Raw genomic sequence first — 72,089 nt, forward strand, 5'->3', positions numbered from 1 at the left:
GATCATCTTGCCCAAGTCCGCTGTATATTAATTAAAAAGTGTTGGGGCAGGTACGCATTCCTGTTTTAAGCCCCGGTTTGTTAAGCACTTTTTTGTTGTGATGTTGTTTACCAGTTTGGCTCCGATCCAGGTATATAGTTAGATAATGGCATTAAGTAGGCCAGGTGGAATTTGCCAATTGCGCAATTTGGACCACAGCTTGCCACGTGGCACTCCGTCAAACGCTGCTGAATAATCTATAAAGCAGGCATAGCCTGGTTTCTTTTCCCTGCAATTGGCTTGTTGGCCTAAATATGATATTGCCGTAATGTTGTCGATGGTTGAGCAGCTTTTGCGGAACCCTGTTTGATAGAAGGGAAGAATTTCATTTTCTTCAACCCATCTGGTTAATTCTGTCAGCAGGATATTTGCATAGGCTTTCCCTTCGATGTCCAGCAGGGCTATTAATCTACAGTTCTTTGGTTCTGTGTTATCGCTCTTCTTGAATATGGGTTGTAGGAATGACCTGCGCCATGAGTCTGGCACCTTACCCTGTAATCGTCATTCGGTGAATAGGCCGGATAGGACTCTCCCCCAATAATTTGCATCTTCTTTGAACATTGCAGCCGGGAGACTGTTAGGTCCTGGTGCCCCATCTTTCCTTTTTTGGAAAAGGGGGGTGGTGATGGACAGAGTTTCTGAATGATGCAGAATACTCTTACCAAGTCAAGAGATCATGGTTTTAATCCATCACCGTTTTTTAGCTCAATGCACCATCCCAGCTCAGAACCCGGCTATATGCAAATTAGTCTGTTCCTGTCCCAGTGCATGAAGGGAATAGGGCAAACCAAACTACCAAGCCAATTCTTATACTGGGAAGGAAACAAGCTTCCGGGGACCGGTTTCTGGCATCACAGCCTTCTTCGGCCCGGCTTGCTTGAATCCTGATGGTACATTGAGCAAGGGACTCACGTCTGAGCATACCCTCCCACACATAGTGTGGATAAAACCGATTTTGGAAAAGGGGGGTGGTGATGGACAGAGTTTCTGAATGATGCAGAATACTCTTACCAAGTCAAGAGATCATGGTTTTAATCCATCACCGTTTTTTACCTCAATGCACCATCCCAGCTCAGAACCCGGCTATATGCAAATTAGTCTGTTCCTGTCCCAGTGCATGATGGGAACAGGGCAAACCAAACTACCAAGCCAATTCTTATACTGGGAAGGAAACAAGCTTCCGGGGACCGGTTTCTGGCATCACAGCCTTCTTCGGCCCGGCTTCCTTGAATCCTGATGGTGCATTGAGCAAGGGACTCACGTCTAAGCATACCCTCCCACACATAGTGTGGATAAAACCGATTTTGGAAAAGGGGGGTGGTGATGGACAGAGTTTCTGAATGATGCAGAATACTCTTACCAAGTCAAGAGATCATGGTTTTAATCCATCACCGTTTTTTAGCTCAATGCACCATCCCAGCTCAGAACCCGGCTATATGCAAATTAGTCTGTTCCTGTTCCAGTGCATGATGGGAACAGGGCAAACCAAACTACCAAGCCAATTCTTATACTGGGAAGGAAACAAGCTTCCGGGGACCGGTTTCTGGCATCACAGCCTTCTTCGGCCCGGCTTGCTTGAATCCTGATGGTGCATTGAGCAAGGGACTCACGTCTAAGCATACCCTCCCACACATAGTGTGGATAAAACCGATTTTGGAAAAGGGGGGTGGTGATGGACAGAGTTTCTGAATGATGCAGAATACTCTTACCAAGTCAAGAGATCATGGTTTTAATCCATCACCGTTTTTTAGCTCAATGCACCATCCCAGCTCAGAACCCGGCTATATGCAAATTAGTCTGTTCCTGTCCCAGTGCATGATGGGAACAGGGCAAACCAAACTACCAAGCCAATTCTTATACTGGGAAGGAAACAAGCTTCCGGGGACCGGTTTCTGGCATCACAGCCTTCTTCGGCCCGGCTTGCTTGAATCCTGATGGTGCATTGAGCAAGGGACTCACGTCTGAGCATACCCTCCCACACATAGTGTGGATAAAACCGATTTTGGAAAAGGGGGGTGGTGATGGACAGAGTTTCTGAATGATGCAGAATACTCTTACCAAGTCAAGAGTTCATGGTTTTAATCCATCACCGTTTTTTAGCTCAATGCACCATCCCAGCTCAGAACCCGGCTATATGCAAATTAGTCTGTTCCTGTCCCAGTGCATGATGGGAACAGAGCAAACCAAACTACCAAGCCAATTCTTATACTGGGAAGGAAACAAGCTTCCGGGGACCGGTTTCTGGCATCACAGCCTTCTTCGGCCGGGCTTGCTTGAATCCTGATGGTGCATTGAGCAAGGGACTCACGTCTGAGCATACCCTCCCACACATAGTGTGGATAAAACCGATTTTGGAAAAGGGGGGTGGTGATGGACAGAGTTTCTGAATGATGCAGAATACTCTTACCAAGTCAAGAGATCATGGTTTTAATCCATCACCGTTTTTAGCTCAATGCACCATCCCAGCTCAGAACCCGGCTATATGCAAATTAGTCTGTTCCTGTCCCAGTGCATGATGGGAACAGGGCAAACCAAACTACCAAGCCAATTCTTATACTGGGAAGGAAACAAGCTTCCGGGGACCTGTTTCTGGCATCACAGCCTTCTTCGGCCCGGCTTGTTTGAATCCTGATGATGCATTGAGCAAGGGACTCACGTCTGAGCATACCCTCCCACACATAGTGTGGATAAAACCGATTTTGGAAAAGGGGGGTGGTGATGGACAGAGTTTCTGAATGATGCAGAATACTCTTACCAAGTCAAGAGATCATGGTTTTAATCCATCACCGTTTATTACCTCAATGCACCATCCCAGCTCAGACCCCGGCTATATGCAAATTAGTCTGTTCCTGTCCCAGTGCATGATGGGAACAGGGCAAACCAAACTACCAAGCCAATTCTTATACTGGGAAGGAAACAAGCTTCCGGGGACCGGTTTCTGGCATCACAGCCTTCTTCGGCCCGGCTTGCTTGAATCCTGATGGTGCATTGAGCAAGGGACTCACGTCTGAGCATACCCATGTGTGGGTAAAACCGATTTTGGAAAAGGGGGGTGGTGATGGACAGAGTTTCTGAATGATGCTGAATACTCTTACCAAGTCAAGAGATCATGGTTTTAATCCATCACTGTTTTTTAGCTCAATGCACCATCCCAGCTCAGAACCCGGCTATATGCAAATTAGTCTGTTCCTGTCCCAGTGCATGATGGGAACAGGGCAAACCAAACTACCAAGCCAATTCTTATACTGGGAAGGAAACAAGCTTCCGGGGACCGGTTTCTGGCATCACAGCCTTCTTCGGCCCGGCTTGCTTGAATCCTGATGGTGCATTGAGCAAGGGACTCACGTCTGAGCATACCCATGTGTGGGTAAAACCGATTTTGGAAAAGGGGGGTGGTGATGGACAGAGTTTCTGAATGATGCTGAATACTCTTACCAAGTCAAGAGATCATGGTTTTAATCCATCACTGTTTTTTAGCTCAATGCACCATCCCAGCTCAGAACCCGGCTATATGCAAATTAGTCTGTTCCTGTCCCAGTGCATGATGGGAACAGGGCAAACCAAACTACCAAGCCAATTCTTATACTGGGAAGGAAACAAGCTTCCGGGGACCGGTTTCTGGCATTACAGCCTTCTTCGGCCCGGCTTGCTTGAATCCTGATGGTGCATTGAGCAAGGGACTCACGTCTGAGCATACCCTCCCACACATAGTGTGGATAAAACCGATTGGAAAAGGGGGGTGGTGATGGACAGAGTTTCTGAATGATGCAGAATACTCTTACCAAGTCAAGAGATCATGGTTTTAATCCATCACCGTTTTTTAGCTCAATGCACCATCCCAGCTCAGAACCCGGCTATAAGCAAATTAGTATGTTCCTGTCCCAGTGCATGATGTGAACATGGCAAACCAAACTACCAAGCCAATTCTTATACTGGGAAGGAAACAAGCTTCCGGGGACCGGTTTCTGGCATCACAGCCTTCTTCGGCCCGGCTTGATTGAATCCTGATGGTGCATTGAGCAAGGGACTCACGTCTGAGCATACCCTCCCACACATAGTGTGGATAAAACCGATCGCCCCATCTTTCCTTATCTTTTTAATCACTTTTTCAACGGCTCTTGCGTCCTGGTGTGTTTGTGGGGTTTGTGGGTTCAGCATAGTTGTTTATGCTCTCTGTTAACATCATAGAGTTCCACGTTTAGTGAATTCTTCCTTGTCCACGTATGTTGCGTCAACATGTCTCACCCATGCGTCGGCTTGTACGGCATTACTCCAGACTGCTCTGTTATTATCCAGCTCTGCTATATAATTCCAGAGTTGTCGTTGTTTGTGAGGTTTTGTTAATTTGTGGATTTTGATCCACTCTTCTTCAAGCCTGTTTTGCTTGATTGTCCAGAGCAGTTGTTTCTGTTTTTTGTGTAGTTTGGTATACTTATCTCGTGTATTTTTCGAGCCGGCGATCTTATATGCTCTTCTTGCCCTTCTTAAATTACGAGTTACATCAGCCAATTTTTTAATATTGTCCGTGGATTGTGTAATGGTCTTCTCCTTGGGATTGGGCTCAGCTGTCTTCGTTTTCAGGTCATTTTTCCACTTTGACCACTTTGACCAATTTTCCCTATTGGGCGTAACGCCTGGGTTGTTCCCTGCGTGTTCTTGTTTTTCTTTCCAATATTTTAGAGCCATCACCTGGTGAGTGTTCCATTTTATTCTTCTCACCAGGGCATGTTCTTCGGCGCCTGTAGATTGGGAGACCGTTATAATTCTTTCTCGTTCTTTGGTAGTAACATTGAGTTCTACCTGGAGTACTGCATGATCACTTGTGTCATCTGTCTTGATTTCAAAATTTTCGATTTTGGAGGCTAGCTGGTCACATAAAAAAATATAATCAATTGTGGAGCAGTTCTTAAATGTAGTTCTCTTTTGGATGTTTAGGTCTGGCCTTTTTTGTAAGTACTCAGCTGAATTAAGTTCGTAATCTAGTAAAAAGTTATTGAAAATTCTTTCGGTGCCAGTTAGGTAATTCCTTTCGCACTGTTTTGTTCCTAAGTGGTGCAGATTGAAGTCGCCTACAAGCAGTTTTGCCAGAGGCCGATATGTGCATAGAATTTACTGTATTGTTGTAATTATAGATTTTGTAGCCTTTAGTTTCCATTGGGCTGGTGTGTTTAAATATACATTAATTACAAGCAAAGAGAAAATGTTTTCCTCAACGCTTTTTCCTTCCATTAGCAGTGCATGTAGCATGTTTGAATTGGTGTTTATATTCTTGACAGTTAATTGTTTTGCGTGTTTGACATAAATCGAGATCCCACCTGATGGTCTACCATTATGGTTTTGTTTGGTGTCAAGTTGATGGAAACCCGCATGCCCTTCCAAGTGTACCGGTTGAGTTGCCCAGGTTTCTTGTAGGCATAAGATATCACCCTCTAGCAATTTATTTTTTGCTGTCACTTGTCTAAGGTTTTTTTGTAAGCCAGTCACATTCCAGGAGACAAGTTTGAGACTTTGGTATCTTTTTTTCACTTGACCTGGTTTGCCAGAGTTTCCCTCTATTAACAAGTTTGTTCTGGACTTTGCTTTAAGTTTCCCCGAAAAGTCCGCCTTGTACTCTTTAATGTCAGGTATGACGAATGGAACTCTGTGTATCACTGTAGTTCCCATTAAAGTTCTCCCTCCATTAGGTTTTTTGGGGTGCCTCTTCTTTTATTATTCGATGTGTGATTGCTTCCCCCTGGCTGCTTACAATGATACTTAGGTTATTATAATTCTGTTCTGGTTGTTTATTCGAGGTACCTTTCAATATGCTATGCGGGTATTTCTTTACTTTCTTTATGTCGTTAACCGTGTTTGATAGTTCAAGTAAGATTTGCGGCTATTTTTCTTGCTCAGGTATCGTGACTACTTTACCCCAATTTTTGAAGGTTTCTGTATCCAAGAGCACATCTTCTGCGATGTAATGATTTATCCAGGTCACTACCGTGTTTTCCTGGTTGGGGTTTTCGTCCCTTGGTTCGAAGTGAACACCCTCCATGTCTGCACTTGTTACGTTAGACAAAGATGGAATATGATGTAGGAGCCTTAATAGGTTGCCCCTATTTATGATGTTATGTCTGCCCTTTGATTTATAAGATGGCTGGAAGACGCTTAGTCGTGCGTTTCTTCTATCAGCCAGATCGGAATTGTTGAAAATTGCGTTATGTGGGGATTTCGTTGCATCAGGCTTTGTCTCACCTGAAAGCTTAGATGTAGCCCCATGAGATTGGGTCTTTCCTTCCCCCAATTTATTTTTGGGGTATTCATTTAGTATTTTGTCCAAGCTAATGGTTATTGTATCCGTAAAAACCCTTTTTGCTGCCTCCTCTTGCTCGGGGTTCTTCTGAGTTTCTCTAATGGCCAGATGTTCAACTTTGTTCTGCTTTTCTCTGGTAGCTAATTCAATTGGACTGTTCACCATCACCTTGCCATTCCCTGATTGTTTATTTGCTTTTATCTGTTTGGAAAAAATTGGATATGTTTTTTTATTTGATTGCTGGTCCTGTTTCTGGTTTAATGTTGTTACTGGTTCGTTTGAGACATGTGTTGGCTCTCCCCAGCTTCTTCTAAGTTGTGTTGTCTTCTCAGCCTTCTTTTGTTTTTTTTGTTTTTTTTTCATACGTCTGGTAATGTTCGATTGTGTTAGTTGGAGTAAAGCTCATTGCTTTTCTCCAGATTTAAATTTTCTATGATAGCTGTTGATTGCTTGGCCAGTGCTGATTCAGAAACTATGCTTAACTTATTTGGTTTCTCTTCTCTGTCGGTGTTCTGAGGCCATGCTAGCATATTATTAAGCTTGTTATCGGCGACGACCCTGGTCTTTAAGTCCTCAATAAGGGTAGTCAGAACTTCTGGGATTGTTGCCAGTTTATCAATTGTTGGGCAATCCCTGGAATTGTATTTGCCATGATGTTTAGCAGGTCTACTTGCACATCCATCTTGTTTGAATGGTAGTTGAGTGCCTCCAAAGTGAGTTGTGATGTTTTGAAGAAGATATCCCATATTGTCCCTGAGTCGGTTGGTGGCGCTATTTTGGTTGTTAGTACTGGCGCGTGGCTATCAAAGCTTTGGCTAAGATTTGCTCCTTTAGGCGATTTTTTTATTGGTGATGATATTACAGATTGTGAGGTTTCTTCTAGTGCCTTTATATTCTGACCTGTTTCCTCATAGTGTGCTTGCTTTGGTATTTGGTTAAGAATTTTTACCTGGAACTCTATTGGTTGTTGGGCCTTAGTGCTAGTGAAATGATCTTGTGCTTTTTGCCCGAGTGAACTATCAGGCACCTCTTGTGGACATTCTGTCACATGCGGAGATTGTTCTCTAGATGTAATTAGCTCCAGATCTGTTATGGACCCCCATGAATTATCTTGACATTCCATTGGTTCTTGGTGTAGCATACACTTGGTTGGGCCCATAGCTATTTTTGGGTCATTTGAGTTGTCACAGTCTTTTATATCGTATATTCCATTTATATCCTTTACTTGTGTTTCCCTAGTTTTCTTGTTTATTGGTGTGATTGGTGGGGATAATTGATTATCTCCCTCTTGTTTGGTGAGCATTATCCCTGCTGGATCTTTTAAGAATTCAATCTTACTTGGCCCAATATTTGTTCTTATAAAGGGGTGAAAGATTGGTGATATTAATGTTTGCTCCTCCCCCTCAGTTTTTGCTTTGTTGTTGTTCGCCGGTAATCCTTGCGCTTTTCTTTTCCTTTTTGTTGCAAGGCGCTCTGTCTCTTCCAGACCTCATATTTTATTATGTTGTGTTGTGTTGTGCGCAATCCGCTGGTCAGCTTGTCTGCTTGGCCTGCCACATGGCCACACGGCCACTGTCACTCCCTCGCCTGGTCTGGTCCGGGCAAGGCAAGGCAGTCCTCCAAGAACCAAGAACCAGAGCGCAAGCAGCAATTCAGGCACTTTAGACAATTACAGTGTCCTTCCTCGCACAGTGACTCTGAGTTAACTTCAGCAGTAACAGAACGAAAGATGCTAGAGTTCACGTGTCTGTTCAATAAATGGGACAATTATTAGTTGTGAGTGTCCCCCTTTTAAAGCGCCTGATGCATAGAACCGTTGCAAAACACAAGTGTTTAAACTGTTTGTGTAATTTAATTATTGGGCGCCAAACATTTCGAGTAGCTAGCTGTGATTATGCCTTATCAAGTTGCAGCAGAAGGGAGTGTGAAGCGGTTACACCTCAGGCACTTCTAACCTTCACAGATTTATGACCCCTTCAGTGTCAGCCCATAAGAAGAAAGCTCTGCTTTTCCCCTTCTCACAATCAGCCGTCGTCTAGTCCCGGCTCGCTGAGATCCGCAGTAGCGTGAGACGGCACACACCCTGACCCAGCCTCTCACTCTCTTTTTCTCTGCCGGGTGGGAGCTCTGATCCCGTTCACGCTGGCTGACCACTGGGGTCGCGCTGCTTTCCTTGCTGTGGCGGGGGTGAAGTCTCTCCTGTAGTAGCTCTCCTCGGACTGCTCTCTCCGACCTGGTGATGATGGGGGTGGAGGCTCTCCTCCTGCTGCTCCTGCCGCTCAGCCTTCTCGAACACACGGGGATGAGCGCTGAGAAAGGCGTCCTGAGTCTTGAAAAATGGCTGGTGAACGGCGCACGGAAGCCCCCATGCGACCCGTGGGGCCCGTGGCACCTGGGGCTGAGGGTAGGTCCGGCGGCGGGAGGCCGTGGCTCAGCGTCCTCGCTCCTCACCTCTCGGTCTCGCTCTCCTCACTCTCCTCTCCTTGGCAGTATATTTCTACTGTTTCCTTGGTGTGCCTATATATGTATATGAGCTAGGTTATTCAGTTAATTGTGGAACCTGTTAACCAGTTCTCAGACTCCGCTCAAGTGAGTTCATTGCTGTTTAGCTGGAAGCTAGGATTACCTACCTGCGGAAAGGTCAGGGTAATATGGCCAATTCCGCCAGCCCGAATGGAACTAGGCTGTAAGGCAGTGCCCAGCGAGGCTGCCTGGGTAATATGCAGCTAGAGATGCCCGGGCCACACTCCAACTGCCCGACGCTTTGTTGCTCTCAGCCTCAGCTCTAGCCAGCTCTAGTCAGGCTTAGCAGACTGCTATTGCTACTACTCCAGGCCCCCGGTCTCACCTCTCAGTATTGGCTCCGGTGGACGATGGTCGGCGATAGATGGCGTGCTTCACTGTTCAGCCCTTTGGCTCTTCAGTCTTCTTCTCCCTTCTGCACTGTGTTACGCCGCCGTGTTCCCAGCACCCCCCAGGGGTACTCAATCCTTTCTCACCATTTGCCGGTGAAGACAGCAGTCAGCAATAGTCGCTCAGAGGCTGCAACGCATCTAAATCAATGGTCTGACTGGCAAATGCTCTCCATTCGCAATTCACAGCTGTTCACGGAGAAGGCTCCGTCCGCCCTGTCAGTGTCCTGTCATCGTCTTTTCCCACTTCCACCTTCAGATCCAGTCCTGTGACCACACCGGAGAGCAACCAAAGGAAGTCACGACGCCCTCCCTGCAGGCAAGGAAACCTTGAGGCCAGTGGACAAGAGCACCGGGTGGGAGGGGGCGAATTATGGACACTCTGTGCACTGGGAGCGGTATGCCAAACCCCTCACAAAGAAACTGAAGCTGGCTGGGTGGTGAGTGCCGAAGGCCCGGTGCTGGGGTCCGTGAAATGGCGTCCTCCTGCTCTCCTGCTTACTCGCTATGCACCCGCCACTCGATGATCAGATTGAGAGTGAAAACCAGCACTGGAACACCAGTAATTTCTCACCAGAGAGAAAATTCAGGCATAGGCTTGAAATACCAGTACTTTCCCCTGAACGATTCGAGTCTCACATCTATTGAAAAATGTACAACCACTCTATTACATGCCACTTCGATCTATGCCACCTTCACTCTATGCCATTCCACTCTAAGCAACTCCACTCTACGCCACTCCACTCTACACCACCGCACTATTTGAAATGACACTCTACGGGCTGGACTTTTCCCATGTGGCACAGGGTCAGACTGATTTGCATATGGCCATGTCTGAACTGGGGTGGCCGAGTGAGCTAAAGAATGGTGATGGATTAAACCCAGATCAGTTGACTGGGGGTGAGTGTTTGATTTGCTCAAACGCTCCGTCCATCATAATAATAATAATAATAATAAAAATAAATCATTTGTAAAGCGCCTGGCTACACAAAACTGTGTGTCCCCGCGCTAACTGCTGAAAAAGTATAGAAACCCAAAGGCAGCTGTGGAGAGGCTCAGAAGGTGTTACATGTTGGGAAACAGAAGCGTTTTAAGTTTTCCCCGAAATTTCAATTCAGATGGTTCCATCCGCAAGTGGAGCGGGAGCGCATTCCAATGTTTGGGGGCTAGGTACCTGAAGGACCTGCCACCCATTCTGGCCCTAAGAATGCGAGGAGCTTTAAATAACATCGTGCCGGATGATCTTAAGTTCAGAGTAGGGCGATGTATTGTGAGAAGGCTTTTTAAGTATTCAGGGCCTTTGCCTTGAGCGATGCGATGTGCATAGCAGAGGGTTTTAAATTTAATTCTTTCCCTAACCGGGAGCCAGTGGAGTTTGGCTAGGGCGGTTTTTGCGGAAGCTCTCCGTGAGAGTCCGAGCACGAGGCGTGCGGCGGCGTTCTGCACGCACTGGAGTTGATGTAATCCCTTTTGACCGAGCCCTATCAGCAGGGCATTCCCATAATCTAGATGGGGGGTCACCAGTGCGTGGACGATTGTTTTTCTGACTCCGGTCGGAAGGAGATCCAATATCTTTCGAAGGATCCTCAGTATGCCAAAGCACCTTCCTGTTACCCTGCTGACATGGGTCTTGCCAGAGAGATCAGAGTCCAGCATAACACCTAAGTTTCTTACCGACTCCACAGGAATGGGGGGATTTCCTAGTTCAATAGGCCACCATGAACGAGACCAAGCAGATGCTGCTCTCCCGATCACCAGTAGTTCAGTCTTTTCGCCATTTAGACGCAGGTAGTTGTCGTTCATCCAGACCGCTACTGCTGACATACAGTTCGAGAAATTGATGGCATCTTCTCTACGGTCGGGAGTAAGCTTAAACACCAGCTGGGTGTCGTCAGCGTAGCTGACAATGCCCACCCCGAAACCCTCCACAATGTGGGCCAAGGGCTCCATATGGATGTTGAACAACGTAGGGCTCAAACTTGAGCCCTGAGGAACCCCATGGCTCACCTTCCGGAGGGAGGATCTAAAGGGTGGGCAGTGCAGCTGAAAGCTTCTGTCGGCCAAGAAGGAACGCAGCCAGGCGAGTGCTGGGTCTGTGACCCCCATGTCCGAGAGACGAGACAGCAGCGTTGAGTGCAGCACGGTGTCAAATGCTGCACTAAGGTCTAACAAGACCAACGCTGCCGTCTCACCTTCGTCCACTATCTGCCTGAGACGCTCAGTGGAGTATAGAACGGCTGACTCAGTGGAGTAGCCCGCTCTGAATCCCGATTGCGAGGGGTGGAGGAGAGCTTCTGCCTCCAAGTACTCCGTGAGCTGTCTATTACCAATTTTTTCTATTATTTTCGCGCAAAATGGGAGGAGGGAGATGGGGCGAAGGTTTTGGGCTTATTTTTTAGTGGTATAACTTGGGCAGTTTTCCATGTTTCCGGTACGTAGCATTCCTGAAATGATAGAGTTACCATGTGACTGATATAGTCAATTAATATACTTTCCATAGCTCTCTTGCACCGGTCCGGTGGACAGGCGTTGCTGGGGGAGCCGGATTGTATACCATTAATAACACCTAAAAGTTTATGTCTTTCAGGAGTTTTAAAATTTGTAAGAGGTGATTTATGTGTGGAGATGGTTCTAGTGTCCTCACTGTAACTTAGAAGGTTTTTGTTGTCTACAAAGGTGGCATGTATTTTTTCCACCTTATCCACAAAGAAGTCAGCTACCAGATCACATGTCTCAGTTGAGTACGTGTCTTGGGTCTCGAGTCTCGATGGAATCGTGAGTTCCTTGTAGATGTTAAATAGTTCTCTAGTGGGGTTATCTGCTTGCTCAATTCTGCTTTTAAAGTGGAGACTTTTCTCCAGTCTAACCAATTTCTGGTACTTTTTTAGCTCTGTTTTGTAGCATGATTTGAGTTCAGGAGCATAGCTCTTCCTCCATCTCCGCTCTATAGTTTCCCCTTTTGTATCGCTTTGTTCGCCCTAAGTGTGGCAGGGTATGCTCAGACGTGAGTCCCTTGCTCACTTGGCCACTGGATTCAAGATAGCCTGGCTGATGAGGATTATGAATCGGAAACCGGTCCCAGGATGCTTGTTTCCGGTCCAGGGAAGACATGGCTTGGCAGTTCGGGCTGGACTGTTCCCATGAGGCACAGGGTCAGACTGATTTGCATATGGCCATGTCTGAACTGGGGTGGCCGAGTGAGCTAAAGAATGGTGATGGATTAAACCCAGATCAGTTGACTGGGGGTGAGTGTTTGATTTGCTCAAACGCTCCGTCCATCATCCCCTTTTGTATCGCTTTGTTCGCCCTAAGTGTGGCAGTGTATGCTCAGACGTGAGTCCCTTGCTCACTTGGCCACTGGATTCAAGATAGCCTGGCTGATGAGGATTATGAATCGGAAACTGGTCCCAGGATGCTTATTTCCGGTCCAGGGAAGACAAGGCTTGGCAGTTCGGGCTGGACTGTTCCCATGAGGCACAGGGTCAGACTGATTTGCATATGGCCAGGTCTGAACTGGGGTGGCCGAGTGAGCTAAAGAATGGTGATGGATTAAACCCAGATCAGTTGACTGGGGGTGAGTGTTTGATTTGCTCAAACGCTCCGTCCATCATCCCCTTTTGTATCGCTTTGTTCGCCCTAAGTGTGGCAGGGTATGCTCAGACATGAGTCCATTGCTCACTTGGCCACTGGATTCAAGGTAGCCTGGCTGATGAGGATTATGAATCCGAAACCGGTCCCAGGATGCTTGTTTCCGGTCCAGGGAAGACATGGCTTGGCAGTTCGGGCTGGACTGTTCCCATGAGGCACAGGGTCAGACTGATTTGCATATGGCCATGTCTGAACTGGGGTGGCCGAGTGAGCTATAGAATGCTGATGGATTAAACCCAGATCAGTTGACTGGGGGTGAGTGTTTGATTTGCTCAAACGCTCCGTCCATCATCCCCTTTTGTATCGCTTTGTTCGCCCTAAGTGTGGCAGTGTATGCTCAGACGTGAGTCCCTTGCTCACTTGGCCACTGGATTCAAGATAGCCTGGCTGATGAGGATTATGAATCCGAAACCGGTCCCAGGATGCTTGTTTCCGGTCCAGGGAAGACATGGCTTGGCAGTTCGAGCTGGACTGTTCCCATGAGGCACAGGGTCAGACTGATCTGCATATGGCCATGTCTGAACTGGGGTGGCCGAGTGAGCTAAAGAATGGTGATGGATTAAACCCAGATCAGTTGACTGCGGGTGAGTGTTTGATTTGCTCAAACGCTCCGTCCATCATCCCCTTTTGTATCGCTTTGTTCGCCCTAAGTGTGCCAGGGTATGCTCAGACGTGAGTCCCTTGCTCACTTGGCCACTGGATTCAAGATAGCCTGGCTGATGAGGATTATGAATCGGAAACTGGTCCCAGGATGCTTGTTTCCGGTCCAGGGAAGACATGGCTTGGCAGTTCGGGCTGGACTGTTCCCATGAGGCACAGGGTCAGACTGATTTGCATATGGCCAGGTCTGAACTGGGGTGGCCGAGTGAGCTAAAGAATGGTGATGGATTAAACCCAGATCAGTTGACTGGGGGTGAGTGTTTGATTTGCTCAAACGCTCCGTCCATCATCCCCTTTTGTATCGCTTTGTTCGCCCTAAGTGTGGCAGGGTATGCTCAGACATGAGTCCATTGCTCACTTGGCCACTGGATTCAAGGTAGCCTGGCTGATGAGGATTATGAATCCGAAACCGGTCCCAGGATGCTTGTTTCCGGTCCAGGGAAGACATGGCTTGGCAGTTCGGGCTGGACTGTTCCCATGAGGCACAGGGTCAGACTGATTTGCATATGGCCATGTCTGAACTGGGGTGGCCGAGTGAGCTATAGAATGCTGATGGATTAAACCCAGATCAGTTGACTGGGGGTGAGTGTTTGATTTGCTCAAACGCTCCGTCCATCATCCCCTTTTGTATCGCTTTGTTCGCCCTAAGTGTGGCAGGGTATGCTCAGACGTGAGTCCCTTGCTCACTTGGCCACTGGATTCAAGATAGCCTGGCTGATGAGGATTATGAATCCGAAACCGGTCCCAGGATGCTTGTTTCCGGTCCAGGGAAGACATGGCTTGGCAGTTCGAGCTGGACTGTTCCCATGAGGCACAGGGTCAGACTGATCTGCATATGGCCATGTCTGAACTGGGGTGGCCGAGTGAGCTAAAGAATGGTGATGGATTAAACCCAGATCAGTTGACTGCGGGTGAGTGTTTGATTTGCTCAAACGCTCCGTCCATCATCCCCTTTTGTATCGCTTTGTTCGCCCTAAGTGTGGCTGGGTATGCTCAGACGTGAGTCCCTTGCTCACTTGGCCACTGGATTCAAGGTAGCCTGGCTGATGAGGATTATGAATCCGAAACCGGTCCCAGAATGCTTGTTTCCGGTCCAGGGAAGACATGGCTTGGCAGTTCAGGCTGGACTGTTCCCATGAGGCTCATGGTCAGACTGATTTGCATATGGCCATGTCTGAACTGGGGTGGCTGAGTGAGCTAAAGAATGGTGATGGATCAAACCCAGATCAGTTGACTGGGGGTGAGTGTTTGATTTGCTCAAACGCTCCGTCCATCATCCCCTTTTGTATCGCTTTGTTCGCCCTAAGTGTGGCAGGGTATGCTCAGACGTGAGTCCCTTGCTCACTTGGCCACTGGATTCAAGGTAGCCTGGCTGATGAGGATTATGAATCCGAAACCGGTCCCAGGATGCTTGTTTCCGGTCCAGGGAAGACAGGGCTTGGCAGTTCGGGCTGGACTGTTCCCATGAGGCACAGGGTCAGACTGATTTGCATATGGCCAGGTCTGAACTGGGGTGGCCGAGTGAGCTAAAGAATGGTGATGGATTAAACCCAGATCAGTTGACTGGGGGTGAGTGCTTGATTTGCTCAAACGCTCCGTCCATCATCCCCTTTTGTATCGCTTTGTTCGCCCTAAGTGTGGCAGGGTATGCTCAGACGTGAGTCCATTGCTCACTTGGCCACTGGATTCAAGGTAGCCTGGCTGATGAGGATTATGAATCCGAAACCGGTCCCAGGATGCTTGTTTCCGGTCCAGGGAAGACATGGCTTGGCAGTTCGGGCTGGACTGTTCCCATGAGGCACAGGGTCAGACTGATTTGCATATGGCCATGTCTGAACTGGGGTGGCCGAGTGAGCTATAGAATGCTGATGGATTAAACCCAGATCAGTTGCCTGGGGGTGAGTGTTTGATTTGCTCAAACACTCCGTCCATCATCCCCTTTTGTATCGCTTTGTTCGCCCTAAGTGTGGCAGGGTATGCTCAGACGTGTGTCCCTTGCTCACTTGGCCACTGGATTCAAGATAGCCTGGCTGATGAGGATTATGAATCCGAAACCGGTCCCAGGATGCTTGTTTCCGGTCCAGGGAAGACATGGCTTGGCAGTTCGGGCTGGACTGTTCCCATGAGGCACAGGGTCAGACTGATCTGCATATGGCCATGTCTGAACTGGGGTGGCCGAGTGAGCTAAAGAATGGTGATGGATTAAACCCAGATCAGTTGACTGGGGGTGAGTGTTTGATTTGCTCAAACGCTCCGTCCATCATCCCCTTTTGTATCGCTTTGTTCGCCCTAAGTGTGCCAGGGTATGCTCAGACGTGAGTCCCTTGCTCACTTGGCCACTGGATTCAAGATAGCCTGGCTGATGAGGATTATCAATCGGAAACTGGTCCCTGGATGCTTGTTTCCGGTCCAGGGAAGACATGGCTTGGCAGTTTGGGCTGGACTGTTCCCATGAGGCACAGGGTCAGACTGATTTGCATATGGCCAGGTCTGAACTGGGGTGGCCGAGTGAGCTAAAGAATGGTGATGGATTAAACCCAGATCAGTTGACTGGGGGTGAGTGTTTGATTTGCTCAAACGCTCCGTCCATCTTCCTCTTTTGTATCGCTTTGTTCGCCCTAAGTGTGGCAGGGTATGCTCAGACGTGAGTCCGTTGCTCACTTGGCCACTGGATTCAAGGTAGCCTGGCTGATGAGGATTATGAATCCGAAACCGGTCCCAGGATGCTTGCTTCCGGTCCAGGGAAGACATGGCTTGGCAGTTCGGGCTGGACTGTTCCCATGAGGCACAGGGTCAGACTGATTTGCATATGGCCAGGTCTGAACTGGAGTGGCCGAGTGAGCTAAAGAATTGTGATGGATTAAAACCAGATCAGTTGACTGGGGGTGAGTGTTTGATTTGCTCAAACGCTCCGTCCATCATCCCCTTTTGTATCGCTTTGTTCGCCCTAAGTGTGGCAGGGTATGCTCAGACGTGAGTCCATTGCTCACTTGGCCACTAGATTCAAGGTAGCCTGGCTGATGAGGATTATGAATCCGAAACCGGTCCCAGGATGCTTGTTTCCGGTCCAGGGAAGACATGGCTTGGCAGTTCGGGCTGGACTGTTCCCATGAGGCACAGGGTCAGACTGATTTGCATATGGCCATGTCTGAACTGGGGTGGCCGAGTGAGCTATAGAATGCTGATGGATTAAACCCAGATCAGTGGCCTGGGGGTGAGTGTTTGATTTGCTCAAACGCTCCGTCCATCATCCCCTTTTGTATCGCTTTGTTCGCCCTAAGTGTGGCAGGGTATGCTCAGACGTTTGTCCCTTGCTCACTTGGCCACTGGATTCAAGATAGCCTGGCTGATGAGGATTATGAATCCGAAACCGGTCCCAGGATGCTTGTTTCCGGTCCAGGGAAGACATGGCTTGGCAGTTCGGGCTGGACTGTTCCCATGAGGCACAGGGTCAGACTGATCTGCATATGGCCATGTCTGAACTGGGGTGGCCGAGTGAGCTAAAGAATGGTGATGGATTAAACCCAGATCAGTTGACTGCGGGTGAGTGTTTGATTTGCTCAAACGCTCCGTCCATCATCCCCTTTTGTATCGCTTTGTTCGCCCTAAGTGTGGCAGGGTATGCTCAGACGTGATTCCCTTGCTCACTTGGCCACTGGATTCAAGGTAGCCTGGCTGATGAGGATTATGAATCCGAAACCGGTCCCAGGATGCTTGTTTCCGGTCCAGGGAAGACATGGCTTGGCAGTTCGGGCTGGACTGTTCCCATGAGGCACATGGTCAGACTGATTTGCATATGGCCATGTCTGAACAGGGGTGGCCGAGTGAGCTAAAGAATGATGATGGATCAAACCCAGATCAGTTGACTGGGGGTGAGTGTTTGATTTGCTCAAACGCTCCGTCCATCATCCCCTTTTGTATCGCTTTGTTCGCCCTAAGTGTGGCAGGGTATGCTCAGACGTGAGTCCCTTGCTCACTTGGCCACTGGATTCAAGGTAGCCTGGCTGATGAGGATTATGAATCCGAAACCGGTCCCAGGATGCTTGTTTCCGGTCCAGGGAAGACATGGCTTGGCAGTTCGGGCTGGGCTGTTCCCATGTGGCACAGGGTCAGACTGATTTGCATATGGCCATGTCTGAACTGGGGTGGCCGAGTGAGCTAAAGAATGGTGATGGATTAAACCCAGATCAGTTGACTGGGGGTGAGTGTTTGATTTGCTCAAACGCTCCGTCCATCATCCCCTTTTGTATCGCTTTGTTCGCCCTAAGTGTGGCAGTGTATGCTCAGACGTGAGTCCCTTGCTCACTTGGCCACTGGATTCAAGATAGCCTGGTAGATGAGGATTATGAATCCGAAACCGGTCCCAGGATGCTTGTTTCCGGTCCAGGGAAGACATGGCTTGGCAGTTCGGGCTGGACTGTTCCCATGAGGCACAGGGTCAGACTGATTTGCATATGGCCATGTCTGAACTGGGGTGGCCGAGTTAGCTAAAGAATGGTGATGGATTAAACCCAGATCAGTTGACTTGGGCTGAGTGTTTGATTTTCTCAAACGCTCCGTCCATCATCCCCTTTTGTATCACTTTGTTCACCCTAAGTGTGGCAGGGTATGCTCAGACCTGAGTCACTTGCTCACTTGGCCACTGGATTCAAGATAGCCTGGCTGATGAGGATTATGAATCCGAAACCGGTCCCAGGATGCTTGTTTCCGGTCGAGAGAAGACATGGCTTGGCAGTTCGGGGGGGACTGTAACCATGAGGGACAGGGTCAGACTGATTTGCATATGGCCATGTCTGAACTGGGGTGGCCGAGTGAGCTAAAGAATGGTGATGGATTAAACCCAGATCAGTTGACTGGGGGTGAGTGTTTGATTTGCTCAAACGCTCCGTCCATCATCCCCTTTTGTATCGCTTTGTTCGCCCTAAGTGTTGCAGGGTATGCTCAGACGTGAGTCCCTTGCTCACTTGGCCACTGGATTCAAGATAGCCTGGCTGATGAGGATTATGAATCCGAAACCGGTCCCAGGATGCTTGTTTCCGGTCCAGGGAAGACATGGCTTGGCAGTTCGGGCTGGACTGTTCCCATGAGGCACAGGGTCAGACTGATTTGCATATGGCCATGTCTGAACCGGGGTGGCTGAGTGAGCTAAAGAATGGTGATGGATTAAACCCAGATCAGTTGACTGCGGGTGAGTGTTTGATTTGCTCAAACGCTCCGTCCATCATCCCCTTTTGTATCGCTTTGTTCGCCCTAAGTGTGGCAGGGTATGCTCAGACGTGAGTCCCTTGCTCACTTGGCCACTGGATTCAAGGTAGCCTGGCTGATAAGGATTATGAATCCGAAACCGGTCCTAGGATGCTTGTTTCCGGTCCGGGGAAGACATGGCTTGGCAGTTCGGGCTGGACTGTTCCCATGAGGCACAGGGTCAGACTGATTTGCATATGGCCATGTCTGAACTGGGGTGGCCGAGTGAGCTAAAGAATGGTGATGGATTAAACCCAGATCAGTTGACTGGGGGTGAGTGTTTGATTTGCTCAAACGCTCCGTCAATCATCCCCTTTTGTATCGCTTTGTTCACCCTAAGTGTGGCACGGTATACAAAGACGTGAGTCCCTTGCTCACTTGGCCACTGGATTCAAGGTAGCCTGGCTGATGAGGATTATGAATCCGAAACCGGTCCCAGGATGCTTGTTTCCGGTCCAGGGAAGACATGGCTTGGCAGTTCGGGCTGGACTGTTCCCATGAGGCACAGGGTCAGACTGATCTGCATATGGCCATGTCTGAACTGGGGTGGCCGAGTGAGCTAAAGAATGGTGATGGATTAAACCCAGATCAGTAGACTGGGGGTGAGTGTTTGATTTGCTCAAACGCTCCGTCCATCATCCCCTTTTGTATCGCTTTGTTCGCCCTAAGTGTGGCAGGGTATGCTCAGACGTGAGTCCCTTGCTCACTTGGCCACTGGATTCAAGATAGCCTGGCTGATGAGGATTATGAATCCGAAACCGGTCCCAGGATGCTTGTTTCTGGTCCAGGGAAGACATGGCTTGGCAGTTCGGGCTGGACTGTTCCCATGAGGCACAGGGTCAGACTGATTTGCATATGGCCATGTCTGAACTGGGGTGGCCGAGTTAGCTAAAGAATGGTGATGGATTAAACCCAGATCAGTGGACTTGGGCTGAGTGTTTGATTTGCTCAAACGCTCCGTTCATCATCCCCTTTTGTATCGCTTTGTTCGCCCTAAGTGTTGCAGGGTATGCTCAGACGTGAGTCCCTTGCTCACTTGGCCACTGGATTTAAGATAGCCTGGCTGATGAGGATTATTAATCCCAAACCGGTCCCAGGATGCTTGTTCCCGGTCCAGGGAAGACATGGCTTGGCAGTTCGGGCTGGACTGTTCCCACGAGGCACAGGGTCAGACTGATTTGCATATGGCCATGTCTGAACTGGGGTGGCCGAGTGAGCTAAAGAATGGTGATGGATTAAACCCAGATCAGTTGACTGGGGGTGAGTGTTTGATTTGCTCAAACGCTCCGTCCATCATCCCCTTTTGTATCGCTTTGTTCGCCCTAAGTGTGGCAGGGTATGCTCAGACGTGAGTCCCTTGCTCACTTGGCCACTGGATTCAAGATAGCCTGGCTGATGAGGATTATGAATCTGAAACCGGTCCCAGGAGGCTTGTTTCCGGTCCAGGGAAGACATGGCTTGGCTGTTCGGGCTGGACTGTTCCCATGAGGCACAGGGTCAGACTGATTTGCATATGGCCATGTCTGAACTGGGGTGGCCGAGTGAGCTAAAGAATGGTGATGGATTAAACCCAAATCAGTTGACTGGGGGTGAGTGTTTGATTTGCTCAAACGCTCCGTCCATCATCCCCTTTTGTATCGCTTTGTTCGCCCTAAGTGTTGCAGGGTATGCTCAGACGTGAGTCCCTTGCTCACTTGGCCCCTGGATTCAAGATAGCCTGGCTGATGAGGATTATGAATCCGAAACCGGTCCCAGGATGCTTGTTTCTGGTCCAGGGAAGACATGGCTTGGCAGTTCGGGCTGGACTGTTCCCATGAGGCACAGGGTCAGACTGATTTGCATATGGCCATGTCTGAACTGGGGTGGCCGAGTTAGCTAAAGAATGGTGATGGATTAAACCCAGATCAGTGGACTTGGGCTGAGTGTTTGATTTGCTCAAACGCTCCGTTCATCATCCCCTTTTGTATCGCTTTGTTCGCCCTAAGTGTTGCAGGGTATGCTCAGACGTGAGTCCCTTGCTCACTTGGCCACTGGATTTAAGATAGCCTGGCTGATGAGGATTATTAATCCCAAACCGGTCCCAGGATGCTTGTTCCCGGTCCAGGGAAGACATGGCTTGGCAGTTCGGGCTGGACTGTTCCCACGAGGCACAGGGTCAGACTGATTTGCATATGGCCATGTCTGAACTGGGGTGGCCGAGTGAGCTAAAGAATGGTGATGGATTAAACCCAGATCAGTTGACTGGGGGTGAGTGTTTGATTTGCTCAAACGCTCCGTCCATCATCCCCTTTTGTATCGCTTTGTTCGCCCTAAGTGTGGCAGGGTATGCTCAGACGTGAGTCCCTTGCTCACTTGGCCACTGGATTCAAGATAGCCTGGCTGATGAGGATTATGAATCTGAAACCGGTCCCAGGAGGCTTGTTTCCGGTCCAGGGAAGACATGGCTTGGCTGTTCGGGCTGGACTGTTCCCATGAGGCACAGGGTCAGACTGATTTGCATATGGCCATGTCTGAACTGGGGTGGCCGAGTGAGCTAAAGAATGGTGATGGATTAAACCCAAATCAGTTGACTGGGGGTGAGTGTTTGATTTGCTCAAACGCTCCGTCCATCATCCCCTTTTGTATCGCTTTGTTCGCCCTAAGTGTTGCAGGGTATGCTCAGACGTGAGTCCCTTGCTCACTTGGCCCCTGGATTCAAGATAGCCTGGCTGATGAGGATTATGAATCCGAAACCGGTCCCAGGATGCTTGTTTCCGGTCCAGGGAAGACATGGCTTGGCAGTTCGGGCTGGACTGTTCCCATGAGGCACAGGGTCAGACTGATTTGCATATGGCCATGTCTGAACCGGGGTGGCTGAGTGAGCTAAAGAATGGTGATGGATTAAACCCAGATCAGTTGACTTCGGGTGAGTGTTTGATTTGCTCAAACGCTCCGTCCATCATCCCCTTTTGTATCGCTTTGTTCGCCCTAAGTGTGGCAGGGTATGCTCAGACGTGAGTCCCTTGCTCACTTGGCCACTGGATTCAAGGTAGCCTGGCTGATAAGGATTATGAATCCGAAACCGGTCCCAGGATGCTTGTTTCCGGTCCGGGGAAGACATGGCTTGGCAGTTCGGGCTGGACTGTTCCCATGAGGCACAGGGTCAGACTGATTTGCATATGGCCATGTCTGAACTGGGGTGGCCGAGTGAGCTAAAGAATGGTGATGGATTAAACCCAGATCAGTTGACTGGGGGTGAGTGTTTGATTTGCTCAAACGCTCCGTCCATCATCCCCTTTTGTATCGCTTTGTTCGCCCTAAGTGTGGCAGGGTATGCAAAGACGTGAGTCCCTTGCTCACTTGGCCACTGGATTCAAGGTAGCCTGGCTGATGAGGATTATGAATCCGAAACCGGTCCCAGGATGCTTGTTTCCGGTCCAGGGAAGACATGGCTTGGCAGTTCGGGCTGGACTGTTCCCATGAGGCACAGGGTCAGACTGATCTGCATATGGCCATGTCTGAACTGGGGTGGCCGAGTGAGCTAAAGAATGGTGATGGATTAAACCCAGATCAGTAGACTGGGGGTGAGTGTTTGATTTGCTCAAACGCTCCGTCCATCATCCCCTTTTGTATCGCTTTGTTAGCCCTAAGTGTGGCAGGGTATGCTCAGACGTGAGTCCCTTGCTCACTTGGCCACTGGATTCAAGATAGCCTGGCTGATGAGGATTATGAATCCGAAACCGGTCCCAGGATGCTTGTTTCTGGTCCAGGGAAGACATGGCTTGGCAGTTCGGGCTGGACTGTTCCCATGAGGCACAGGGTCAGACTGATTTGCATATGGCCATGTCTGAACTGGGGTGGCCGAGTTAGCTAAAGAATGGTGATGGATTAAACCCAGATCAGTGGACTTGGGCTGAGTGTTTGATTTGCTCAAACGCTCCGTTCATCATCCCCTTTTGTATCGCTTTGTTCGCCCTAAGTGTTGCAGGGTATGCTCAGACGTGAGTCCCTTGCTCACTTGGCCACTGGATTTAAGATAGCCTGGCTGATGAGGATTATTAATCCCAAACCGGTCCCAGGATGCTTGTTTCCGGTCGAGAGAAGACATGGCTTGGCAGTTCGGGGGGGACTGTAACCATGAGGGACAGGGTCAGACTGATTTGCATATGGCCATGTCTGAACTGGGGTGGCCGAGTGAGCTAAAGAATGGTGATGGATTAAACCCAGATCAGTTGACTGGGGGTGAGTGTTTGATTTGCTCAAACGCTCCGTCCATCATCCCCTTTTGTATCGCTTTGTTCGCCCTAAGTGTGGCAGGGTATGCTCAGACGTGAGTCCCTTGCTCACTTGGCCACTGGATTCAAGATAGCCTGGCTGATGAGGATTATGAATCTGAAACCGGTCCCAGGAGGCTTGTTTCCCGTCCAGGGAAGACATGGCTTGGCTGTTCGGGCTGGACTGTTCCCATGAGGCACAGGGTCAGACTGATTTGCATATGGCCATGTCTGAACTGGGGTGGCCGAGTGAGCTAAAGAATGGTGATGGATTAAACCCAGATCAGTTGACTGGGGGTGAGTGTTTGATTTGCTCAAACGCTCCGTCCATCATCCCCTTTTGTATCACTCTACGACATGACACTGCACAACATGACATTCTAGGCTACTCCAATCTATGCCACTTCACTCTACTCTGCTCTATGACACACTAATCCAGTTTATGAAACTCTAAGCCCTTCCAGTCTTTGACACTCTACGCCCTTCCAATCTATGACACTCTATTCCACTCTATGCCACTCAACTCTACAACACTCCACTCTAGCAAATGCCACTCTACAACACTCTACTCAACTCCATGCCACTCTATTAGACTATGCCCCAGTCTACGACATTCTACTTGACTCCCTCTTAACCACTTCGCCCCACTTTACTCCAACTTCCTCAATTCTACTCCACTATCTGACACTCGACTTTATGCTACTCTAGCCCACTCAACGCTGCAGCACTCTATGCCACTTTACTCTACCACACTCTACTGCAGTCTATGGTATTCCACTCCACAACACTCAACTCCACTCTATACCACACTGCGACTCTCTACTCCTCTTATAACACTCTACAACACTCTAGTCCACTGTACGACACTATTGACAACTCCCTCCATGCCACTCCATGCCACTTTACTCCACTCCACTCTACGGTATGACACACTACTCCACCCTACTCCACTACTCCACTCTATGCCACTCAACTCTTTACAAATCTTTGCCTCTCCACTTTATGACACTCTATGCCACTCTACTCTAACACACTCTACTCCACTCTATGCCACTTCCCACTCTATGACAGGCCACTGTATGACACACCCCTCTAGGACATGCCACCAAACAGTATACCTCTCCTCTCTACCGTACGACACACCATCCCACTCTACGCCACTCCACTCTATGCAACTCTACTGTATGCCACTCCACTCTACTCCACTTCACTCGACCCCTCTTCACTGCCCGCAATGTAACTCTACTCCACGACACTGCATTACAACACTCAACGTCACAACACTGTTCAAAAAAACACAGCACAACACTCTACTGTACAGCACACCACTCCATGCTACTGTGGTTAGTGAGGTCTTCTTGGGCCTACTTTGGTTCTCCATTTTAGTTTTACATTTTAGTTTAACATCGCTTTACCAATGTTATTTTTACATGTTTTGCTTGAACAATATTATTTTGAGAAGGCGCTGTACGTGCTGCTTGTTTTTAGAACGTTTTTTTCTGCTACATAATCTGTACACTTCGTTCAAGAAATAGGGGCAGATGTACATCCGGTTTCTGCCATCGCAAATGGGAATTTGGCCCGTTTGCGACCGCAAAATTGGTCAGCCCCATGTACAAACCATATTTTGCAAGTAGCTAACCTATTAGCGACTCCCAAAATATGGTTTGCGACTCGCTATTAGGAAGGGGCGTGCCAAGGGTGTCCCTTCCTAATAGCGAGTCCATCACCCACGCATGATTTATTTGCTACCACATCTGCGGTCGCAAAACACTCGCAGTTTACCACCCTTTTCAAAAGGGTGATAAGCCATTTGCAAATGGGCCGGTCTTTGTGAATAGGTGCAAAAATATTTGTTAAGAGCAGGCAGTGGTCCCAGGGACCACTGCCTGCCCTTAAAAAATTAAACAGAAAAGTTTCATTTCTAAAAAGAAATGCATCCCATTTTCCATGATGGAAAATGGGCTGCATTTAAAACAAGCTGCTTTATTTAAAAAGCAGTCACGGACATGGTGGTCTGCTGATCCCAACAGGCCACCATCCCTGTGAGTGCTACCCATTCCCAATGAGGTTGAGAATTGCGCTTGCCTCGTGAAAATTTATGAGGCATGCAACTTGCAACCCTATTGAGAATTGCAAACAGTGCCTGAGATACTCTTGCATATTGCATTTTGCGGGTCATGATTTGACGTAATTTGCGACTCTCGAAATGCAAGTGTCGTTCATCTGGCCTCTTGAACATAGAACAAGTTACCGTAGTGCTTGTGTTGCCTACTCTGAGATTGTTTCCAACATCTAGACACATCATTATATCAGAGCTGTACATCTAGCACAGTGTTTTTATTATAGAAACAATGCACTGTCCCTTCACGGGTCAGAGGGGCACCTCAGCCACGTTGGTCCTGGAACAAATTCTGTGTTCGACATGCATCTCTGCTTATGCTGAACTTCCATCCTGTTTAGAGGGACTGCCAATACCACATCAGGCCAAATCCTTAGTCCAGTCATCCAAGTATGTGAATTCAGGCTAACCTAAGGTATCGGGAAAAGGGTGCACCCACTATGCTCTCAGTGTAGGGGTAGTGACAGGTAGAAATATATATAGTAATTAGACTTCCATGGTTGGACTGTTTATTCTTTTCCTCATGTTCATAATGCTGGTTACATTGCTTTGTTTTTTTCTGTTTAATAATCAAAGCTCCTTCTCCTATGCAAGATTGAGATTGCTTCAATAAATGTATTGAAATCTCTATTTGTATCTTTCATTGTGTTTACCCTGTGCATGCATAAGTAAACAACAAAGAAGGTAAGATCCTTTTCCATGATTCCCTTTGGAATCAGAGAGCCATTTTGAAGGTTGCTAAATTCTCCTGCCACCACAGGAAGGTTAGTGGTTCGGTAAGGCACTTTGAGCTAGCAAGGAATTGGGTCAAAATTCTCTGATGGCGTAGATGGACTTTTTCCCTGCCTGTTGTCCTAGTACGAAGTCCTACCTTGTCTAGTGGGAACCATACATCACTACTCCACTGTATTCAACTCTATTCCACTCTACTCCACTCAATGCCATGTTAAGACACCCTACTCCATTTTAAAACACTCTATGCAACTCCCTCTTGGCCAATCCGTGCCACTTTACACCACTCTACTGTATTACATACTACTTCACTCTACTCCACTACTCCACTCTATGCTACTCTACTCTATGCTACTCCATTCACAACACTCTATGCCACACTGTTTTGATACACGGAACAAAACTCTACTCCACTCTGTAACACTTCTTTCTGCAAAACTCCATTCTATGCCACTTTATGATGCTCTATGACACCCAATGATATTCCACTCTACCGCACTCCACTCTTCTCCACTCTACTCTGTGACACTCCAGCTAATGACACTCAACTCTACAACACTCTACTCCTCAGTACTCTACAGTATGCCACTCCACTGTACAATGCTCTACTCTACTCTATGCCACTGCATGACACTCTTCTAAACAACAATCCACTCCAGAAAAGTCCACTCCACAACACTGCATTCGATGACACTCCACTCCATGACACTCCACTCTACTCTATCCCCCTGTACTCAACGACACTGTACTCACTGTAAAAGCAAACAATGTTTTAAAAAATATATAAACTCAATGAAAAAAACAAAGGTTTAACATTAGTTATAGTTAGGAAAACACAATTTCTTATTTCTACACAAAATCCACTTAAACTACACAACCATTAGAAATTCTAAAGTTATATTTAGCTCTGCACTGCGCGCAAAAATCAATATAACTTATGCACCTTTGTACACAGAGATGTCAACTCACAGAAAATGAACTATACTTTGCACCTTCCCCATGCACTCTCTTTCATGCTACATGAGTTATAGCATGTTAAATAATACCATTCATAAGAAGACTCATGATATCTAAAATGACATCCTTTATGAGAACACTATGCACTGTAGAGGGGTGTGGTATAGTATAGTAACTATAATTTGTTCCCTAAAGTAGCTATAACTCGTGCCCCTGCCATGCACTGCTAATTACCCCACTGACCTATGGCATCACTAATAACATCACTGTATTTGTGTGTGTGTATGTGTGTGGGTGTGTGTGTGCGTGTGTGTGTGTGTGTACGTGTGTGCGTGTATGTATATATATATATATATATATATATATATATATATATCATCAGTGGGTTGTAATAGTTAGGACCATGTTTCCATAGGAAAAGCTTTTTTTGACTTGCATATATCTTGATGAATCTTAAAGAAATTTCTACAAAAAGTTCTCCAGTGATTCCTGTTGCAAATGGAAAGTTTAGGGATGATCTTCAAGCGGGGCCTAGAAAAAGGGGGGACCAAAAAAAGTGTTTTTAGATGTTAACTTTCATAGATATTTTAGACAGGACTACATTCCAAACCGTTGGACGGAATTATACCAAATTTGGCAGAAAGGTACCTCTTGGTCACGAAAAATCTCTTTTTGTTATTTGGTGTAAATCCCTTCAGTAGTTTTTGACTCATTAAAAAAAACTAATTTCTACATTTGGGGGCTCGGATCCTCTGAGGATCCAACAGTCATGGTGCTCAAATCTGGTTGGCTGTCAAAACGTCAACCAAGAAGTCTTGGCAGCCATCTTGGGACTCAGCTTCAGACCCCAGGGACCACATCCTCCACAGGGTAGCCCATGAACAAAAAAGGAGGGGGGCGCACGACCCCCTCCTGGATCCATATATGGTCCTGGGGACTAACACCCCCAGGGCTGGCTCCTTCTATGTCCTGGGGTGCTCAACCCGGGACATCGCTGTTTGCTTTTGCTTGGTGGGAGCTGACAGCTCCCGCCATGCAAAAGCAAATACTCTGGTTCCAGCGGGCGGGAGCAGTCAAAGTGCCCCCACCCGCTGGAAGCGGAGGTTTTATCTCTTTCCCTGACCACAGACATGCGGGCAGGGAAAGAGATGTAACTTTTGCTCTTGCACACAGGGAGCTGCATTTGCAGAGCTTTCCATGTGCAATGGCATTGCTGACTCCTGCGGGAGGCGGGGAGCTGGCAGTGACCACAGACGCCTTGAGTCTCTCCCCCCGGTCCCCTTGCTGCCCCTAGGGGGGCCGATTAGGATGGCGGGTGGACTTTAGTGGTGGTGGCATCCTCCATTCCCAGCATTGTGGTGGGATGGTGCTCACAGCACCACCCGCCACAATGCTGGAAATGCACTGTGTGCATTGTCATATACGAGATGACAGGCACCATGTGGTGCCTGCCACCCCCACCCCCCATGCCCTGGGGGCCCGCAACAGGCCCCCAAAAGCAGATTCCGCATAGCTTTCCATGGCGGGGTCCCAAGGAGATGGGACAGTTTGAGTAGGAGGATCTCTGCTCTAGAACACCAGGTACCCAGATAGTATAAATAAACCAACTACGGCAGTTTACAAGACAGAAAAAAAAATAACAAACACCCGCCTCTTTTATCAGGCACCTCTCCCAATATTAAACCACCACCAAATCCACTCCTCATCGAAAGAAGGGAAAGAGCTCCTTGGAGCACCACTTAACTCCTACCTGAAGTTCAGAAAATTTGAGACGAGTTCCCCAATTTCATGGACTTGGCATTGCCCAGGTACGAGTTTGGCATGAATTTTAGACAGGCGATTCTGCGCTACGAAGTTGCTCCGGTTGCAGGCAATTGCTTTGCAAAACAAAACAAAGCCTCAAGGCGTTAAACCCTTTTCAAATAATGTTTTGCATGGAAGGCTTATTTGGCACAGAGGAAAGGAAGATGCCAGTCAAATTTGCTTTATTCGAGATTAAAACTCATAAAAGCATAGTACGTTTAAAAGGCCATTTTGGCCCAAAATAAAATACATTTACAAAAAAAGAAAAAGTAGTTACACAAGGAAGTTTTAAAAGAATAAAGCGTCTTGGCTTCACAAATATTAAAATCAATAATAAAAACAAGCAAAATTATAATTATAAAACCAATAAGTACCCAAAAATAGGTGTTCAAAGCATTCCTATTGGCTAGGGGGGAAGATGCCTAGCTTGATCTCAACAGACCTACATACACAATAAGAATTTCTTTCTAATGGACCATGACCACCCCAAGAATTTGGCAACCGCCACAGAAATAACCGGCAGAGTGCTGGTGCAGATTATTCTTAAAGCCACCTTGCTCTCTCTCGTGCCAAGCTGTTTACACATCGCCCTTAGCCAAACACGTCGGGGGATTGAATAGGCCCCACAAACAAAAAGAAGATGGGCAATAGACTCGATTTCACTATTACAAGCTGGGCAAACATTGGAATTAGCTTCTACCCATCTTCCTGTTAACTATCTGATTGGGAGCGACCCCACTCTAAGCTGGAAATAAAGTTTCCTGTCCTCAGGCTTAGTTATTATGTCCCAGTAGGGCTCCCGGGAAGGGGAAACTTTTACTTCCAAAAAGCGGCCTTCCATGGAGGAGGGGTCTGCATCATTCCTATTCCGGCGGGCTACCATTTCCCAGTACTTAATTTTAGAATGTCTTTAGACGGGAACTGGGCTAGGTCTGGGTTCTCCCACAACCCCTTCACGTCCATTTTCTCCAATGTTCTACACAGTTCCTTTAGCCAGCCTATCTTATGGAATTTATCGATTTTGACTACATCCAATAAACCCCGCGCATAATGAGCAAGTTGAGGAGTGACCCAAATGCGACGCCAATATAAAATGGGTCGTAATCTAGCCAGATCTGATATGGCTTTCCTGCCTAGTTCATAGCGCAATGGCTTCATGGGTGTGCTTTTAGGGAGGCCAGTAAGATTGCGCAGGAATTTATTTTCAGCAAGTGTTAACGAGGCTAAGCTGTCATAACCCCAGAGCTCAGCACCGTAAAGTGCCGAGCTGAGGGCTTTAGCCTCATACACTTGAAGTGCTGGCAGGATCGGTTTGGTCAAAGACTTTTTATGTTCAGCACCTATAGCACCTGCATTTTGATGGAGTTTAAGGGCCGCCATTTCTGTGTGCTTCCCCTACTTTACGCCCTTTGCTATGTGGATACCCAGGTAGACGAAGTCCGAGACCATTTCCACCTTCTGGCCATCCACATAGAAATTCCCTTTGAAGCTGGCATGTGGGTTAAATACCATGAGCTTTGTCTTGGTTACATTGACTTCTAGCCCACGATCAACACAAAAGCCCTCAAAAATCCTCAGGGCACGCTGTAGTCCACTAGGGGTTTTGGACATAATGAGCGTGTCGTCTGCAAATAATAAAATTGGCGTTTTCGCTCCATCCAAAGTAGGAGCGTCTACAGCGCCAGACAACATACGCTCCACTACACCATTAATATACAATGAGAAGAGTGTGGGGGCCATGGCACAGCCTTGGCGTACCCCCCGCTCTACCGGAAACTCAGCAGTGACTTGCCCTTGCCTCCCCCACTGAATTTTTGCATAGTTTGACTCATGCAGTCTCATCGCTAACGACAGAATTTCCAACGGCATACCCATCTCGGCTAACACTTTCCACAACTGTGACCGAGGAACTAAGTCGAAGGCTGCTCGAAGGTCAATAAAAGCAGCATAGAGGCTACCCTTCCCTAGCTGCACTGTCTTCCAGTGGAGTAGCGTGAACCTGAATATTTGATCTATGGTGATAGTAAGCTTACGAAAGCCTGCTTGGTAGGAAGACAAAACATTGTTTTCTTCTACCCAGACCATAATTATCGCTAGGGTCATTTTACCTATCACCTTTTGTACCGTGTCTATTAGGCTGATGGGCCTGTAATTCCCAGGGAGTGTTTTATCTCCTTTCTTATGCACAGGGATTATTACAGCCCCTTGCCAAGACTTTGGTACTGGTGCCCCTAACGCCACTGCATTGGCCAGCTCCAATATATACCTGCCCATCGCGTTTTCTCATAGAGAAAAACATCAGCAGGAACCCCATCAGGTCCGGGGGCCTTCCCCCTTGGGACTGAATCCAGAGCTACTGCTACATCTGTGTTATTGAAAGGAGGGACTAAGAATATAGCAGTGTCTACAGTTTCCCTAGTCTTATCCTCAGGGCGGCATAAATATTGGGGTCCAAAGTATTCTAACAACTGCTCTGCGAAACATTATTTGTCGGTAGTTCAGGGAGACCTCCTTTCCCCCATTTAACGATACTCCAAAATAATCTGGAGTCTTGGCAATGCTGGCAGCTTTGAGGTTTTGCCAGCACTGGTCGTCCCATTGCTTCTTGGCCATATGTATGCTGGCCTTGTACTTCTGTTGTGCTTCCCTAATGGCAATTGGGTCTCTATTTTTAATTGCCGTTCCCAGAGAAGATCTTGCCATCCTACAAGCCTCGTTATACCACCCCGTTGTTTTTGGGCGATTATTCTTGCCTGAGGAATGGGGGACTACCTTATAAAAATGTCCCTTTATAGATTCAAAAATGTCACAGTGCAGATCAATAATTTTTCCAGATCATTTCCACTCTCAGTTCCCATCCTCAATATGGTTTCCATAGCAGATGTAGTTTTATCCAGGTCTTCACTAATGCTCTCTAGCACCTCGCTCTTCGTCACAATTTGGGACCACTTGACCCGCCTCATGTCATTAGTTGGAACGATCTCTACTAGAGCCTCTTCAACGATTCCTTGTCCCTCGAAGTCACCCACCCATAGAAGGTGAGTATTACACAGGGGGTTATGATCACTCTCCTGTCTACTAACCACCTTCCTGTCACTCATCAGGTGCCAAATTGCCAGGTTGCAGATAGCATAATCAATCCTGCTTTGCGAGCGACCGTTGTCGAAAGTATTGTTACCTTGGCCATCACTCACTGTTCTTCCATTCAGTGCTCTGAGCCCTCTTTCGCTACATATAGCATTCATCTGGATTATGCTTGCTGTCCATCTGCTTACCGGTTTTAAGTCCAGTTTGGGGATCCCCCACTCGGAATCCACATCTTCCCCAGAGTACCAGTCACCTACTGAGAGGGGCTCAAAGGTCATGTTCAAGTCCCCTGCAATTAGTATGTTGCTCTCACTTGATTGAGCGCCAATCAGATGGTCTAGGGCTGCCAGAACCTGGGATTTCCCACCACCCGACCCTCTTACATACAAATTGTAGATGTCTAATGTATCCTCCAAAGCCATGTTTAGCCTAATCAACTAGATGTTGTTATTGCCAGTAGGGAGCTCTATTACTCTATCAAAGAGTGCCTTTCGGGCCCAGATGGTTAGGCCCCCTTTCGGTCCGCCCTTGGGGCCCTTTAGCGCTGGCACAAAAAATTCAAAAAACCCAGAAGGAGCAAGGGCTCGCAGGCCCACGTCTCTTGAAAAATGCAAACATCGAAACCATTTATAAAGGAAACCCATTCGGGTGAATGCATTCTAGAGCCCAATCCCGCTATATTCCAGGATGCTATTTTTCCCCCAGCCCTACTAGATTTGCACCACAGTGCTGGGGGGGCTAAAGGCTGCACACTTGGGCCATGTACACTTAAGGAATTCTGGCCTCTGGCTACCCCTGGGTTAAAGACACCAGATTCCATCCCTCCAATAGCACTGGGTACTTCAACCTTTGCTGGGGTAGATCCTGACAAACCAACATAATCAGTCCCCTCTACCATACTGCAATTTACTTGGTTCTCCCCATCTCTGTGCCCCTGGTGTTCTTTGGTCATTTCATCCGACCCCCTTTTGGGTAGTCAATCAATAGAATTGAGCCTAGATCTATTGGGCCCTTGCCTGTTATCCTTGACTAAGGAAAGCGAGAATGGAAGGGGGAGCATCTTTCTCAGCTGTATACCCGAATGTATAGGGGGACTTGATCTGAATTCTAGCATGAACAAATTCTCAGCTAGGTTATCAGAAGACAAAGTTAATTCAACAACATCATGAGTAGCCCCAGGGTGGCTCATTCTCCTGGCTTTTACTATGTCGTCCCTAATAACCGATCAGCACCCTCTGACATGCCGCAGCCAGTGAATGGCCTTGTTAGTCAAGGACTCTACCCCTTCCCTTGGGCAATCGGATCTCTGTTTGCACTTAGGCACATTAGTCATGAATATTGTGTTTGTGGCATAGTTACCCTTTGCATGTGCAAGGACCCTTGTGGGCTCTGAGCTATAATTTGGCGGCACTTTATTAGAATTTATTGGGAAACCATGGTGCTGTGCCCCTGCCATCATTCTTGGCTCCTTTGATAGTATAGGCCCTATCGATCCTTTCCCCCCATTGGATCCACTCTGTGTCCTCTGGACGCTGGCACTAGGCTTGTTTACTGCCTTGGTTTGAATCGTGGAACGGTCTGTCCTATTGTTGGTAGGAATAGGGGTCTTACCTATACTTGTCGCTCCCCCCTCTGCATAATCAGCCCTGTATATTTTACTACTTGTGGAAACGCTTTTCCCTACTAGTGGGAGGGAACCTTGAGAAAGTTTAGTTGGATAGGCAGTAGCTGTCGTGTGAGAAGCCCCTGGTTGAAACCAAGGGTCACCCAAATTGCTTTTTGTAGTTACAGCTAAATTAATTATTAATTTTTTCTTGCCCTCAATCTCGTCCCGAAGAAGTGAAACTAGATTAACGAAATCACTAATAGTTCCTAGGCTGTCTCTTGAGGTTGTGTGGACACAAGCATCGTTTATGACTACTATAGGGGAGCTGTTGTTTCCACTGCTAGGGGTATCTTTTTCTAACTCCTGCTGGATCTCTGCCAGTACCGTGAACCTGTTTGAACATTGGATTGAATTAATATCGATCACAGGTAAAACCGGGAGATTTTCCACGCTTTCGCCACTAGGGAGAACCTTTCCCCTTTTCCCCTTTGTGTAACCTTTTTTCCCTTGTTGTTTCAAAGCAGTCATACTCGATTTAGCACTGGCTCTGAACATTTCAGGGATAGTAATAGTGTGACCGTCAACCTCTAGTAGATTAAGCTTTGGACACCCTAAGTCCTTGGCCGGCTCCACGACCTCTGGGGATCCTAAATCGGAAGATAGAATTTCCCGGCAATCATCAATAATATTGTCAATTTTGTCCATAATGCAGTTCATTGCAGCGTGCTTAGGTGTTCCCTTTACTTTCTTCTTTTTGCTCCGTTTCTGACGTTTGGCTGCCTCAATAGCCCCCCCCCATGGATTTCCGCTTACCCATCAGTCACATTGAAGTTTAGATCCCACACCCCTGAACGGATATAGGTTACAGTACGCTCTATACCTTTTGCGTAACTATGACTTGCCCAGTTGCCTTGGAGAAGAGGGATCGAAGAGGGCGTTAGAGGTGTGGCCTGTCCCGTCCTCTGTCGTCCCCGGACGGCCACAGATGGCCCGCCCTTTGTCCGGGCTTTGTCCGGCTCGTCCCGCGCTCGTCCCACGCTGCGGAAACCGGATGCTGAGTAAAAAGCTGGTGGGCGTGCCTCCGCACAGGTGGAATCATGCACAGGCTGCTGGACAATGGAGTCCTGTGCGGGGTGCAGGATGAGCCCTCCTCAGCAGTTGGCAGGCGCTCAATTGATTGCTGGACAGTGGATGCAGAGCCCCTCCTGGGGCGGCGGCAGCTCAGGTGCTGGTGAGGCTTTGCACTCGAAGCTGGAACCGCGCCAGCGGGTCCGGCAAGAAGTTTTAAAGCACCGGTGGGCGTGCCTCCGCACAGATGGAATCACGCACGGGCTCCTGGACAATGGAGTCCCGTGCGGCGTGCAGGATGAGCCCTCCTCAGCAGTTGGCAGGCGCTCAATTGATTGCTGGACAGTGGATGCAGAGCCCCTCCGGGGGCGGCGGCAGCTCAGGTGCTGGTGAGGCTTCGCACTGGAAGCGGGACCCGCGCCAGCGGGTCCGGCGAGAAGTTTTAAAGCACCGGTGGGCGGGTGGGTGTGCCTCCGCACAGGTGGAATCACGCACAGGCTCCTGGACAATGGAGTCCCGTGCGGCGTGCAGGATGAGCCCTCCTCAGCAGTTGGCAGGCACTCAATTGATTGCTGGACAGTGGATGCAGAGCCCCTCCGGGGGCGGCGGCAGCTCAGGTGCTGGTGAGGCTGAAAATGGGAATTCAACACCCAAGGTGCATTTGTAGAGGGCGCCCTGAATCTGGAATGCGCAGACTGTAGCAAGTGCAATAGAAATGCACATGACCTATATGGGCTATGCTAAATGAATTACGCAGATAGAATTTCTAGTGTGAGAGTAAACAGGCTTGCACTCAAGATGAACAGTTCCCGTCACATTGCCTAGATGAGAAAGTAGTTGTCAGCACATTCAGAATGGGTTATCTCAGTCATCAGAGCCCAGTAAAGTATAAGACGGAGCACCACCAGTGGACTTGCATGATTTTCAAGTTTACTTAATGAGGAGCACGAGTTAGTCCAGAAAAAGAACATGACAGAGCGGCACCACATTTCCATGCCCTGCACAGGACTCTTATACCGACAAGAAGTTTCTAAATCTCCAGGGGGGGGGGATGTAACTGTTAATAACGAATTGTCCCTCTGATATATTCATAGACATCTGTCCTATGAAGACGTATATGCTAGAAAAGAAGCCAGCCTGGTTTGACTGTCTAAGGAGCTACAGAAGGCAAATACTCCTGCAAGCACACTGAATTTCCACTTCCTTCTGTTTGGGCATTGACTTTCGGGGAGAGTGGGGTTGTAAATCGGGTTGGATAAAGTTTTCAGCTGAAATCTGTCTTTGTGTCTCCTGCAAAGCACATTTGAAGTTTTTTCTGCAAGACTGGGTGGATGAGCAGGGTATACTATCACCACTCCAGGCGAGGTTTCGGGCACGTACAAGTACCATTGATCCGATATTTCGCTTCAAAATGTTATACTGGAAGACGGTGGTCATAGACAAGAGCAGCTTAGATGCTCCCTTTGTGGACCTTAAGTCAGCTTTCGACCTCGTCTCCCGTGCCAAATTATGGGTAGTATTACAAGATCTAGGTATGCCTCACAAACTATTTTCACTTATAGCTAGACTTCATGAGGGAAATCACACAAGAATCAGATGGGGCACTGATCCAGCGGCCTATAGAAAATATATCATAAATAACGCTACCCAACTTCATAACCTATAAACAAAATTCTATACTAAATATGGACCCATTTATAAACCTGACATATTTTGGGCCTACTGAATCAGGTGGTCAGATTAAATCTATATACACATTATCTACAAACTATATACAATTTTATACATCTGCGGAAAGAATATTGTCATTAGAATAAAACCTAACCATTTAAACGACCACCATTGGCGACGTGATCTAGCTAATAGTAACCTACACTCCTGAATAACCAAGACCAGCTTGTTTGTCAAAAGTAAGATTTTATTTACTAAATTATGGTATATAAGTTGATAGTTTTATAAATGGATTTTATTAACATTGAAGCAAGCATGATTGTAAAGAAACGTGAGAAAAATACAATTTAAGCAAGTGAATATTTAAAGTTTAGCATTTCTAAACCTAAGTCCCTAACTGAGCTAAATAGCTAAATAGATAGAAATTAAAGTAAAGTTCTTTGAGGATTCTTACGTGCTCCACGCAATGTCCGACAGCACTTCACCCTCATCGGAAAGTCAGAAAGCAGCAGCCAGCCCATCCCTAGGGGCATGACTTTTTATACCTTTCTACGCTAACTAAACTACGCAAAGGAAAGTTTTCAGAAATCTTCGACGTCCCATTGGCTGAGAGTGACAAGTGACATGTCACCCACATTTCAAAAGTTCCATTAGGTCACTTTTCTTAAGGACCATTGTCTTTTCTGTATGCAACCAGGAGCTTCCTAGGTTTGCTACAAATGTCTCATTGCTTCCAATTGACTTCCGCGGATGCCAAGTTAAGGGCTGACAAAATGTTCTTTTTCGACCTTGGCCATGTCCGACAGAATGATGATAGCACGTCAGTTTTTGCTTTGTGAACGCAGCTTTTGACGAACATTTTATTTCAGAATGGGCGTCTCATGACTTTTGCAGAAGTAAAATTCAGCATTTTGTAGCTCGAGCAGACTAGGCCCAAAAGCAGGCAACTTATGCTTTCTAGTATAAAACAAACACAAGAAAAGTATTAATGTAAGAAATAATGTAGATTCCACCCCAAGATTTACTAATTAATTAACCCACCCGATTAATCAAATGTTACCTAGCCAATGCAAACAAATAAAGCAGCGTTTATATCTACCAGTCTTCAATAATCTATGAGATTTATATGCACCTAGAATAGTAGAAATGACATCACACAAACAAGGAAAAGCAAAACAAGCACATGCTTCTTTTGAGTTTGCAGCAGTTAGTAATGACAAAAACGAAAACAATAAATTATTTTATTATTTTGCACGAACAAAAAGATGCAACAATTATGCACATTTATGAGCACACATGTTAGTCCCCCCATGTGTAAAGTTTAATCTAAGTTGTATTAGCACTACAAATCACAAATCATTAATATTATTATTCATGTTATGGAAATGTGACTTCACGAGTTTAAACAAAATTTTGTTTTCTATCTCGCTCCATCAACTCCCTCATCTGGTGATTAACAAATCACCACACCAGCACTCAAAATTTTGATAATTTAAATTTCTAAGAAATCGATTCAAATTCATTTGTATCAGTAAACCTAAAAGTCTGTTTCTGCATAATCTTTGGAATTAGCATAACGCTCTCTATGTAACTCCTGTAATTCGATCTCCCTCTTTCTTCTTTTCTAAGTTTATAGATTCTTTTCTTTTCTTTCAACTGTTTCTTTCTTTTATGTAACAAACAACCTATTTTGGTCAAAATAAAAATGAATACTATTATAATCAAAGGTGCCAAAATCTTGCCAAGAATTGAACTTCCGATATCATGAAACCAGTTTTTAATTGCTTGAAACCTTTTTGAAAGTTTCCCTGTAAAATCATCTTCTTCTAAAGGAATTATCTCTGAATGCATTTGTGTAATATTCTTAATATACATTTCAATATTCTTACTTTCATCAGGTATATATGTACAACAATGTTGTACATGTAAAATGCCACAGACTCCTCCCTCTTTTGCTAGGAGTATGTCTAAAGCAAGGCGATCTTGAATTACCATGGATCTAATTGCAATAACTTCAACATTTACTAATTGAAACCCATCAGCTGTGTCAGTTGATAATCTATCAACTATAGTGGATAATTTTCTAATTCTCCCTGCATTTAAGGTTATACCAACAAAAGGTATTACTGCTTGAAAAATATCTCCCAGAACTTCAGTAAAAGTTTCTCTTTTAACTCTATTTACATAATTATGAATTTTAAACAATCCTTCTGAATCTCTGTCAACATGAAACACTTTAGGAAAAACAATTCCCACATAACAAGTTCCATACCAGTGGTCTGGAAGGTTGTAGTAGGCTTTGTCACCACAAACAAAATAAATCCCAGGAAAGATTGGATCTTTTCCACCTTTGAATCCCCAACCTCCCAAAATCTGATAAGTATCTTCACAGTTACTTGCACCTACAAAGTAATTATCAAAAAGTGTATTATCTCTTCTAATGCAAAGCTTTCCACTAACTGGTTTGTCTATGTGAATTGCAATATTTTCAAGCATTTTGCCATTTAACTTCTCATCCTCTTTCTGCCAGAAACTTGACTTAGTCTGCTTGACTAATTCATTCCTCTTATAAATTGCTCTTCTCTCCTCAACCATATTCAAAAATTTCTTTCCTTCAGCACTTAATTTGCAAGTTAGATTATTTTTATAAGCATACTCATAAGTAAGTTCGTTAGTAACAAGGAAAAATTCTCTCATTTGCTTTGCTTTCTTATGCTTATTTAAAGCATTTTCAATCTTAATATTTGCAAAAATTTCATCATAATTTGAATAGTAATATTCTAAACGTCCAGTTTGATAAAATAAACTAGTTAACACACTACATGTTACAGCATAAGTGAGAGGAAGCATATTATATGTTACTCCCTCAGAAACAGAAGCAGGTAACTTAACGCAGACGTAGCAGTCTTTTGCATCCATTACCTTAACATATTCACTCAATAGCTTTGTGAATGTATTACTTGAAAAATCACCAATTGATTTATCTTGATGAATGTTAGGCTGATAATCAATAACTTTTGCAGACGCACTATGTTTAGTTTGGCTAACCAGAGCTTTGCTTGTTATGTTAACTTTGTGTAATTCTCTATTCATCTCCAAAGGGATAATCACAGCTAAAACCAACCAGAGCAGAATTAAAATGAGCAGACACACCAGAGTCATCTTACAGCATCTTTTAAAAACAGAACACTTTGAAGTGCTCTCCTTAACATAAGGCATTTTTTTTTAATTTTAGCCTCAAAAAATAAAAATAAATTTTAAAATTCTAAATATATTTACACCCCCCTTTTAAAATATATATATATATATTTTTTTTTTAAAACCCTAAACAAGATTTCTTCGACCTTATGTCATACATAAGTTTTCTTCAACTAAACAGTTTTTCTTCGACCTTATGTCAACTAACAAATTTTCTTCAGCCTTTTGCCAATTTAATATATCTGTATTTCAATCATTGTCACTAATTTCTTGGATTTCGTTTTCTTCTTCACTACTATCATATATGTCAATAACAGGTGGAATTACTAAGTAAGTCCACTCAGGAGACTTGTATTTTTGGTTTGGTCTTACTATTCTCTTCCCTTTTCTCGATATCACTTCAATTTTTCTTCCAACTCCAACTTCTTTTCTAGGACTCTTTTGACTACTGATTTCTTCAACTTGTTCTTTTGGTTTCTTGATCAATCTGACTCTCAATCTTCCACCAGGCCAGTAGTCTGCTTTTCTCACGTACTTTTTCTTTGGTTCAGAATTATTTGATTCTGACTTCCAAGTCCTTTTCTTTCTGTTTTCACTTTCACCATCCACGTCACTTTCTTCAGTTTCGTAGTCTGAAATTTCAATTGACTCAGGAACTTCTCTATTCGGCAATTTCACTCCTTCAGGAACTTCACTTTGTCTTCCATCACTGGTACTCGGTAATTCGTCTTCCTCCTCTTCCTCAATTACCCCCAACTTCCCAGATTTCGGATTTCTGTTCCTTACTTCAGAGTTTGTTCTCTGCCTTTCGATACTCTCCTGGTCTGAAACTTCTTTTTGTTCTGCTTCTTTGTCTTCAATAGAGACAACCGAATCCTCAGTTATCTTTCCTTTTAACAGATTCTCTTCACCTTCAGAATCTATTTCAATGATTTCTAAGTCTTTTCTTGTTAAATTTCCATTCACTGGCACAGTTTCCAGATGTCGACTTTCTTGTCGATCTTCAGAATCTGGAATTATTTCACCTCCTGTTTCGCCTTCTGCTTCAGAATCAGAATCATCATCTGTGGTATCACTTTCAACATCAGAACTCTCAGGAGTTGGTACTGGAATAGTATGACTAGGATGAATCCAGCGTTTCAATCCTTTGCACTTTACAGCATTAGTAGTGATCAAAATTATCTGCCTAGGTTTCTGCCATCTAGGAGCTAGACAATTCCTTCTCCGATGTACTTTCGTTCTGACCCAATCGCCAGGTCTCAGATCATGTGTCAAAACCTTTTCATCTGATTGTGCTTCAGTTCCCACCTGATTAGACACAGAAGTTACCATATCAGATAACCTTTTACAGTAATCCAAAATAGCACTGTCATTTATGCTCAACAGTTTACCTACAGGTACAAAAGCTTGCCTCATAACTCTTCCCATTAAAATTTCATGAGGACTCAAACCTGTCTTTTTATCTGGTGTACTTCTTAATGACATCAAAACAAGTGGAAGAGCATCAGTCCACTTTACACCTGTTTCAAGACACATTTTTCCAATTCTGTTTTTAATTGTTCCATTAATTTGTTCTACTACTCCTGATGCCTCTGGTCTGTATGCACAGTGTATTTTCTGCTCAATGCTCAAAGCTTCGCAAATTAACTTCATCAGTTTGTTATCAAAATGGCTTCCTCCATCACTCTCAATAGTGACTGGAAAACCGTACCTTGGGATGATTTCTCTGAGCATTAGTTTTGCTACTGTAATTGAATCACAATGTCGTGTAGGGAAAGCCTCTACCCATCTTGAAAATAAGCAAACAATTACAAGCACATATTTCAAACAATTGTGTAAGGGCATTTCAATGAAATCCATTTGTAACCTGGTAAAGGGACCACCCTCTCGACCAATTATTCCTGTCCCCACCACTGATTTTCTGTTTGGATTCATTTGTTGGCATGACAAACACCTTTGACAAAAAGATTCTGCAATAGTTCTAAACTTGGTATTGAACCATGTTTCTCTGAAAAGTCTAACCATAGAATCTCTTCCCAGATGTGCTGGACCATGATATAATCTGGCCATGTCAGCAATCAAGCAGTTTGGTAAGACTACTCTGCCATCTTTGTAAACCCACACTCCATCTTCTTCACGTGGTCTACAATCTGATCTTAACCACAAGTCTTTTTCTTCATCATCTGTTTCATTTTGTAAATCTCTAATCTCATGCCATGTTTCTACAACTGTTGTTAGCATTAATAAATTTGAATCAGTTTCTTTACTCCTCTCCCGATTGTAAGAATAATTTTTTCTTGCGCAGTATTTAGCTGTTTCATCTGCGAAGGCATTTCCCTTGGAAATATAATCAATTCCTCTAGTGTGCGCTGCACACTTAACAATGGCGATTTCTTTTGCCAATTGTATTGCTTCAATTAATCTCCTAATGAAAACTGCATTTTTAATTGGTGATCCTGCTGATGTCATATATCCTCTCTGTGACCAGAGTTGTCCATAATCATGCACAACTCCGTACCCATACTGACTATCAGTAATGATGGTAACTCTTATATCCTTTGATATTTCACATGCACGAATTAAAGCAATTAATTCAGCCACTTGTGCTGAACGAACTCCTTCAAGACATGATGCTTCTTCGACATCTGCGACTGTACAAACTGAATATGAAGCTTTTAAGACACCTCCTTCGGATCTTAAGCATGAGCCATCTACAAAGTAGACAAAATCCGATTCAGACAAAGGTCTGTCTTTGATGTCTTTTCTTGGTTTAGTGCAGAATTCCATGACATCTAAACATTCATGTTCTGTTTCAATGTCATCAACAATTTCAGAATCAGGCAGTAATGTAGAAGGATTCAGATTTAAACATCTTGAAATCGAAACATTATCTGCTCCTAGTATGATTTTCTCATACTTTGTCAATCTGCTACTTGTTAAATGTTGAGTCTTACCTCTTGTCAGTAATATTTCTACTGAATGAGGCACAAAAACTTTCACAGGGAATCCCATAATGATCCCCTCACTTTGTTCGAGGCTGATACTTGTAGCTGCAACTGCTTTCAAGCAACCTGGTAATGCTTTTGCAATTGGATCAAGAACTGCAGAGAAGTATGCAATAGGTTTCTTTAAATTTCCATGTCTCTGAATTAACACAGATAATGCACATCCTTCTCTCTCACTACAATACAGTTCGAAATCTTTCTCATAATTTGGCATACCTAAAGCAGGAGCTTGGCATAAGCTCTTTTTCAAGTTCTCAAAAGAATCCATCTCAGCATCATTGAGAATAATTGGATCTTTTACATCTGACTTTGTCAGTCTTTGTAGTGGTTTTGCAATTACTGAAAATCCACTTATCCATTGTCGACAGTAACCAACCATTCCCAAGAACATTCTGACCTGTCTTTGTGTTCTTGGTGGTAACATTGCTTGAATCATTTTTATTCTCTCTATTGTTACTTGTCTTTTTCCCTTTGCAATTCTGTGACCAAGATATTTTACTTCTTGTTTGCAAAACTGTAGTTTTGCTGGAGATACTTTATGTCCTTCTTCTGCAAGGCGATTTAACAGAATTATTGTGTCTGTTACACAATTTTCTCTTGTCTTTGCAGCTATTAACAAATCATCAATATACTGCACTAGCGTAGACCTACCAGGTAAGTCTAGGTCTTCTAATGATCTTTTTAACAATTCATTAAAGATTGAAGGACTTTCTGTATAGCCCTGTGGGATTCTTGACCATCCGAGGGTCTTACCTTGGAATCTGAAAGCAAAGATTTCATAACTGTCTGGATGTAAGGGAACAGTAAAGAATGCATTGCAAAGATCAATGACTGTATACCATTCAGCATCATGTGGAATCTGGAATAGAATTACTGCTGGATTTGGAACCACAGGACAACATGGAACGACAATTTGATTAACCTTTCTCAAATCTTGTACGATTCTAAATGTTCCGTTAGACTTTTTAACTCCCATAATTGGTGAATTACAAGGACTACTCTCCATTTCTTTTAATACACCTTGCTTGATTAATTTTTCAATTATAGGTGTAATACCTTCAATTGTTTCTGTTTTCATTTTATATTGTGGAATGTTTGGAAATTCTATTCCCTGTTTTAATGTAATTTTTACTGGATCTACGTTTTTCATCAGACCCATCTCATTTCCAGTAAAATCCCATATTTCAGATTTCACTGTTTCCTTGAGTTCTTCAGGTAAATCCTTTTCTTCAAATGCAGGAAACAATTTTGTTTCTTCTGCTTCCATCATCATCATTGTCATTCTGTATAAACCATCTTCCTCCATTGTTTGTAACTCAACTCCATCAGGAGAACAATATATTCTACAATTCATTTTACATAGGATGTCTCTGCCCAATAGATTCACTGGACTACTATTACAAACCACAAATCTGTGTTTGTCTCTGTAATTTCCAATTTCAACTGGTACTGGATCAGTTAAGTCAGTTTTAATTTGCTGATTACTTACTCCGACAACTTGGATGGTATCCCCAGAGAGAGGTAGGTTTTCAATTTCCACTGATCTAACAGTAGAACGAGTAGCACCAGTGTCCACTAGAAAAGTGATGTCTACATCATTAACTTTCCCGTTTACAAAAGGACCAGACTGGTCGACCTCAAGAGTGGCTCCAACAACACACTCTTCCTCCTCTCTCGGGCACCGTCAGCAATAATCATCAGAATCGCTGTCTTGACTTTCTGTTAATAAAAACTGTTGTGAAGCATTTTGCATTTGAACTCTTTGCTGCTTTTGCTGTTTTTGTGGTTTTATTACCTGTTCACTTCCCTGAAATCCCACGTTTGGATTATATTTTTGAACTCCCCCACAATTCGGAAAAGGTGGTTGTGGCAATTGGTCTTGACGATTATTCACCTGTTGTTGTTGCTGTTGCTGTAATTGTCGCTGAATATTAAATTCGTTTAACCCCTGTTGCATCTGTAGCTGTCGCTGCAGGTCAACACCATTCTGCATCTGTGGATTCAATAAGGGATTCTTTAAGTTTTTAGGAGGATGAGGACACTCGTCTCTCCAATGTCCAATTTCGCCACAATTAAAACAAGGTAATCTTTGTTTCAATTCCTCAATCTTTGGGCTAAATTTCTTTGGGAAATTATTATTTTTAAACTTTCCTTGTATTTGGTTTGTATTTCCAGTTTGAACAAAATTAGTGTTCTTATTACCCATGCTGGCAATCTGTTGCTCAGCCACCTTTACCTGTGCCCACATGGCTTTCTCCTTGAGCTTCTTCTGTTTTACTTCTATTTCATCGCTGCAATATTTAGCCTTTCTTAATATATCATCTACAGATAGTGATTGCCATCCGACAATGCTATTTCTGATCATTTCTCCAATTTCAGGTTTTAGTCCATAAACAAATCTATAGACAAAATGGCTCATGTCTTTTTCGTCTAGTTTTTCATAACCACTGTATTGTTTAAAGATTAACAGTAGTCTTTCATAAAAAGAATGAACTGATTCTTTTGTTTCCTGTTCTGTCCTTTCTATTTTAACCCAATCTACTTCTTTGGGTGGAATTTTGTTTTTCATCCAAACAATCACTTTTTCATAAAAATCCATTACAAGTGGATTTGGAGCACCTGTTTCTTTAATTCGCTCAGGTTCTGTTTTTGGCCAACTAATCGATATTTTACATTCTGTCCAAAGATCTGATGGAACGACAATATCAAAAAATCCATCCAAATCAATCCACAGAACTTTTGACACTTTGATAAATCTATCGACTTGCCTGTACCACTCAACTGGTTTTTCCCTCAATTTCGGAAAGTCATTTGTAAATAACAGAATGTCCTGTCTCGACCAAGGGACATGAACATATCCTCCACCTGCAATTTCTCTCATTGGAAATTGTTTTGACAATTTTTCCAATCTTTCATCTTCCTTCTTTTTCGTCCATTTTACTCTCCATTTATTCAGTTCTCCTAGCTTTTTGATATAGACAATCAAATCTTTTATATGCACTATTCTTCCCATTGAGTTCAAACTTTCAATGTCACTTTCTGAAAAGTCTAATCTGTAATGTTTCGCAAAATTCTTTTGTTTGCTCACATCAATTTCAAGTTCTGCTGCTAGATCCTCTAGTTGATCATATTTATTTTTTGTTTTCCATTGTATGCTTTTGCAAATGAACAGTAGTTCATCATCTCGATAGTAATTTAAACTATCTGGACCGATTGTTCCGATTATTAATTCTTCGATATTCGCTTTTAATTTGGCCACATCAAGTTTTGGTGTGGTTACCCTGACTTCAGGACTCCCTATATCTGATATAGCACCCATTGGTGTTTTTGGAGATAAATCCTCATTAAAGGTTAAATCAGGCATTCTCGATTTAGAAGAGTTTATTTCAGATAAATCTGAATAAAAGTTTTCAGCAGCCTTTTGAATTTCTGTATTTAAAGGAATAGTTAATCCAGTTTTGTTTGTTTCCTTTTGGTCAAATACAGGCTGAACAGGACCAATCGTTACTGGAACTGTCACAGCTTCCATGCCTTTTGTCATTCTTTTTATTAATTCTTCTTTAGATCTTAAATATTCATTATAATCAACATCTTCAACATTTCTTGCCTCTCTTGTATAATCTTTTGGAGCTTCTCTTGCTCTTGGAGCCATTGTAAAATGTCTACCTTCATTTCGAGCATTCTCGAATTCTGGTCTTCTAGGAGTTTCAATGATTTCACAATTATTTGGATAAAGTTTAGGAGCTTCATTAATTGGAGGTGCACTCGGTGAAGTTTCAGTAGAAACCACCGGAGTAGACCATGATCTAGGAGGTCTCGAAGGCTGATTCTTTCTAGCAGTTGTATATATTTCTTCCATAACTGCATCCTCAGATTCACTTTCCATAGATTTCCCTGTAGGAGTACCCATTACCATTTCCTGAATTAAATACAATCCTTCACTCATGTTTCCCTGTCTCCACATTCGCAATCTATCTTCATGAGTTTCTCTTCTCCAAGGAGGAATTTTAGAAGGTCTTTTAATTCCGCTAGCTTCTCTTTGTAATTGATACATCTCGTCTTCCCACTCAACTAAAGCTTCAAATTGAGTTGGTCTCGGTTTCGGAACAAGAGCGTTCATTTTCTCTCGTAAATTTCTCAAGACTTTTACATTAAATGAACCATCATCAGGCCAAGTTAAAACACCGTCGTTCTTAGTATAGCGTTTCCAACTATCGAACCATAAGACAGTATGATATCCATATTCACCTTCCATATATGCTGCAGGTGTTTTATACTTATGAAGTAGTTTACCACCTCGCGTTTCGATTTTCTTATCAGGTGAAAATAAATTCTTAAACTTCTGAAATAATGTTGGCTTTTTCTCAACATGTTTAAAATGATAACTCATTTTTAAAAGTTAAATCTAATTCACAAAATCGTTCGTAAAATATTTCCGGGATGTTCCGCAAAACAACCAATCCGTGCGCGAAACACACTAACAAGCCAATGACAGTTGAGCTACGTCACTTTTCTGCTCAACCAATAAAATTGGAGTTTTTCTGAAGGACCAATCAGCTCACAGGTCGTCAGAGACTCAAGAACCAATCAGAATATAGTTTGTGACATAGGTCACCCAATCCCAGCGCGGCTCTGTGACGTACACAGCAGCTGCGGTTTCTCGTTTCTCACTCCTGGCGCTTACCCCTCCTTCACAAAATCTTTTCACAGCGCCATTTTAAGAACACTTTTCAGTGTAAATTAATTCTTAACAATGACTATAAGGACAACATCTGTTCGTTTCACTATTTAGGATAGTTTACATACATTCAAGTATCCACACTTCGGAATAGACGGCGCTATTCACACTAAGGATAATATCCAATTGTCAGTAGAGTAACCCTTACCCCACCCTTCTAACACGTATAATTATGAACTCGCTTTGCTCTGAACGCACCGCGAAGTGACAGTTCTAAGAGTTCCACTTGAACATAAAATACAAATCAAACTCGCACTTTCGCACTGAAAATTCCCTAATTTCAAACACACATGAAATCCGTACAGGACTCTCACCTGTTTATAGAGATCATGCACCGTTAGCAAAATAACGACGTTATCCGTACAGGGCTCTCACCTGTTTATAGATATGAAACATGTACCCGTACAGGACTCTAACCTGTTTATAGATAATCATGCACCGACGCCAATTTACCCTTCACTCAAGCTCGGATATAACTAATACTCTTATCACAGTGAGTTTTATGGAAGGCGCTTTGTCCCTATTCTCATGCTGCTTTAATTTCTTAGAAAACCCTCACTATACAAGATTCACACCTAGCCCTAAAACTGTGCTGCTCGGCGACAACACTATGGTACACGGCGATACCTCTTGTGATACTCGGCGATATCACTACAAACAGAACAGATGGCTTGCGTGACTAATTTCTCGCCACACAATCTATACCGGTATAGCTTACAGATAGCACGAAAAACGAACTCAACATGTGTTAAAACATCGATCCTATTTCCATACCATAACGTTTTAGTAACCCTTAGCAACCAACATATTACCTTGGTTACCCTTAGCAACCATCAATTTCTGCTACCAGAGAATTGATCCAGCGGCCTATAGAAAATATATCATAAATAACGCTACCCAACTTCATAACCTATAAACAAAATTCTATACTAAATATGGACCCATTTATAAACCTGACATATTTTGGGCCTACTGAATCAGGTGGTCAGATTAAATCTATATACACATTATCTACAAACTATATACAATTTTATACATCTGCGGAAAGAATATTGTCATTAGAATAAAACCTAACCATTTAAACGACCACCATTGGCGACGTGATCTAGCTAATAGTAACCTACACTCCTGAATAACCAAGACCAGCTTGTTTGTCAAAAGTAAGATTTTATTTACTAAATTATGGTATATAAGTTGATAGTTTTATAAATGGATTTTATTAACATTGAAGCAAGCATGATTGTAAAGAAACGTGAGAAAAATATAATTTAAGCAAGTGAATATTTAAAGTTTAGCATTTCTAAACCTAAGTCCCTAACTGAGCTAAATAGATAGAAATTAAAGTAAAGTTCTTTGAGGATTCTTACGTGCTCCACGCAATGTCCGACAGCACTTCACCCTCATCGGAAAGTCAGAAAGCAGCAGCCAGCCCATCCCTAGGGGCATGACTTTTTATACCTTTCTACGCTAACTAAACTACGCAAAGGAAAGTTTTCAGAAATCTTCGACGTCCCATTGGCTGAGAGTGACAAGTGACATGTCACCCACATTTCAAAAGTTCCATTAGGTCACTTTTCTTAAGGACCATTGTCTTTTCTGTATGCAACCAGGAGCTTCCTAGGTTTGCTACAAATGTCTCATTGCTTCCAATTGACTTCCGCGGATGCCAAGTTAAGGGCTGACAAAATGTTCTTTTTCGACCTTGGCCATGTCCGACAGAATGATGATAGCACGTCAGTTTTTGCTTTGTGAACGCAGCTTTTGACGAACATTTTATTTCAGAATGGGCGTCTCATGACTTTTGCAGAAGTAAAATTCAGCATTTTGTAGCTCGAGCAGACTAGGCCCAAAAGCAGGCAACTTATGCTTTCTAGTATAAAACAAACACAAGAAAAGTATTAATGTAAGAAATAATGTAGATTCTGTATCCACCCCAAGATTTACTAATTAATTAACCCACCCGATTAATCAAATGTTACCTAGCCAATGCAAACAAATAAAGCAGCGTTTATATCTACCAGTCTTCAATAATCTATGAGATTTATATGCACCTAGAATAGTAGAAATGACATCACACAAACAAGGAAAAGCAAAACAAGCACATGCTTCTTTTGAGTTTGCAGCAGTTAGTAATGACAAAAACGAAAACAATAAATTATTTTATTATTTTGCACGAACAAAAAGATGCAACAATTATGCACATTTATGAGCACACATGTTAGTCCCCCCATGTGTAAAGTTTAATCTAAGTTGTATTAGCACGACAAATCACAAATCATTAATATTATTATTCATGTTATGGAAATGTGACTTCACGAGTTTAAACAAAATTTTGTTTTCTATCTCGCTCCATCAGCACACAAGGACAGACCACTAACCCTTTCCCTCTAGAAAGAGGTGTGCGACAAGGTTTTGTAATGGCACCCACATTATTCTCCCTGTTTATTAACGGGATCGCAAAATTTATGGAAGCTACCCCCACTGATGCCCCTGTTCTAGCTAGTGTGAGAGTACCTATTTTAATGTTCGCGGATGACACATTGATAATCGCTAAAACACCAAGCGGTCGCCAGCGAGCCCTGTTGCTGTTTTAAGAGTTTTGCCATCTGCAGGGCCTAGAAATCAACGTGTCAAAAACAAAATGTATCACTTTTAATCCGCATAGATCTTTTAAAGGAGGAGTAGTACTGAACAACCGACCTCTAGAACAGGTAAAACGATTTTACATATTTAGGTGTCACAATGCAGGGAGACATGAAGTGGAGCAAGCAATTGGAAATGGCCACTTTGAAGCATCGGCAACTGGCTGGAACATTCCAAACTGAGTTTAATACTTCACTAACTAAACCAGTAAACCCAGTATTGCAAATATATAACGCGAAAGTTGTTAGTTCTGAATTATATGGGGCTGAACTTTGGAGTATTAACAATCTTTCCAAACTAATAATAGCGGTAAATAAGTTCCTAAGGGACGTCACTAAACTCCCACAAAGTACAGCAGTATGCCCGCTCCTCCATGATCTGGGTAGGAAGTCACTGGCCGATATGACCAAATTGCGACCCCTTTTACATTGGCGGAGAATCTGGTCAACACCGGAACTAAGAGCTTATGCTGTCTGCCTGAAGGATTTAATTAGATTAGATCATCATTAAAAAAAGTCACATGGTTGCAAGAAATTAGAATTATGCTCAACAATATTGGCATGGTTACACTGTGGGAAAATCCAGAAAGTACCCCGATTCCAGCTAAAGCTTTGCTAAAAGAAAGATACTGGAGCTGGGTGACAGGTAACATTGTTAGGAATAGTGATTCCTCATCACGAACAGGTTAATTTCTGAATGTGAAGCCTTTACAAAAGCTGGGACCATACTCAGACATAATAACTAAACCATATGATAGGAAGCTCTATTTCCAATTCAGAGTTGGTATCTTGCCAGTAAGGTCATTTTCGGCCCAATTGGGAAGCGCAGGCCTTTGTTTCATGTCCAGCATGTCACGCACATTTAGAGTCACTGGCCCATCTATTGTTTGCTTGTCCAGCTTATGCGGCTCCGCGTCGTATGTGGCTGACTCCTATTTGCAGAACACTGGGAACTGGAAGCAATATAATGGCGCTTAGACTACTGCGCTCAGAAACAACGGCATCCATTGTCATTGCTCTGGCAAAGTTCTTAGGCTGGGCATGGTCTATCAGATCTCAAATCATCTCAGTTGGGTAGAGGGTAGGTTATGTTCCTATGTGTGGTTTTTCCACATGTCACTAGATCCTCGATTGACATCTTGATTGATTTTCATGGTCTATCTGATTTAGATTGTGTGATTTATAAGAATATTGTGGCATTGCAAAGGCTGATATCAATGAATTTCCTTATATATTGTAGAATAAGTGGTAAAAGATATCTCACATTTAACAACTATACAGAACTGATTAAGGGCCATATGTAGGTGGCCAAATACCGGTCGGTAAAACCAAAAACGGGTCGTTTTCGGCGTTACCGACCGGTATATAGCCATATAAGATGTACGTATTACCGAATGACATCGGTAATAACGAATCAGTAAATATTTACCAATTCCTTATTTACCGATCGGAAAATACCGGAACAATGAATACCGATTCAGAAATAACAAATCGGTAAAAACCCCAAAAATGCGATGTAGCAAACCTCGTTATTACCGAATATGACCAAATTCGGTAATAACGATTCGGTATTTACCACATTTCCAGAGCATGTGGTAATCAGGTGCAGTGCATAAATACAGCCCCAAAATGCAACAGTGTGAACACAATGGCGGGCCTCTACCTCATTGCAAGGCGGCTACGCTTGAGAGCAGCAGGAGTGAGGATCTGGAGACGGGAAGAGCGGGTGTACAGACTACGCATCACTCTGTTCCAATTGACTGAACCTGAAATCCATGAAAGGTACAGACTGCACCCAGACACCATCCTTGACCTAATACGGGACCTAAAACCCTATCTGGAGCATCAGACACCAAGGGCCCACGCAATCCCCACCCATGTCCAGGTACTCTGTTGCCTGCACCTCCTTGCAGCAGGAAGTTTCCAGGGTGTGATAGCCGCAGTGGGTGGTGTGTCACAGAGCTGTCTATCCCGTTTCTTCAACACCTTCCTGGATGCCATGATGTACAGAATGGAACATTACATTTCCTTCCCCAGTACACAGGCGGAGCTGCAGAGGACCAAGCTGGAGTTCTACCAACTTGCGCAGTTCCCACACGTAATTGGCTGCATCGATGGGACCCATATACCCATCTGCCCACCTGCAGCAAGTGAATACATCTACAGAAACCACAAATCCACCCACTCCATCAATGTGCAGGTGATGTAGCCACGACTCATACATCTTCCGGAACAGTGGCATCCATACACGTCTGCTTGCTGGTGAATTTGGCGACGGATACCTACTAGGTAAGTCAATGTGACACACCCTGATGTACACCCTGGCGCAAGCTGTTGGTCACACAAATTAATGGCACTTTCTACTGTACATAGGTGACAGCGCATATGCCCTCCGGCCTTATCTACTCACACCATATCTCAACCCAACCACCCCAAGGGAGAGGAGATACAATGTGGCACATAGGAGCACACGCAACGTGGTGGAGCGCACATTTGGATTGCTCAAAAGCAGATTCCGTTGCCTCCACAAAACTGGAGGTGCACGTCCGTACAGCCCCATCAAATGTTGCAAGATAATTGCTACATGTGCAATGCTACACAATCTGGCCACAAAAAAAGGAACAGCAGTGGAACTAACTGACTCAGAGGAGGAGGACAAGGACAACCCTCAGCCAGAGCCCTGCGCAGCTGGTGTTGCAATTGAACATGATGGGAGACAGAGACGGGCAGAGATTACGTCAAACTATTTCTGAGTGAGTAACGACACAGAGCCAGTAACAGTTACATGTTAAGGTGTTTATTAAGCACACCTCCAGTTTTGTGATCAATGTCCAATCGGACATGGGTTACATCAACCATCTCATGTATGGCAACAGGCATAGGTCTCTACTTCCTACGTCCACGCGCTGCACGTGCACGTTCCCCAGCAACACTGTCTGGTGTGTTGGACTGTTCCTGTGCAGCCCCGTGGCGTTCACTGCGCCTCCTGCACTCGGTGGGTGAGGGCGTAATGCTACCATGGCTGGTAGCCTCCTCACTGTCCCCCCCCCTTCCATTGTGGCCGCCTTAGCATTCTGCATGAGCTCCAAAACTGAGGTCATAGACACCATCCCCCTGGCCACATCCCTGCTGCAATGCGCCATCTCCTCCTGCATGGATATGGACCTGCGACACATCAGTGATGTTGCCGTGGCCAGCCGGTTCACCGACTTGGTATAGGCCTGGAGCCTCTGCCTCTCCCTGCGCCTGCCAAGACGGTCCTGCTCAAGCTGGCTGCAGAGGTTGTCCACAGAGGTAGCTACTCTCTCCATTCCCGCACACAAGTTCTCTCCCATAGCACTGATGCCCTTCTCCATTCTGTGCATATGCTTGTTGATGTGTGCCACCTCCCTGTGCATTGACTTCATCTCCCTCCATTGCAGGCGCTGGACCTTCAGCATGTTGCCTTCCAGTCCAGCAAACACACTGTCACCCTGCTCGGATGCTTCTGGACTGTCTGGCCTTGCCCTGCGGCGTCGGGATGAACTGTGGGCGCTCTTGGATGGAGTACCAGCCCTCTCCCTGTTGGATCTCTCATGTATTGGACTTTGTTCGCCTACTGTGCCCTCCTCTGACGATGCCCCCATCTGCTGGAGGTTGGCCACGGCATGCCTCCTGCCTGACTGTGGTGGTGGTGGTGTTGGTGATCGTCGCAGTGGGGACTGGGTAAGAGGTGATTGCGGCCCTCCCTGGCGCTGTGGTGATGGCTGTGGTGGAGGATTTGATAGCTGTGATGGCGCCGTGCTTGTGGTCCCTGCAGGCATGCTGTCATCCTCATGTTGCCTCCCCTCTGGCCTGGCTGACTTAGCTCTGCTGCCCTCTGCTGCACTGCGAGATGACTCGCCTGTAATGACACAAATGTAGATGTACTCACTGCTCTGTATGCAATGGAATTACATTAAACATCATGCCTACAGAGCACAGTGATTGTCCTGACGTAGCCAATTACTTTACCATGCTATTGTGTTTGCTAGCCTGACTGTCCTATACATAAGTTCCCTCTGACTACAACACCCATCATTCATTGCGGGTAATCAGTAAGACATGGAGTGGAGTGGGAGCCCCTATGCCACTATGGGGATTGGGGTTGGGGAGGGGGTAGCACAGCATGCTGGGCATGCTTCTTAACTTGTTTTCTTGCTGCTCTGGCGGAGCTGTCTGGGTCTCCCACGCCACTCACACTCTCCGGCTGGATGGTGGACTCCACCATCTGTTCCAGTGGTGTTGGTGCTGGGGCTCGATTCTTTCCACCACCTGTTTTGTTGGCCTGCTTCTGTCTCTCTGCCATCCTCAGTTTTGCTTTCTTCCTGAGGTCATACCACCTCTTCCGGATGTCTCTATGGTGCGCTGGGTCACACCTATGGCATTAATGTTGTCACGAATGCCACTCCAGATTTGCCTCTTCTGTGACTCTGGCATTTGGTGGGACTGGGATCCAAACAGCTTGTGATGGTCTTGGCTGACATCCTGTATCAGTACCTCCAGCTCCTTGTCACTGAACTTCAGTTTTCTTTTCCTGTCACTTCCCTCCTTCTCCCTGTCCTGGCTTGCCATTTCCAATGCTTGTTCTCTTGTTTGGTTCTACTTGCTTGTAGCTGTGAGTCTCTGTTGCTGCTGGCTCCTCAGCTCACCTGCCTGCCTCACAGTGAGCTCCAGGTCCTGTGCAGCTGCCTGGGTGTGGCCACTTCCTGTTTGGGAGGTAATTGGGTGTTACAGGATTGGCTGATTCAACGAATTACGATTTTTTGAATTACCGATTAGGTATTTACCGATTCGGTAATATATTCTGTAACTCCGAATCGGTATTTGTATTTCGGTATTTTATTTTTTTACCGATTCGTTCACATTCGGTATTTATTACCGAATTTTAACGAATTGGTAATGTTTACCGATTTTTGATGTACATCGCGTTTACGGACTCCTTAATACGGAATCGGTTAAATTCGGTATTAAGGATTCGGTATTCTTGATTTACCTACATATGGCCCTAAGTGTTAAACGCCCACTGATTTTTCTTCAATGTTTTTAATGGATACTTAACGGATTTTATATATTTTTTAGCGGAATGTATTTTAATGTACTATCAACTAACGGTCATGTGCCTTCTTAAGTTTTGTATACTTGCTTTGATGACTAATATTGTCGAATAAAGCTAATATGACTGACTGACCTCACATATTACATTGCTCATGACATGGCCAGAGACATCACTGAAAGACATCACTGATGACATCTCAAATTATATCACTGATGACATCATCTACAGAACCACTCACACACCCACTCTCACACCATTGAACCTCTCATATACCCACTCCAAGACAACCCTTCACATACCCATTTACAGGCCCATACCAGTACTCACACAACCAGTCACTCATCCATAGAGCTACTCGCTCATCCACCCACACAAACTTCCAATAACACACCCACTAACTGACCCATACAGCCACTCATGCACCCACTCACTCACCAATACAGCCACTCACACATCCAGACATACAGACACTTACACACCCACTCATACAACCTTACAACCATTCACACACACACACTCAATGACCCATACAGAAACTCACAAAGCTACCCCCTCACCCATACAGCTATTCAAACACCCACATATTCATCCATTCAGCGACTCACACACCCACTCATACAGACTTACAGCCACTCACACAACCAGTCACTCATGGATACGGTCACTCAACCACTCAGATCACATATGTTAGAAATAGTATCACTAAGTAGTACAGAAGGAATAGTAATTTAACTTAAGCAGTAACTTAATAGATATCTTCAAGTCTCAGAATTTTTTACTAAATACTTGCACTCACTGGATGATGTCATCAATGATGTAATCAGTGATGTCAGTTGAGATGTCCTCAGTGATGTCACTGCCATGTCATGAGTGATGTAATATGTGAGGTCATAAGCAGTGCCCTGCGGGCGTAAGTTATAGTTAGCTGAGGTAACTATAACTGCTGAATTTCTATGGTTTTGTACAAGTGAAATCTGAGCCTAACTATAACGTTCTTCTAACCTTTGCTTTTTTCAGTGTGTGTGTGTAAATATATATATGTATATATAAAATATTGTATTAACATAAATATTTGTGAAGGCTTTATATACAATTCCAATGCTTGCAAATATTCTGCACCTGTAAAGATGTAATTGAGGGCATGCACATATCATAGGATATAGTAAAATTCACCTATTTTGTCATTCTGCCACCTTGGGTACTTTTCTAATGAGTAGTAATCAGCTGCGGCCCGTGGAGGGAGTTACGGTGGGGCAGGGAGGCGGGGAGGGGGGGGGGCAGGGTGGAGGGTGCTAAAACAGGCATATGGATAATTGCAGGTAAGTACACAATTTAATTAATAAAACGAAATTCGTAGCGCGCACAGCATCTCGTTTTGCGATGCAGTGCGCGCTACGAAATTTGTTTTATTAATTAAATTGTGTACTTACCTGCAATTATCCATATGCCGGTTTTTAGCACCCTCCACCCTGCCCCTTCCCCTCCCCGCCCCACCGTAACTCCCTCCACGGGCCGCGGCTGGTAGTAATTAAATGTATGCAGCATGGCTGATATGTTATTGAACATCCATTGTGTGTAGACCTGCATCCTGAGCAGATTTACTCCTGTAATGGTAGATTTAGTGAGTTTCCAGTTGCCTATATTGTCATTCCGGCACCTTGGTCACTTCTCTGATGTGTAGTCATTACATTTATGCAGTATGGCTGGCATGTTACAGGGCATCTATTTTGCATAGGCCTGCATGCTGAGCAGATTTGCTCCTGCAATCCTCCACATACCGAGTTTACATATCTCCATCCACATTTTGAACTGTATATTGTACCAGTATTTTTTTTCTATTTATACAATGCTAAATCTAACGAAGTTTTGCATGACAAGTTGTTCTGAAATGTATTCTATTTACCTTCGCCTTTTCTAGGCGAATAACGGGGCATATTACCAAGCAATAGCGATAATTATCGCTATTGCTTGGTTAGAGACAAAAATTTACCGGTGAGCTGAGGCGATTTTTATCGCAGATAAACCTTGGTATTACCAAGGTTTATCGCAAATGCGATAAAAAATGGCCGCAATGCATGAATATCGCTGAAAAGTCCGCGATATTCATGCATTACCGAGCTAATGCTCCTAGCCATGTTAGCCACCTCCCATTGGATAACATGGCTAAGAACTGCTCAGGGCAGGTGTTAGCTTTTGGAGATATTCGCGCTTAGCGCGAATATCTCCAAAAGTTGGTAATAGGAGATAGCGATGTTAGCGACTGTTTCCAGTCACTAACATCTTGGCACGCCCACTTTGCATGTCATTAGTGATAAATATCACTGACATGCAAAGCGGGGCCCAAGATGGTCGCTATCTCCTACTAGCTCTCGCTAACTGGTGTTAGCGACAGCTAGGTAATAGGAAGATAATTTTATCTCCGCTTTCTTGGCTTTTAAAGCCAAAAAAGCAGAGATAAACCCCCTTGATAATATGCCCCAACGTATCTGTTCTGTCCGCAGCAATCACACATTTATTAAGCAGTAAAGATTTCAGTGCATTTGCTAATTTCATTTATGAGTGTTATATCATACCTTTGCGTCGGTTATTCCCTGGCTAATCTTATCACATATAATCAGTTGAAAACGTATAATGAAAGAAATCATATGGATTATAATATATTGCGCTGCTGTTGAGACACAAGCGTGGGACATGAAGTGAAAAACTGCAGCACAGGGTAATATTTTCAAGTATTATCAGGATTTTTGGGGAGTAGATGTGGCCTTGCAGCTACAGCTGGCAACCGTGGAACTGGGGAACCATGTTGTAAGCCCGGCCTCCACTCAACATCCTGTGATTCAAGACAAATCGTTTAGTCTCCCTATGCCCAGAGCAAAATAAATGTGTAATGTGAGTTGGTTCTCATTTAAATCCCTCTAATGCCATTAGGCCAGGTTTGCACTATATAAAAGAGCACAAAACTCTAGGGGACTCAGGCGCCCTGTTTTTAACTGTCTCAGTCAAGATCAAGGGCAATGGAATTATGTGATTCTGCGGACATTGCTCTTTTAGCATAATTATGGATTTACAGCAGTTCCCACATCTGCTGCATAATCTCCAGAACTAAACAAAAAAAGATTTTGGGGCATATTAACAACGGCCAGCGATAATCATCTCTGGCCGTGCTTAGCGATAATTATATTATCACAGGCTATCTCTGGTATTTATCGATACATAGAGATAGCGAGGTTACCGCCCTTTTGCAGGGAACATGACTGGTTTTCCAATGATGTTCCCTGCAAAAGGGCGATAACCTTGCTGATACGACCCACAGGGTCGTATCAGCATAATCCACCCCCTATGTTACGGATGGCTAAGTCAGGATTTTAGCAGACGTTAGATTCTGTCGAAAACTGCAGTTTTTGCCAAAATCTAATGTGTGCTAAAATCATGTTTTGCTGCCTTGTAAATATCGCAATGTAAACATCAGCAATATTTGCAAGGTAGTCCATCTGGGGTACGCCCAGTAACGCGCACTTTGCATCTCATTGGAGATGCAAAGGGAGGCGTTGGGAAAAAGGGTGCTAACATGCGATTATGCATGTTAGCACCCTTTTGTAAATAGGGCGCTGGTTTTATCTCCAATTTTTTGGCTTTGTAAGCCAAAAAAGCGGAGATAAAGCCCATGTAAATATGCCCCTTTGTTTCTAGCTCAAATGGGATCTAAAGTTACAAAAATGTGGTGAGGTGGGTCCACACACAGTGGTAGGCCCTTCGCAAAGGTTAACTAGTCATATTTCAGTGTTTTCTGTATTTGATTGTCAAACTGGTAATAATGAGGGGAAATCTTTGCCCAGACATTATTACCATGTGTAAAAAATAATGAAGCAATAGTATCATAAAACGTGCTGCATTATTTTCCTTTTTTGCCGCATAATTTAATCAAGCCAGTCACATAAAGCATCATTTCCAGGGGCCTTGGTTAAGATCTGACATGTAACTAGCTTTGGATTCTTTTGAAATTAAATGATGTGAATTCAAATGTATATGTCCACCAAGTTAAATGTAATTAAAACAGGCAGACTGGACCGCATGTTGAAAACTTATAGAGTTTGTGTCAGGAGGTCCCATTTCCATTTCATTTTGATAACTTTATTTCGGTCAAAGACCATAAAAGCACAGATAAAATATATACATAGATAATAAAAATATAAATAGAGTTTTTAAGATAAGACATTATTAAATTGGAAGTTATCAAGAAATGGCCATCACAGTAAAAAAAGAATAAGAAAAAAGACAGTTAGTTAAGCAAAGAAGTCCTTCTTCGCCACATTCCATGTAAAAAGCGGGAAACTGAGAAGACAATAGCGGGAGAGGTGTCATAGGTTAGGATCCTGCAGGCCTGGGCACATTGGCTTAATCCCAAGTTTTTACACAAAGGTACCAACCAGCATCTACGTATACTGCTATACGCCGGGCAAAAGAACAGAATGTGAACAATGTCCTCTTTAGTATAATTGCATGCTGGGCAGGAACCATCCTCTTTCCCTGACCAAGAGAGAGTCAGTGCCCCGATGGGTAAGCAGCCGTGCCTTAATTGGGTGTATAGTTTCCTCGCTAGCGGTGGCTGTATTAGGTCTAAGAATTCTTCCCTCTGAGGCGCCAGCTTGACCTGTAAGAACTCTTTCGTAAGCCTTCCCATAACTGTCGCACTACACAGTAGACTTAGGTTAAAATGTCTCACAATGGCCACCAGTTCTTTCCTCTGGACCGCCGCACAGCTCACCTCACGGGACTCCCACAATTGGGGGAGGCCAATTTGTTGAGCAAGAGTTTTGATGTGCTGTAACCACGGTATACGCTTGCCTTTCAGGGTAGCCCAGACCATTGAGAATTCCGCTCTGTAGTCCTCGAGCTCTGGGACAGTCCAGAGCCTTCTCCAGTACAGAAGCGGACGTGCTGAGAGTAGTTCAGTGATGGGCTCGATTTCCATGTCCAATCGCAAGGGTATCAATGGAGTGCTCTGGGGGAGACCCACCAAGTTCCTCATAAAGGCCTGCTCCACTTTCAGTAGGCTATGTGTGTTCGTATGGCCCCAGAGCTCCGCTCCGTATGTTGCAGCAGGTCTTGCCTGGACCCCATAGATCTCAAGAGCATGGGAAACTGGTCTGAAGATGGTTGACTTATGGAACTTGCAAATACCCCCAGTGATCTGCGAAAGTCTCAGGGTGGAACTAGCAACCTGGGGGCCCCAGGTGAAGTCTTCGTTTAGGGTGATGCCCAAATAAACAAAAGTTTTCACTCGTTCCACCTTGCTGTAGTAGACTCAGTGCCTCATTTAAAAGAACTGATGCATAGCACTGCTGTGTCAGCGATGCGTCAAGATGATTTAAGATTCGCTATGTAAGATGATATGCTGTAGATTCTCCATATTTATGGTATGGCTGTATGGATCAGGCAGCGTAAAAAAAAATTGACGCTGCACCGGATGTGTTGTCGCAGCGGAAACCGATGCATCGGGAGCAAAACTGACGTCCCCAAAAGGTTACAAAAATGATGCTTTGGGAAAAAACCATTGGCACACTTCATAGAGGGCAAACACAAGGAGATGATGGACGGATCGCTGAAACTTTTCAAACACTCACCCCCAGTCACAGTTCTTGGTTGAATCCATCATCGTTCTTTAGCTCACTTCGCCACCACAGTTCAGACCCAGCCATATGCAAATCAGTCTTAACCCTATGAGCTAAAGAACGATGATGTAAAAAGATGTGTGAAAGTCTGCAGATGACATACTCTGTCAATGATGAAATGCCCTGAGTGTCAGTGTTAGCAACCTACCTAGTGCGACTGGACCCATCTCCTCAGAGCTGCTACACAGTGCCCACTGTCCTCAAATAGGGACACAACAGTGTGTGCTATCAAATCACGAGTATACATAACTAGGAAACCTACGACAAGTACATGCCCTCACACATTCCAGCAGTGTAGCAAGGTTGGACGCTTTGTGGAGGTGCGCAGGATATGTGGGAAAAACTGAGCCCATGGCTAGATGAAAGCACAATCTGCATGCAGGACAGCACAACAAGGCAAAGTGTTGTGGTGTACTGTGTGAAAGGTAGACTGCAGAATACATTCATGAGCAAACCCACTTCACCTTCACCGGAGCTGTGGGCTGAGGTTGTATGACGTTACAACGCATACTTTTACAACGCACACCGTTACAATGCATTTTTTACAACGCAACATCCTTTACAACGCATTCCATTACAACGCATGCCATTACAACGAATTTTTAAAAACTACCTTTACAACGCATTCCATTACAACGCATACTACCTTTACAATGCATTCCATTACAACGCATAACATTACATTGCATGTATGGTAAGTATTGGATAGTGTAGGGGTAAAAATTACTATTCTAACTCCAGGGGGTGCAACAGTAGGGTAAGTGTTGGATAGTGTAGGGGTCAAATTTACTATTCTAACTCCAAGGGGTGCAACAGTAGGGTAAGTGTTGGATGGTAATGGTATGCATTGTAATGGTATGCGTTGTAATGACTGCGTTGTAATGACATGCATTGTAATGGTATGCGTTGGAGTGTCATGCGTTGTAATGGTTGCGTTGTAATGGCATGCTATGTAATGGATGTTGCGTTGTAAAAGTTTCGTTGTAATGGCAGTGCGTTGTAAAAGTTGCGTTGTAAAGGTTCTTTCCCATGGGCAGTGTACTAGTCACAGGGAATGAAGGCACCCTGGAGACTAGGTGCAATGTGGACAGTACTAATCAACAAGACAGATGTGGATTGTACAGTTTGTCACATATGCAGGAATAGCAGGCCCAGTGAGCTGTGTAACTGTGTTGCAACATGTGTCATGACATGTCAGCCCTGTCACACAGTGATTGTGTGAACAATGCAGAGATACTGCAATCTGAAAGGTAACTACACTGCAACTTGTCCTCTAAACCTATAAGAAACAAATGTCTTAAGCATCAATGTTGACCTGAAAGGTAATTTGTCGGAAGTCTGAAAGTCATCCAGATTACTCTTGTCACCATCTAACATAGATTAACAACAACATATTTCTATTTCATTGCAGAGGATATAACAACTACTCTTGACCTGCTGCCTGTCTTGGATGATGATCCTGCAAACGATGACAGCCTGCCAACCCTCGAGCAAGACACCCTCCAGGAAATCCTGTTCTCCATTCAGACAAAATCTCCGGTCGCAAGACGGGCCAATAGTGTCGCACCATCTCCAGACGATCCACCTATCACCCAACAAACACCACCAGCCAGCCCGTCCTGAGCCCTGGACCTTGAGAACCCCCAAGTTGAATTCCAACGTCATGCGGTAGGAGTCCAGCGGGAGCTGGTAGATGAGATGTGGGTGGGGATGGAGACCATGTTGAGCACCCTAGAGGGAGTCTGTAGGTGCCTCAGTCCCAATAAGTACACCTCAGACGCCATAAGAGGCACCTACTGTCCGCTCCATGGCTTGGATCATTACCTGGCTGACAGCACTGGTGTCATGAGGCAGAGGAATGAACAACTGCCCTACCGCGCGGCACTAGCGAGGATGCCAACCAGCTGGGGTGATCTACAATATCCTAGAGTCCATGGACAGAAGCAGGATTCCTACATAGCAACAATGGGTGCCTTGCACTGCGATGTTGTCATTGTGCTGGCAAATCTGCAGGCTCTTCTTAGTGCTGTGCTACCTTACTTGTTGGCAAAAAGAAATACTGATGGGGACAGGGGATCCACATCTTCAGCCCATGATGTGCGTGTGCCTCCTTTGCCACTACCACCGAAAACACACACCCTCACAGGTGGCATCACACACATCAGAGGACGAATATGTTGACTTCCCCGCTTTCCACCGAAAAACCAGCTGGTAGCATTTCTCTGCACCACATTGACAGTTTCTCTATTTACCTGTGCTTATGGCCATGCCAGTGTACTTCGCAACTGGTACAGTCCTCCCTTTGCTTTCCCCCCTGTTGATCTCACTCATTTGTGGACTGTCTATGTGGCCTATCTTACATAATGGCAAATTGGTCGTCCTCCTCACTGGAACACTCCTGTACTCCACATGTCCAATGACATGTATCCCCATGGACTCTGTCTGGACATCCAATGGGTCAAAAACTATGGGCCTGATTATGAGTTTGGTACAGTTGCTCTGGCTCTCCGCTGGCACAGCTACGCCAAACCTGTGCAAGGACCGCCCGCCATATTATGAGTTGAAGTCATGTACGGCAAATGGCCCTTCGCCTTTCCCATGTCAGTGCCTGGAGAACAGGCACCGCAATGGGAACAACAGAAAAGTTCAAGCAAGGCATGGGCTCCTGCCATGAAATGACTGGCAGTGGTGGAACTTGTAACATGCTCAGGGAGGCTGCGCCAATCCAGCTGAGCACAATACATTGTGGCACACCTGCATCACTGCCAGGAAATGACTGTTCCCTGGTGCAGCCAGCAATCCTCTTCCGCAATGACTTTGCAAGTCATAATTTGGTGGAAGGACCACTGCGAACCAGACTCGTAATCAGGTCCTACCTTAGGCTGCCCCAAGGACTGCCACTTGCTCCTTGGTTCACTTGTAAAAAGAAAACACTTACTGGAACCATCATGATGTATTTCTGACCATGATTGGACTAAGCAGACAATGGTAGATGTGCTGACCCTAAAGGCACTACCTAACATCTAAAGGGAATTATGTTTCATCGACCCTGGGGTAAATCTGCACAGTTCCTCCAAATAGTTTCTATGATTTCTATGTGCATCTAAACTAGCAAGTACTTTTCCAAGGTCACATGGATGAAGTGTACAATTAGCAATGACTCAATGGTAAGACTGAATATAATTTCTGCTAAGGTGGGGGATACTTCCATGCATACTAGCCAGCAACAAAACAGTGATGTGACTGCAAAATGGTGCTAGGGAGAGTGTGTCAGGTAAGGTCTAAAAAATAATAACACTCAATATTATTTGTGGAGGGCCAGAACGTTAGAGGGATGGCCTAAATGTGTGGATCAATATGGTTCATAGTTTGTTGTAAGATGTTAACTATTTGCATAAGGGTTGACAACTGCAGTTGTAGTCCTGCCAGCCTCAAATTGTTTCTTGCTGTGCCTTCAGCAACTGCCCCTCAAACCCAGTTGGCTGAGCGGATGTACTGGCTACTGCCTGTGGTGCCACTGTTGGTGAGGATCTGGAGGGACCCGGAACTGCCCCTGGATAACTGCCATGTCAAATCTTCACCTGTAGCCTGGTGCTGGCCCTGTCGAGGGCTTTCTGTCCCTGAGATGGTAACATTCAGGTCCCTGCTGCCTTGAGTTTTCATACAGACTCCCCATCAACCTGTAGTCCTTGGCAATGTGCTGTATGTGTTCGTACCTCTCCAGGCGGAGCCAATAGGGTTTTTCCTGATCAGAGGTTAGGTTGTCTGGAGAGGAAGAATATATTCATCAGCCCAAGCTGAAGTTGTCCAATTTGTCATCAAGTTCATGCATGAATTACTATTCACAGCACAAGTGCCATGTCCTTCCAAAAATACATCTATGGAATGAATCATGACCTACCGTATTGAGAAGTATGTACTTCCCCTAAAATGACAATGCTAAAGTTCTCAGGTCTTGGCTTGTCGGTACAGGAAATGTCAATTTCTGGTCTCATTAACATATACCCATGTGCATATGAAGACAATGATGTTTGTAGCACATGTAATGGTACACATGACCCACCTAGGTACTCCCTGGGGATTGTCATGCAACCTGCAAGAGGGTTAAATCTATGGCCAATCAACTATGTGAAATTAGTGATGTGTAGCAAGTACATATATTGTTCCTCTACACTGCTTCAGTGGAATGGCATATATACAAGGCCACACACATAACAGCATAGATTGACCCTGTGCCAGGTGGTAGTTGAAACATAGATGGAGTGTGACTAGCTACCTCCAGTTCAACAGACTTGTTGGACGCTTCTTCAAGCATGACACATGGACATACCTGGAGCACTTTAACATAGATCACGTAAATCAACCAAGTGCATGTGGTCTTTTACATACCCAATAGTCTGTAAATACATTTCTGTGTTGATTGTTACCTAGATGCACATAAAGTCATACTTAATCCATATGATGAGTGTGTGCTTGCATGGTATAGATCTCATATATTTGATAATATTGTGCTGTATCTTGCAGGTAATTGACCAAAAATGTTAAAAGGTGACAAATCCTGAGGATACAATATGGGTAACTAGAGAAGTTGGTGGACAGTGAAATCGCCTGTATGTTGACAACACAATGCAACATGCCCGTGGTACTTAACTCATTAGCCTTATTCCTCACAAAACACTACAAATGTATGGAAACATGTCTATTATAGGGCATTGGGTATATGAGGGCATGAGTCAGGCATATAACAGCATTAGCGTATTTGGACTGGTGACATGTTTCACTTTGACTCATATCTATTCAGTCTGCACTGAGATACGAATCATCACAGCTTGAATGGACCAGCAACACAAAATTGACCATACATTGCCATGTGCATGCATACACTGGCAATGTGCATCAGACAGGCTAATTGAAGTTCATCCCTCCAAATCAATGTGCACATCATGTTTTGTAACAACATCCTTTATGACACAATGCCATTTTGTCAATTGCTCCCCTGTCACCTCAGCTAATATGTCACCAATATGCAGTACTCTGAAGGATGCACATGTACCTATGATTTTGTATATAACCAGGAGGGGGAGAGAGAGAGTCAGTGGATTCGATCTCCCTAATTAATATGATCAAACAAAGTGAAGCGATCTTTATCCTTCTTAAATTTATCCTGAAGAAGGAGCCCCTGCGCTCCGAAACATGTTGACACTCTGGTTGTAAATACCCTAATTCGTATTTAAACAACCCACTTTTGCACCCTTTTAATAATACCAGCCGAGGACATAATAAATAATTTTTTCTTCGTGCCAGGTATTTTTAAGTAACTCACTTTCACCTCACTTCACTCACATTTTCCCTTAGTAAATACACTCCCTCACATAGTTCACTATCAAGTGCTCCTGCGTATTCGTGAGTCGTAGCATGCCGCATCCCGTAGAGGGGTGCGAAGGCCCCGATGATGAAGCATGACACCAAGGGGCCTGTTGGTGTGTGAGGGGCATTTAAACAACACTGTGTGCTCCCCATCACTTTAGGGACCACCACCACTTTTTCTTGAGTGGATTCCACTTTGTTTGATCATGTACCTATGATGACAGCTCCCAAATATCATGATAAATGTGGGCTAAAGGTTAAACCAAAGTAAGTCATTGGTCTGGACAATGGACTGACACACTAATTGTAACACATGGGGAAATGTAACTTGCCCACTGGTTTTGTTAGCATAAATAATATATTGTAACTATGGCAGGTCACAAATACATATGCAGCATTTACACTAGTAAGGAATCATGTTTTGATATGGCAAGCCTGCTCATGTGGTCACCCAAGTCCATTGGAGTCTAAACTTTGGCTAGACGTTGAATGGCAGATACATGTATGGATCCCAGAACAATTTTCTGTTTGAGCAGAATTAATGTCTGCCATGCCTTCAAACAGTTAGACATTACCAATTGTGGTAGGGTGGAGGAGCGTGTTCTGCAGGCATGGGCATGGTTTGATGGTAACACCGAATAGGAGGTAAAAAACATTTGCAAAGCTGTTAACTGCGCATATGCCAACATTAGACATGCTATTGACATTTGGTAGTATTGTCTGAGATATGTGTTATACCCCGACCACACCGGAGTCCTGTGCAAATTTGGACTTTGGAAAAAATACTGTGGCAGGACAATCACAGCCTATCCCATGAAACATTTATGTCACATATTCCAAGTAACATGTTTTTACTTTTTGTCCATTTTATTTTTGAGAGAGACATTTGACCCAATGATCATCATTTGATTTTGGGACAGGTGATGGTACATATGCCATGAGCATCCACTCGATAGCTTGCACAACATTCGCACAGCAGATTCTGAGCTACCCATCATGTGGTCCTGCATACATTGGGATTAATTTCACATAGAAATTTGGCTCTGACATTTGCACATGCAACTTTGTCCGACTTTCATTGTGATTCTACATGTAAGGCAAAAGATATTTACACTGACTAGTGATATCCCTTACACAGCTCACTGCAGCCAATTGATGGGAACACACATAATCTTCACAGAGCACAGGAACAATCAGTTGACACTCACTGGTAGCACTGGGATCTCTGAAGGTTGCTACCTCACAAATGCCTAGTATTGTCAATACATTGGACATGCAGCATTAGGCAAAATTAGATTGCCCTAATATTGGACCTATGCAGGCCATATTGCAGTGTTTTCAGATAATATCAGGCACATCACATAGCAGGTGCACAGAGTGCAGACAAGGTAAGGAACCAGCCCAGCTTGCTACATGGTGCAAGGGTGCATGGCTTTGATGGCTATGTGAACAGTCCAATTTTACTGACCTGACTCTGAATAGTATGATAATGCTTGGGCCTTCTAATCTCAATACATGTTCTTTACAATGCTACACTCATCAAGCAGTACGCATGCTTGTTTGTCTTCCACACTGCACTCCTTACATGTGACCAGTGCAGTGTGAATGAACAATGATCATTTGAGGCCTGTACAGGTTTATATAGGATTTATTTAAAAATGTCATAATATACACGTATGTGTGCCCAGCATCCCGGTACACCAAACACCCTCTGCAACCTATGGCCTGATGACATGTGAGTGCGCTCCCTTGCAACATTCATGCTAGGTGATCTCCCCAGTTTGCAGTCTGTAATGAGCTAGCAGGCTTGATGGCAATACTCCCCGCACAGTGCCGGATGGATCCCACTGCACTTATGTGCCTACCCTGCATTGCATGGCATCATTTTGCTATTGCGATGCCCCTGTAAACAGGCCCCTGTGGCATGTTCTGTTCATTAAACTAAGTTAGTCCGTATCATGCTACTAATCCATATACATATCTGGGTCTTCCTGAAGAAAACACTTTTGAAGATGATTGCAAAAGCCACACACCTACTAGTTCATGGCCTATACGGACTAACCGGTAGGCCCACCAACTTCAGTCCCCAGGTGATCAAGGAGATCTGCCTCCCGGCTAACAACACTGACTCATCGGTGCTTCAGTTGGTGGACACTCTGCTGGATATTGAAGATTTGACTCATCTGGTATTGCTCCTTCTACCACCGCTCCTGACACTCACATGTATGATAGCCTTTGCTCACCTACTTCCACAACCAATCATTTGTGGTAGGTGCTGAATCAGCAGCTGCAGCAGCTCTCCAAACTCCTTCTCTGACAGGTTCTTTGATCTGTCCCTACCCAACATTTCCCTATCCAAAATAGCCACGCGAAAAACCAACAAAAACAAATACTACCCCTTCCCCTGAAAATACTAACCCGTAAATCGATTGACACCCGACAATACAGTGGACAAAACTACAAAATACAGTAACATTACGCAAATGACAGTAAACTTGCAGAATAGGGACAACAGAGACACCAAGAAGTCTAAATAAAACACCAAATCACAAGAGCTCACACCAAACACATTCACTAGCCAGTATAGAAAAAAAAGATTGTTAGTGAAAGTGAAAAGAACTTCACACTTCCTGGTTGGCAGCATGGCTGAGCTATTGCATCATCTCCTACTTGGATGTATCATGTTTTCCAACTAGAGCATCACTTTCCCTACTAGAGCTTCACTTTTCCCACTAGAGCATCATGTTTGCTACTAGAGCATCACTTTTCCTACTAAAGCGGCACGTTTCCTACGAAAGCATCAGTTTTCCTACTAAAGCAGCATGCTTCTTTCTAGAGCGTCTCTTTTCCTACTAAAGTGGCACGTTTCTTAAAGGGTCACCTTTCTGACTTGAGTGTCTATTTTACGACTTAAGCATCACCTTTCCTACTCAAGCGTCACCTGTACTTCTCAAGAGTCTCATTTCCTAAAGAGACACCTTTCCTACTTGAGCCTCACCATTCTGACTAAAGCATCCCCTTTCCTACTCAAGCGTCACCTTTGCTACTCAAACTTCTCATTTCCTAAAGGGTCACCTTTCCTACTTGAGGTTCACCTTTCCAACTAAAGCATCTCCTTTCCTACTCAAGCATCACCTTTACTACTCTAGTGTTTCGTTTGATGAAGGGTCACCTTTCCTATTTGGGTGTCACCTTTCCAACTAAAGTGTCACCTTTCCTACTCAAGTGTCACGTTTACTATTTAAGCATCTCATTTCCTAAAGGATCACCGTTCCTACTTGAGTGTCACCTTTCCAATTAAAGCGTCACCTTTCCGGCTATAGCTTTGTTTTTGACTGATGCCGCACTAGTGATATGGGCAATGTGTTTGTTTTCATTGACACAACTAGTTCTTTCTGTGTGGTACATTGTATAGATTGTTGCAATGCAGGTAAACACTCCCAGGGATCACTTTTCTTGCTCAAAATTTTCTGGCAGACATGCTTGAAGACTTGGGATATGTACATGTGTTCGCTAACAACCACATATGTGTGACTCCTTTCGATAATGGTGCAGTAAACAGTTTCACGTGGCATTTCTGTATATGGGCAATTGATAGATGTGTGGCATGGGTCTATGTTGGTCAACGGGTCTGATGACTTGATTGTAAACTTTTGAGGCCTACTTCTAGTTGATGAGATGTGGGTGTGTAGATGTCTACTGGGACTGGGACATAGAAACAAAGACCAAGATTAGATTCATATGTTTATTTGCTGGTTGAAAACTTATAAGGTAGTTATAGCTCCATCACTGTACATGTGATTCAGCTGAAGAACTGTTGCACATTGTGTGTGCATCACCTATTGCCAGCCACTGAGTTTTGGATGTCTGCACCATCCTCCTCCTTCTGCTGTTTCTTGCCCCCATCTCACTGGTCGTTCGTACGCACACATATATTGTGCAGGATCGCACAGACAGGCATGCCATTGGGGGAGAGAACAGCATTCCTCCCCCCAGAAATGTGGAGACATCAAAACCTGGCCTTGAGCAGACCAAAGGTTCACTCAAAAATATTGCAGAGTGCCTGGTAATAGATCTCTCCAGCTCAGTTTGGGGGTGTGAAGATGGGGTCATGAGTCATGGCTTGAGACCGGGGACCAGATGAATGAAAGCATTTAGCATTTCTTAACAGGCCAAATCGCTATTTCGCTCCATTAAGAAAGGCTAAATAGCCTTTTGGCATGTGCAAAGGTTGTTTGGGAATTTCAAAATGCAATTTCTACCCAGTAGAAATTACATTTTGTAACACTAAAAGAGGGTATTGCAAATAAGAATTTTCTATTTATGATTTCCAAAGCACATGTACAAAGCATTTCCTAAATGTGAATTGCGCACTTACAAAATGCAATTACCAAGGACAATGGTAACCTTGTGCAACTTAAAAAAAAACACTCCAAAATGCTTTTTATAAAGTGCTATTAAGCACAAACATGCCCTTAGGGCATGTGTACGCTTTATAAGTGTGCCATTTTTTAATCAGGGCGAAGCAAAGGGGGCCTTAGGCCGAACATAAGGCTTGCTTTAGCAGTTCCTAATTTGCGCTTTCCTAATAGGGAATCCCAAATTCTGAAATGCCAAACCATTTGTATCTATGGGCCTTAGGCCGATATCAACCAAAAGTTTGGTATTACTTAAATAGCGATTTCATAAGAACAACTCTGTTGGAATCACTATTAGGGAATCTCTAATTTAGTACATAATATTTTTAATTTCCAAAATAGCGAGTTATAAGGAGTCGCTATTTAGGAAACGCAAAATAAGCATTTCAAACAATTGGCCCCGTATCCTTGGTCAGCTGGAATAGGCCAACTGTCAATGCGTTGGGTTACAGATACATTCTGGTTCATATGAGTATTGTGCAGTTAAATGTTCATACACATTTCTAATGTTTTTTCACAATCTTTGTTACTCATGGAGGAGGTGTATACATGTCTCCTCCTTTACTCTGTGTATGACAAATGCTGAGCATGGGTTGAGACAAAGTACACTTCTACATTCTGACATCTGTGTTGATCCTTTAACTTTCTGTGATGGCTATTTGAAGATGGCCCTGGTCACACTATGTTATGTGCTCCCACTACATGTGTGAAGTGAACTATTGGAGAGCTGATAATTGGCTAGTTGATCCTCCCTAGATAGGTTGTGAAATGACTGATATGGTTTACACTGACACAGGCATATGTCCTTGGCAGTACACAGATGTTGTTGATGGCCTACATGACATTTGCACAGGCCTTTCAATGTACACTTACATGCCCATATGACATTGGGTCATATAGGCCGTACACTTTACATGTGTCACATGCATTGTTACGCTATTCATTGTCTGCCTTCTACTATATTTGTAGGCATAATATTTATCGTGGAGCACTTTGCTTCACACATATGTATTGGAATGTGGCCATGCTCATATGGGACAGACTGATCTTGTCATGAGGAGCTGTGTACTGCATGAGTGCAAAAAGAACAATTGATGGACAGAATGCAGAACAATGTCATACATTCACACCAGTACAGAGATCAGGCCCTAAATCCATCGTTTTTTTGCTCCCCATGCCATTCCAGTTTTGACCCAACAATATGCAAATCAGTCTGGACCCTGTGCCCAATGGGAACAGTCCAGCCGGAACTGCCAGGCAAGGTCCTCCCTAGACTGGAAACAAGCATCCTAGGACCGGTTTCGGGCTTTCAGCCCTCATCAAACAGGATAGCTTGACTCCAGTGACATGGAGAGCACGGGACCCACGTCTGGGCATACCTGTCGCACTCGGGGGTGACAAATGCAAAAAGAACATCTGATGGACAGAATGCAGAACAATGTCATACATTCATCCCAGTACAGAGATCTCGGCCTAAATCCATCGTTTTTTTGCTCACCATGCCATTCCAGTTTGAACCCAAACATATGCAAACCAGCCTTGACCCTGTGCCCAATGGGAACAGTCCAGCCCAGACTGCCAGGCGAGGTCCAACCTGGCTGGAAACAAGCATCCTAGGACCGGTTTCGGGCTTTCAGCTTCTCATCAGCTAGAATAGCTTGACTCCAGTGACATGGGGAGCACGGGACCCACGTCTGGGCAAACCCGTCCACTCGGGGTGACAAATGCATAAGGAACAATTGATGGACAGAATGCAGACCAATGTCATACATTCACCCCAGTACAGAGATCTGGGCCTAAATCCATTGTTTTTTTGGTTTTTTTTGCTCACCATGCGATTCCAGTTTGGACCCAACCATATACAAAGCAGTCTTGACC

Source organism: Lissotriton helveticus, chromosome 7, assembly GCF_964261635.1.
Source record: "Lissotriton helveticus chromosome 7, aLisHel1.1, whole genome shotgun sequence".
Lineage (NCBI taxonomy): Eukaryota > Metazoa > Chordata > Amphibia > Caudata > Salamandridae > Lissotriton > Lissotriton helveticus.